Source organism: Capra hircus, chromosome 9, assembly GCF_001704415.2.
Source record: "Capra hircus breed San Clemente chromosome 9, ASM170441v1, whole genome shotgun sequence".
NCBI lineage: Eukaryota > Metazoa > Chordata > Mammalia > Artiodactyla > Bovidae > Capra > Capra hircus.
In genome coordinates, this window is record NC_030816.1 from 20,388,644 (window position 1) to 20,449,591 (window position 60,948).

The 60,948-nt window shown below is 38.4% G+C and overlaps 2 protein-coding genes across 3 annotated transcripts in view; one reads left to right on the top strand and one right to left on the bottom strand.

Annotated features, from left to right (window-relative positions):
* The window catches only part of LOC102170698 (nephrocan), a 23,348-nt gene extending 19,843 nt beyond the window's left edge, over positions 1–3,505 (bottom strand). Inside the window, exon 1 of the mRNA XM_005684526.3 lies at positions 3,252–3,505. Coding sequence (XP_005684583.2) covers positions 3,252–3,440 — 189 coding nt within the window. The 5' untranslated portion in view covers positions 3,441–3,505. The remainder of the gene's footprint in view (positions 1–3,251) is intronic.
* GOPC (golgi associated PDZ and coiled-coil motif containing) lies at positions 15,177–60,520 on the top strand. 2 transcript variants are annotated; one of them, XM_005684527.3, is made up of 9 exons: positions 15,177–15,709; positions 40,288–40,452; positions 42,017–42,040; positions 45,358–45,533; positions 46,556–46,721; positions 49,168–49,263; positions 50,552–50,716; positions 54,233–54,413; positions 57,411–60,520. In XM_005684527.3, the coding sequence occupies exons 1-9, from the start codon at positions 15,422–15,424 to the stop codon at positions 57,539–57,541; spliced, it is 1,392 nt and encodes a 463-aa protein (XP_005684584.3). In that variant the 5' UTR covers positions 15,177–15,421; the 3' UTR covers positions 57,542–60,520. The 2 variants fall into 2 exon arrangements, with proteins under 2 accessions (XP_005684584.3, XP_017908511.1); XM_018053022.1 differs by lacking the exon at positions 42,017–42,040 and having other exon boundaries at positions 15,183–15,709.

Below are 60,948 nucleotides of genomic sequence, written 5' to 3' on the forward strand. Positions count from 1 at the left end.
AGACTGCAGTTGAGGCACCGGGTATCTAGTTCCCTCACCAGGAATCAAACCCAGGACCCCTGCATTGGGAGCACAGAGTCTTACCCGCTGGGCCATCAGGGAAGTCCCTATATATTTCTTACACAAGAAGAATTTGAAGTACCTTCTTCTCTTCCACGAAAGATGTATGAAAATGATTATTCTCCCTGACTGCCATGAGAAAGACATTTCTGTGCGCATGCTAAGTTGCTTTAGTCGTGTCCAACCCTTTGCAACCCTATGGACTATAACCCGCCAGGTTCCTCTGGCCACAGAATTCTTCGGGCAAGAATCCTGGAGTGGGTTGCCATGCCCTCCTCCAGGAATCTTCCCATCCCAGGAATTGAACCTGCATTTTCTGTGGCTCTTGCATTGCAGGCAGGTTCTTTACCACTGAGTCACTGGAGAACCCCAAAGACGTTTCTATTTGTCCTTTACATGTTAGAGCTAAACCTGTAAAACTCTTAGAAGAACATACAGGCATGTATTGTCATGACCTTGGGTTTGGTAAAAGTTATCTTGGGTATGACACCAGATATGGTCCTCTCCAGCAGCACCAGCTGTCCAGGTATAGGAGAAACAAAGGAAAGTGATCATGTTAAGTAGAGACTGAGGCTTTGCTGAATAAGTGTGGAGATACTTAATTGTGGGATGCAAAAGGGGAAGGGGTAGGGAAAGAAGATAAATAAGAAATGAACTGATTATCTGAGAGAATGTGCGTAGATCTAGAATTAGAAGTCTTCGTGAGGTAGAATGATAAGTACAGCATATGGCAGCTGAATAGAAAGGAGATAATGACAAGAGAGCGCATATGGGAATTAAAGATTTTTGATTAGAAAAATTTCAGGTATAAAGAGGATTATTGGAGTGGGGTGCCATTGCCTTCTCCCATGATATAAACAAGAGAGTAGACAGCTGTGGAGAACTGAAAATGTAGATAGATAATTTTTAAGAGTTCAAGGAAGTGTGGGACTAGGATATTGAACGCTAAAGGCACCCCAAAAGATGCAGAATTTAGGATGGAGAGGAAGACTAGGAGATTTAGGATGAAAGAGACAGGGGCACAGTATAAAACTCACAGAGGAACAGAGTGTTATTATCTGATGGTGTGCACCTCAAAGAAGTAGGGATTTTTACAGATAAAAGGATGAATAAAATCCCTCTTAAGGGCAGGAACTGTGAATTTTTAATACTTTTTAATTTTTTTGACTGTACCATGCGGCTTGTAGGATCTTTGTTCCCCGACCAGGGATTAAACTGGGCCACATCAGTTGAGAGCCTAGAATCCTAACCACTAGGCCACTAAGAAACTCCTAGAACTGAATTTTTCATCTTTTATCTGCAGTCTCAACCATAGCATTCACAGACCCAAAGACAATGGAATCACATGAACAAGTAATAAAAACATTTAAAATTGTGGTATGTATACACATACACATATATTATATATATATATATAAACATGCTATGCATGCATACATATATATGTTCTGTATGTGTAGATATATATGTATATGTGTATATATATATATATAGTTTCTATTGTTATTAATCTGTAGACCCATTTTAAGTCTTTTTGTTTAAAATACAGGCACCCAATTCTATAATTCAAACCAGATAAACAGAATAACATTGTATTCACTAAATGCAAGTAAAATATGGGTATTTAAAGCCTAAAGGATTTTTAAAAGGGAAAAGAGAAGTATTATTGCTCAGAACTTTCTACTTCCTTCACCAAACAGTCCTCTCTTTCTTCAACTTTTCTGCTGCGAACAGTCCTTTCTAGAGATAATTAACTAGGATAAAGTCAGGGAAGTGGCAATATTGCTATTCAATGAACCTAAACCAATCAATATTGCTGTTCAGTGAACCTAAACCAATGACAAATGAACTCAATCAGTAAGTGAATTTGATGAGAGACATAATTTCATCTTATTGACTGCAGAGCAACAGTGGGGGATCATTACCAAGCTTCGCTGACACTCCACCTCTCAGTATCTCAAGACCTCAGGACAAATATTTAAGCATTTTGCCCTTTAACCAGGTGTCTTGCTTGAATGCTGAGACCTGACAGGCATTAGGCACTACTGGATTAGAAGAGGAAAGTAAACAGATGACGACTAGGCAATGGTGCTTTTTGAACCTCGAAATAAATATCATGCCACCTATTTCACACTCCCAGTGTGTGTGTGCACCTACATTAAAATTTCTTGACCAAATAAAACAGGGGGACAGGGAGGTGTCTCTGTTTGAAGGAAAAGTACATTCACCTGCTGACTCTCTGCACCTGGACCATAGACAGGTATTTCCTTATCTTAAGGTTTGGATTGATGAGGGAGAAGCAGTGACCAGAGAGTCAGAGAATTTTCCATCTAGAAAACTCCTGGGATCCCCAATCTAATCCAGCCTTCTCATGTCATAAAAGTAACAAATAAGGTCCAGAGAATTTTTTTTTTAACTGCTTGTCTAAGGTAATTCTATCTCTAGTGAGAAAACTAAAATGAGAACTCTAGTCTCTTGATACCTTTCAAAATACCAAAGGTCAAAAACAAGTTTCTTCATGTTATACAAGTCAGACAGATCTATAGCTCTCTTTTCAAGTGCCCTCTGAATAGGAAAGCATGAAAATAAAAGCCATAAGTAAAAGCACACAGATCGACTAAAAATAAATAGATTAAAAAATAAAAGCACATAGAATGAGAATTTCAGTAATGTGGCAAAACAAAAACGTGTATTTCTTCTGTATAAGTTTCCATAAAGACATTAATGCCCAGCTGGTTTGTAGGGTTTGTATGAATAATTCTCACATGCTATGTTTATCTTGATAGCCTTATAATGTTATAGGTATCATCTGCCTTCTATGGCATAAACAAAAGTATGTTTTTCCCCCCCAAACAAATTCTTTTTAAAACGGGGATATGAAGGAGCCAATGCTCTCAAACTCTTTTTGTTAAGAATCATTACTCTACTTTTACTCTGCAACAACATAATTAAAATTTTAAAAAACTAAAACAAAATATTATTTTATTATTGGGGGGGGCTCCTTCCCTAAAATGAAATATCCAGAGGCATATACCCATCTCACTACACAGAGCAAACAGGTAGCTAGTACAGCGACACAATTTCATAATCATCGCTTTTAAGTTTCGATTATTTACATTAAGTTTAACAACCCCACAGTCACCTCTTCCCCCTGTCTCACAAAATAAAGTTGCAGGAGAATGAGTGATTACCTGAAGGTGTTGAATTTTGCTATGGCTGATGTAGAGCTTCCTGGTGGTGGAAGGAATGCCCGATGGCACCTCCATTAGCCTGTAGCATTGCACCGACTGCTCTGAGTCACAGCTGCATCGTCCAGGACAGCGAGGATCGAAACCATAGCAGAGAGAGAGCAGAGCAAGGAAAGTGTAGAGCAGACACATCTCCCAAAACAGGGCCTCTCACGTAGCAGGCAAGTGTTCAGGCAATGTCTCACTTTTTATACCGTGAAATCTGATCATAGAACCTTATGAATGTGTACTCTGTCAGTGTAAGAAGACAGGAGAGAAAAAATTCCCAATTTGCCTGGGTTAAAATGTTAGCAACTATTACAAAGAGGAAGGCACTTAAACATTGATAAGCTGCCTTAATATTTGTAGGTGAGCAAAACCCTATGTTATTTATGGCTTGAAAGGCTAATCTGCAAACACCTCTATTATCTGTAGTTTCCTTGTTTTGTTAAATGTGACACTCGGGAATTAGGGGGAAAAGACAAAGAGCTGTTTTATAGCGGGTTATAAAACCATTGAATTTTCTGTGACCCTGTATTAAAACCATTTTTGTGGGACTGCAATGGGCAGGTGTTTTCTCCTCACATTAACCAGTATGGGAAAATAGACAGGTTTTCTATTTATTATTGTTGTTTCAGTATTTTATTGCTAGTGAAACAATGGGGGGATACAATGGAGAGATGTTTAGAGCCACAGGTAACTTGTTTGATTCATCTGTCACTTGATCACCCTCATATCACATATAGAAAATATTTTTGTTGTTCAAAAATGTTACAGACTCAGATGAAAATAAAACATCACACTAGGTCTATTATCTTTGTTTGTTTGTAATAAGGGAAGAAAAGTTATTTAGTTTCTTCAGAGGAACTTGGTTGTGAATTCCTACCAGTGACGGAAAGCTTCCTATGTCCCGGGGGCCCCATAGCTGTGACTTCTTGTCTTGCTGTGTTCATCCCTGCTGAAGGAATTTGAAAGCATTTTAAGCAGAAGATTATATAGAGAAACTCTTTCCCCCAAAATGGAAGACCTAAATTTCCCCATGTGGCTTCAGCAGATTGCTCTTAGAAACCCTTTCTGATATTGAAAATCTTCTCTGATCTCCTCTTCAACCTTACTTTGCTACAGTTGCCATTTCGAAGGCAAAAGTTTCTTGGCTCTAATAATCATTCATTCTATTTCCAGAGTAAGGATTTTGTGTGCTTTTCCCAAAAGACTTTTTCTACTCCTCTTTTCTGTTTGTCCTCTGTTTTCTTTTACTATCAGAGACAGGAAGTGATAAGAGATTTCTGTCAATATTCTGATTTTCAAGAAGCTTTATTATTTATTTCTTTTGTCCAGTAATAGAATTTTTAGAATTGAATAGAATTTTTTTTAATTTTTAGAATTTTTCAATAGCAAAGCAATGCTCAGTAAAAGAAAATTTGGAAAAAGAAGCAAGGAGGAGGAAAAAAGAAACTTTAGTCCTATCTCCAAAACAAACCTTTTTTCCCTTTTTTTTTTTTTTTGTCTGCCTAGGCTTTTAAATGGTAAAAAGTGGGTCTGAATAAATGACAGTTGTGGGACTTCCTTGGCAGTCCAATGGTTAGAACTCTGTGATTCCACTGCAGGGGGCACGGGTTCCACCACTGGTTGGGGAACTACAATTCCAAGAGCTGTGTGTGGCCAAAGAAAAGGAAGAAATAGTTATATCTGTTTAGGTTATTAGTTGCAAGCAATGGAAACAAATTCTGATTAATTTAAGAAGAAAAGGAATTATTCAAAGGAAGTCGTGTAGCACAGAGAATTGTAGGAAAACCTGGAGAACCAGATTTTAAAGTGGACAATAAAGGAAGGCTACATACCCAGAGGGCTTCCCAGGTAGCACTAGTGGTAAAGAACCCGCCTGCCAGAGCAGGAGATGTAAGAGACCCAAGTTCGATCCCTGGATCCCTGGGTCAGGAAGATCCCTTGGAAGAGGGCATGGCACTGGGTTGCAAAAGTCAGGTACAACTGAAACAACTTCGCATGCACGCATGTATTCAGCCAGAATCACACACTGCAGGGTAGTGTCCACACAACATAGATGCCCTTGCTTCCACCACTGAACTGGAACTTGGATATGCTTGCTGACACTGTGGCTACTGCAAGAGGATGCTGCTGCCCTCACCTTATCCTCCCTATCAGCCAGAATTCTCTCAATCCCTGCCTCACAATCTGCATGTTACAAATTTCAGGTGGATGATTGTTTGGTTAGGTGACCCTGGGTCATATGCCTGTGTTCTAGCTGGCACAGAGCTGGGAAAGTGTTATCTGATGTTTTCAGTTCACTATGGAAGGAGGACTGAACTTCCAGTATTCTAGTCACATAAGGAGACAATTCCCTAACCAAAGGAAAGTGTTAGTCACTCAGTCGGGTCTGACTCTTCGTGACTGCATGGACTGTAGCCCACCAGGCTCCTCCATCCATAGAATTCTCCAGGCAAGAATACTGGAGTGGGTTGCCATTCCCTTCTCCAGGGGATCTTCCCAACCCAGGCATCAAACCTCGGTTTGATCTGCATTGTAAGCAGATTCTTTACCATCTGAGCCACCAGGGAAGTCCTGGGGTTCAAACTTGGACAGCCCCCCATTTTTTGGTGACAAATGTCCACACTAGAAGTCTTTTCACCCTCACTCTTGCTCATCATGACCACAAAAGTCAGAAGAGTTTTGAGTGAGTTTCAACCACCTGAGGGTCAAACAAATTATACTTTTACCAATGGTTGTGACATGGCTTTTTGCGTAATTGTTTACTATACCTTTTTGACTTGTTCATTTAGAAGGCTATAAAAATTCTAATGAGATCATTTCAAAAAAGTTTGTACTTTTAAATATACATTATAAAAAAGATAATTAATGTTAAATGGTGTTCAGAATCCAATTGTTTTGGGTCCCTTTTAGAAAGAATCCAAAAGAAATACAAATGGCAGGCTGATGAAGGGGTAGTCTGTCTGATCTGTAAAGTCTGACCATCTGAGATGTAAACAGTAACTTGCCAGTGGATGAATGAGGAAAAATCAGTGATTAGTAAACTCGGATAGCATTGTTGATAAATGGCGGTTTTAGATAGTGCTCACCCAAACCTGGAGCTGTGGGAGAGGGTAAATGAAGAATGTAGATCAGGTAACAGTGGAAAAGCAATTATAGCGAGTCTTTGAGCATGTAGGGGAATAGAAATATAGTAATATGGATTTCTGTAAACTTTATTGAAATATAGTTTATTTACAGTGTTAATTTCTGCTGTTCAACAAAGTGATTCAGTTACACCTACATATATTCCTTTTTCATATCCTTTTCCATTATGGCTTAGCATAGGATATTAAACACAATTCCCTGTGCTCTACAGTAAGAGCTTGTTATTTATTCATCTTATGAATAATAGTTTGCATCTGCGAATCCCAAACTCCCAGTCCTTCCCTCCTCCATTTCCCTTCGCCCTTGGCAACTACACGTCTGCTCTCTGTGTCTGTAGGCCTGCTTCTCTTTGCTAGGTATCTTCATTGGTATCATTTATTTTTAGATTCCACATGAAGGTGATATATGATATTTATCTTTCTCTGACTTACTTCACTTAATATGATAATCTCTAGGTCCATCCATGTTGCTATAAGTGGCACTACTTCGTTCTTTTTATGAAGAAGTAATATTCCATTATATGTATGTGTACGTGCGTGTGTGCTGAGTCGCTTCATTCATGTCTGACCCTTTGCAACTCTATGGACTGCAGCCCACCAGGCTTCTCTGTCTATAGGATTTTCCAGGCAGGAATACTGGAGTGGGTTGCCATTTCCTTCTCCAGGGGATCTTCCTGACCCAGGGATTGAAACTGTGTCTCCTGCTCTGGCATTGGCAGGCAGGTTCTTTACCACTAGTGCCACCTGGGAAGCTGTGTGTGTGTGTGTGTGTGTATTTGATATATGTATCACATCTTCTTTATTCACTTCTCTGTAGATGGACATTTAGGTTATTTCCATGCCTTGGCTATTGTATTATAAATAGTGCTGCCATGAAAATAAGGGTACATGTAATTATCCTCAAGTAATAGTTTTGTCTGGCTATATGCGCAGGAGTGAGATTGCTGGTCATATGGCAACTCTATTTTTAGTTTTTTAAGAAGCCTCCATACTGTTTTGCATAGTGGCTGCCCCAATTTACATTTCCACCAGCAGTGTAAGTGGGTTCCCTTTTCTCCACACCCTCTCCATCATTTATTATTATAGACTTTTTAATGATGGCCATTCTGATTCACGTGAGGTGGTACCTGACTGTAGCTTTGATTTACATTACTCTATTAATTAGCAATGACGAGCATCTTTTCATGTGCCTACTGGTATCTGTATGTCTTCTTTGGAGAAATGTCTATTTAGATCTTCCAATCTAAATAGATGGCTTCTATTTAGGTTGGATGGCATCACCAACTTGGTGGACATGAGTTTGAGCAAGCTTCAGGAGGTGGTGATGGACAGGGAAGCCTGGTGTGCTGCAGTCCATGGGGTCGCAAAGTGTCAGACACGACTGAGCGACTGAACTGAACTGAGTCATTTTTTTGATTGAACTGTTTTTGTTATTGAATAATTGTATGAGTGATTTGTGAATTTTGAAAATTAATCCCTTGTCATTTGCATCATTTGCAAGTAGCTTCTCCCAGTCTGTCAGTTGTTTTTTTGTTTCACTTAATCGTTTCTTTTGCTGTGCAAAAGCTTCTAAGTTTGATTCAGTCCCACTTTTTTTTTTTTACATTTTCTTTTATTTCCGTTGCCTTAGGAGACTGACCTAAGAAAACATTGCTAAAATTTACGTCAGAGAATGTTTTGCTTATGTTCTATTCTAGGAGTTTTATGGGGTCATGTCTTACATTTAGGTATTTAAGCCATTTTGAGTTTATTTTTGTGTGTGGTGTGAGGGTATGTTCTAATTTCATTGATTTGCATCTGGCTGTGCAACTTTCCCAACACCGCTTGCTAAAGAGACTGTCTTTTCCCCCTTGTGTATTCTTTCTTCCTTTGTTGACGATTAATTTACCATAGGTATGTGGGTTTATTTTCAGGTTCTCTATTCTGTTCCATTGATCCATATTTCTGCTTGTGTAGATCTATGCTGTTTTGATTACTGTAGCTTTGTAGTATTGTCTGACATCTGGGAGGATTGTGCCTCCTGCTTTGTTCTTTTTCCTCAGGATTGCTTTGGCAATGATGGGTCTTCCATGGTTCCATATAAATTATCAAATTATTTGTTCTCGTTATGTGAAAAATGTCATGGGTAATTTCATAGGGATCGCGTTAAATCTTTAGGTTGTTTTGGGTAGTATGACAACATTAAAAATAATAGGAATTTTTAAAATTACTTTTTGCTATGTTTTGTTTTAGATTTGGGTACACAACGCAAAGTTATTATCTTAAAAACTTAAAGTATAGAGTAAGTAAAATAATTATTGAAGCCTAAATTATGCTGGGTTTATTAGTGAAATCACTAATAAACTGTTAAATGAACTCTTCTCTTTAGGTTGGGAAAAATATTCCCTGGATTTTAAAGGAACATATATTTTATAGATATTCCTAACTGTTGAGCTAATATGAAAATATATTTAGTTTTACTCTCTAGCATGTGTCAAAAGTATATCTTAATAAGTGACTGTCTTTAGAATTTTCTAAGTAGACTATTGTAACATCTCAATTTTTAAACTGACCACACATATTTTCAGCATTCCTACTAGATTCAAGGCCCTGTGTTAGGATCTGGGATTCAAAAATAAGCAAGATACCATTATTGTTGCTAAAAAATGTATGGTAAATGCTGTAACAGGTATTTGCAGAAAACTAGACAGGGAACCGGAGAAGGCAATGGCACCCCACTCCAGCACTCTTGCCTGGGAAATCCCATGGACGGAGGAGCCTGGTGGGCTGCAGTCCACGGGGTCGCTAAGAGTCGGACATGACTGGGTAACTTCCCTTTCACTTTTCACTTTCATGCATTGGAGAAGGAAATAGCAACCCATTCCAGTGTTCTTGCCTGGAGAATCCCAGGGACGGGGGAGCCTGGTTGGCTGCCGTCTATGGGGTCGCACAGAGTCGGAAACAACTGAAGCGACTTAGCAGCAGCAGCAGCAGACAGGGAACATGTCCACAGACCCACATGAGAAAAAAAAGAAGGTTCTTCTTGGAAGAGGTTTCTGAGCTAATCCTACATCACTGCACCAGAATTCTCAAGTTTTAAAAACAAGAGGGCAAACAGTTGTTCCATTTGTATATGAAACAGAAATAACCAGGAGGATGAGGTTAATAAGTCACTTTGGAATGCCCAAACTTATTCAGCATGTGTATCAAAGAGCTTCAGATTATTAGCAAATATGAATAAATATAAATATTTAAGTATGTATGTACTTTCCTCCCACTGCTCAAGTAAAATGCTAGTGGATTTTCACCCTTATTCATTATACAACTGTTTCCAGTGACCAATGGTACTTAATACCTTTTTCTTTTCCTGGTAGGATTACTGGAGAATAAATGAAACATGTGAAGCTTAGTACAGGGCCTGGCACACAATAGCGTTCAATAAATGGTAGTCTCTCTCTACAGTTCAAGGTAGGTTTCCAAGTCCACTCAACTACAGTCCCTTTGCAATTAATGATGTGCTAATTAACGTTTGGGCTTCCCTGGTGGCTCAAATGCTAAAGAATCTACCTGTTGAAATCCATACTAACCTCACAGCTAATTACCACTACCCACCAAAGAAATCTTTAACATCTTCCCTTTTTACCCAGTTTCCTCAGTCCCCCACTGTATTCTTAGCAATACCTTATCGTAAAACTCTGTAGGGATAAGTTCTTAAAACAAGACTGTCACATTTAAGCTATATAATAAATTTTTTTATCACATAAACATGATTCATGAAACAGTTTTTAGAATTTTCTGCCAATGCAATTGCAAATAGAAGTATGAAGATTTTGTTACCCCAGGAAATTAAGTCCCACAAATATTGAGTTCAGTTCAGTTCAGTTCAGTTCAGTCACTCAGTCATGTCCGACTCTTTGTGATCCCATGAATCGCAGCACGCCAGGCCTCCGTGTCCATCACCATCTCCCGGAGTTCACTCAGACTCACGTCCATCGAGTCGGTGATGCCATCCAGCCATCTCATCCTCGGTCGTCCCCTTCTCCTCCTGCCCTCAGTCCCTCCCAGCATCAGAGTCTTTTCCAATGAGTCAACTCTTCGCATGAGGTGGCCAAAGTACTGCAGTTTCACCTTTAGCATCATTCCTTCCAAAAAAATCCCAGGGCTGATCTCCTTCAGAATGGACTGGTTGGATCTCCTTGCAGTCCGAGGGACCCTCAAGTCTTCTCCAACACCACAGTTCAAAAGCATCAATTCTTTGGTGCTCAGCTTTCTTCACAGTCCAACTCTCACATCCATACATGACCACAGGAAAAACCATAGCCCTGACTAGGCGGACCTTAGTCGGCAAAGTAATGTCTCTGCTTTTGAATATACTGTCTAGGTTGGTCATAATTTTTCTTCCAAGGAGTAAGCGTCTTTTAATTTCATGGCTGCAGTCACCATCTGCAGTGATTTTGGAGCCCCAAAAAATAAAGTCTGACACTGTTTCCACTGTTTCCCCATCTATTTCCCATGAAGTGATGGGACCAGATGCCATGATCTTCGTTTTCTGAATGTTGAGCTTTAAGCCAACTTTTTCACTCTCCTCTTTCACTTTCATCAACAGGCTTTTTAGCTCCTCTTCACTTTCTGCCATAAGGGTGGTGTCATCTGTGTATCTGAGGTTATTGATATTTCTCCCGGCAATCTGGATTCCAGCTTGTGTTTCTTCCAGTCCAGCGTTTCTCATGATGTACTCTGCATAGAAGTTAAATAAGCAGGGTGACAACATACAGCCTTGACATACTCCTTTTCCTATTTGGAACCAGTCTGTTGTTCCATGTCCAGTTCTAACTGTTGCTTCCTGACCTGCATACAGATTTCTCAAGAGGCAGGTTAGGTGGTCTGGTATTCCTATCTCTTTCAGAATTTTCCACAGTTTAATGTGATCCACACAGTCAAAGGCTTTGGCATAGTCAATAAAGCAGAAATAGATGTTTTTCTGGAACTCTCTTGCTTTTTTCATGATCCAGCAGATGTTGGTAATTTGATCTCTGGTTCCTCTGCCTTTTCTAAAACCAGCTTGAACATCAGGGAGTTCACGGTTCACATACTGCTGAAGCCTGGCTTGGAGAATTTTGAGCATTACTTTACTAGCATGTGAAATGAGTGCAATTGTGCGGTAGTTTGAGCATTCTTTGGCATTGCCTTTCTTTGGGATTGGAATGAAAACTGACCTTTTCCAGTCCTGTGGCCACTGCTGAGTTTTCCAAATTTGCTGGCATGTTGAGTGCAGCACTTTCACAGCATCATCTTTCAGGATTTGAAACAGCTCCACTGGAATTCCATCACCTCCACTAGCTTTGTTCATAGTGATGTTTTCTAAGGCCCACTTGACTTCACATTCCAAGATGTCTGGCTCTAGATTAGTGATCACATCATCATGATTATCTGGGTCATGAAGATCTTTTTTTGTACAGTTCTTCCGTGTATTCTTGCCACCTCTTCTTAATATCTTCTGCTTCTGTTAGGTCCATACCATTTCTGTCCTTTATCGAGCCCATCTTTGCATGAAATGTTCCCTTGGTAGCTCTAATTTTCTTGAAGAGATCTCTAGTCTTTCCCATTCTGTTGTTTTCCTCTATTTCTTTGCATTGATCACTGAAGAAGGCTTTCTTATCTCTTCCTGCTATTCTTTGGAACTCTGCATTCAGATGCTTATATCTTTCCTTTTCTCCTTTGCTTTTTGCCTCTCTTCTTTTCACAGCTATTTGTAAGGCCTCCCCAGACAGCCATTTTGCTTTTTTGCGTTTCTTTTCCATGGGGATGGTCTTGATCCCTGTCTCCTGTACAATGTCATGAACAATTCCAAAGACCAACACAAAGCAACACATGTAGATAGCAACACTGACAACAGATGGCAGCACTAGAACGTCAAACCAGGCCTTTTGCATCCGTGCTAGGCTTGACTTGCAAAAGTGCAGAACCCCAGTCAAGGTGGGCAAAAGATAACGTCTACGAAAAGGGTGCTCATGAGCATTTGAAATAGTCACGTAGCACCAAGGAGCAGCACATAGGGATGAGGAAGCTGCTACATAGCATCTGAAGGAGAAGGGACAATATGAGGTGACAGTGTTCTGAGTTACAACGGTGTGACTTGTTGGAGTGGTTGTAAAAATTGTACACAGAAGTGAAGTTGGGTTCTTCAGTCCTGAAAATGGAGTTATTCACCAAGGATCAGAGCACTGGATATACATAAATACTTAAAATTCATTTTGGTTGTACCCATACAGTATGAAGCCAAATTTTTTTAAAAATTAAATTTATTTTCAGGTGTAGTTTATATAAACTAAAGAAAGTGGTAAGCAATAGAATGGGCTTCCCAGGTGATGCAGTGGTAAAGAATCTGCCTGACAATGCAGGAGACACAGGTTCAATTCCTGGGTCAGGAAGATCCCCTGGAGAAGGAAATGGCAACCTACTCCATATTCTTGCCTGGGAAATCCCAGGGACAGAGGAGCCTGATGGGCTACAGTCCATGGGGTCATAAAAGAGTCAGACATGACTTAGTGACTGAACAACAGCAGCAAAAAGCAATAGAAAATGAGTATTACACTTAAGTTTTGCGAATAGTTCTTATATATTAATCTGTTTGTATATGGCTTGTAACTGGGAAGGAATTATTTAAAAAAAAAAGCTTTGGGATTGATTTGCCAACTTATTAACTTATACACGAAGAGATGGATTTCTGCATCCTTCTATACCCCATGATTAACAGCTAAGACTTTGGAGAAAAAGACATCTAGATTGAAATCTCACCTCAGTGGATTTTTAGGTATATACCAAGATTCTTAAATTCTCTGTGACTCATTTATAAAAAACTGAGAACAGCTAATTCATAGAATTTTGTGAGAGTCAAAGAAGTAAAGCAAATAACAAAATGCTTAACACATAGTATGTATTCAATAACTAAAAGCTATTATTGGGGTTTCATGTGTACGTGGCCCCTCAACCCCAACTTAACATTATTTTTATACTTTAAATTCCTAATGGGATTGCTAACTGGACTATGAATAGGGAAAGTGGCTGGAAACTTGGTGGCTGTAGTAATGATGTTCTTGCAAATTTTGCAGATAAAAATTAAGTTAATTTGGGAGCAGAGATTGGGGGGTGGGAAATGCAAATCTTAGTTTTATATTATTTCTGGGTAAAACCTGTGTGAATGTGCCTAGTTAAGCTCAAGGAAAGGATCTGAGTAGTTTTGCTTAGCCAAGTTTGTTGAAGCCAAAAAACCTTATTGACTGATACGTTGAACAGTCTGCCCTGACCCAGAGGGCAAACTAACGCTATGATTTTTTATTCCTCACTGGCATTAGTGAGGGACCCACAGTGCAGACTTTGATGGAGATTAACTTGGAGAGTCTGTAGTTAGCCAGTGAAATATTCCCTTAGGCAATATCTTTTATGAGAGACAGTTCTCACCAGCCTACCATATCAGACTACATTCTCCTTTTTCAAGACTAGGCTGGAAGGGGATTGAGAGTGAGTAAATGGAATGGTAAAGAACAGCTGCTCAATACTCTCAATAGTCACATTAAAGTTGTAGCTATGTGCTCTGCTAATGGGAGGGTCACATCTCATTCATTTTTGTGCCCCTGATGCCTCAACAGGGCTCTGCATTCAATCTGCCTATGAATATGTAAATCTTCATAATTTTGTTTCACTGAAATGTCACGTGTAGGAACACTATCCAAGTGTTTTTTTTAAATAAGAACATCTTTTTAGGTAGTTGCTTTGGAAATGTATAACCTGTGGTGTGATAATAAGGAATATCAAGTGCCAAGCCGGAGAAGGCAATGGCACCCCACTCCAGTACTCTTGCCTGGAAAATCCCATGGACGGAGGAGCCTGGTGGGCTGCAGTCCATGGGGTCGCTAAGAGTCTGACACGACTGAGCGACTTCACTTTCACTTTTCACTTTCATGCATTGGAGAAGGAAATGGCAACCCACTCCAGTGTTCTTGCCAGGAGAATCCCAGGGACGGGGGAGCCTAGTGGGCTGCCGTCTATGGGGTCGCATAGAGTCGGACACGACTGAAGCGACTTAGCAGCAGCAGTGCCAAGCATTGCTAAGCATTTTACCTTATTACTGAGCGAAATAATATTTGGAAACTGAGGTTTTGAGGTTAAAAAATACAACTAAGATGGCACAGCTAATAGGGGATAGGACTTAAAACTTGAACCCAAGGCTGTCTGACTTTTAATCACAAGAGGAAAGGACTCCTCTTAATTAAGCAACACCTGGTGAGCCGCTGTCCTTCAACTTTGCAGTTCTAGGCAGTTTCCATCCAGAATTTAAAGCCTGGTTTACCGAGAAGAGCAAGTCTGTCCCCCCCACCCCACCCACATCACCCGTAACAGGAACTGGACTGGAAAAGGTAAAACGTGGCCACTGCGCATGCTCACACGGCCCTTTCTCACCCTTCCCACAGAATGTTACCGCGGCAACTTTGTCGCACTACTTTAGAACGGTTCCTGCCCACTATGAAGTCAAAGGGGTGGAAGCTGTTCCTCTCTGCGACGTGGACATCCTTCTCTTCTCCGGGCCTTTCCAACTTGGAAGCCCACACCATGCGTCTCCCGGGGATTCAAGCTGGAGTTTGCCAGTTCTCAATATGGCCGTTGACAGGCCGGTCCCAAACGGAGGCTTTTCATAGGCCAAGGTCGCACCCTAGCTCCGCCCATTTCGTCCCTCAGGGCTGCGTCTGCCTAGGTCTTTTCTACGCAGGCGCGGCGGGGGCGGGCCGCGAGGTGGGACGGCCCGCGTCTTCCGTGTGCCACCGCCGCCGCCTCTGCTCTGCTGCTCTTGCCCCTCCGGGGCTTCGTTGCCGGCGTTAGCCACGCGAGGGGAAGAGAGGGGACGGACGGAGCGTGCGTGCGCGGGGCTTCCCGCAGTCCCAGCAGTTCCTCTCGCGGGGTGGACGACGGGGTCAGCAGCAATCGAGGGAGGCCCTAGACGGCGCCATGTCGGCGGGCGGTCCATGCCCGGCAGGGGCCGGAGGGGGCTCAGGGGGAGCCTCTTGCGCCGTGGGGGTCTCCCCTGGCGGAGTATCTATGTTCCGGTGGCTGGAGGTGCTGGAGAAGGAGTTCGACAAGGCCTTCGTGGATGTGGATCTGCTCCTGGGCGAGATTGATCCGGACCAGGCGGACATCACTTATGAGGGGAGACAGAAGATGACCAGCCTGAGCTCCTGCTTTGCGCAGCTTTGCCACAAAGCCCAGACTGTATCCCAAATCAACCACAAGCTAGAGGTGAGCCTTGAGCCCTGGAGGGGGTGGCATTCAGCTCCAGCCATCAGACTTCATTTAACGCACCGGTGAAAACTGCCAGCTCGGGTACCTGGGCTTCCTATGTGGCGGGAGTGCGTGTGTGTGAAAGAAAAGAGTGAGGTGAGGTGAGGGCAGGAAGAGCTGTGTAGGTTGACATGTAGGTCTCCTGGGGTCCTGAAAGCCACCTTCCTGGTATCTCTATGAGGAGGAAACAGGATCTAATTACACCTGTCTACTTGTGCCTTTTCGTTAAGAAGCCTAAGACTTCACAGAAGCTCAAAGATGCTCCGTCATAAGAATATTTTAGCTCACCTTTTAACATTTGAGTTTTTTAGATCTAGTTTCACATTGCAGGTTTGTATATCGCCAATCCTGATTATTTTGGACTATTTCAGGTCAATTTTCATTGTTGCACACAGCGCTATTCCTTGCCTGCATGAACTATTAGGGGAATTTGATCAAAGCTTTTAGGAAAATGGGATAAACAAGATAGGATCAATGTCTATCTCAGTTTACAGTTAGTCCTTAAATTACAGTCACGTACCTCCAGAGCTCCCTACGGTTATTCAGATGACTTCTAATATTGAGGTTGTGTCTGTACTTTACTACATTTCCCCAAATCTGGATTTGTTTTTGAAAGTGTGTGAAGAGCGATCTTTTGCTTAAGTCTCTCATCTTGGTTGTGGGTGTGAGTGCAGTAGTAGTAGTTCCCAAAAAACCTACCATGTTTTGCAGAAAATTAAATTAGCACATTTTTACAATGTTTAGAAATCATGGTAGATTAACATTATTATATAAAGAGCATTTTTAATTATATAATGTAAATAAGAGAATGGGTCTTTCATTTTAAAGTGGATAAAAATAGGATAATAAACGATATGCAAAGCTCTTTGACATTAGATTTCCTAAGAAATCGTTACTATCAGTTGTGATGATTGAGATTGCCCACTGGATCCAAATCAATATGAATATCAGAAATGCATTCTCTCCTTGCTTAGTAGTTAGTTAGCATTCTTTCTTTTTCCTGTCCGTCATGAAAAAGGTAGTATAATTTATCTTTGATGAGCATAGAATTGTATATGGGAGATTTTGATTCTTCACTGAAAGAACTGTTAATTTCTTTTATCCTTTTTGAAAAGGTTGGAAGTGTTGACATAAAGCTAATCATTTATTAATCTACATCTGTGAAAATGTCTCTTGATTTCTTGATTCAGCTGTAGTTTCTAGAAGATGGTTATTTATTCAGGTAGTGACATTGCATTTGATGGTCTTTAGTAGCTTTTGCTATTCATCCTATACAACTGAGAGTTTTTACTGAGGACAGAAGAGCCTGGCAGGCAACAGTCCATAGGGTCGCAAAAAGCTGGACACAACTGAGTGAGTATACACACACACACTGAGGATAAACAGATTTTTAAAAAATGAAACAAACTCTAATTCATTTTTTAAGAGACTTACGGAAACTTTGATGTTTTGATGTCAGATTTTAAAAATCTAATTTTGGAGAAATGATTGTTCTGTGAGCAGGTGATGCTCAGTTTTTTCATCTTTAAATATTTTAAATGAGTATTTAGAGTTATATTATGCATTTTCTTTTTGAGAAATCATAATTATGTATTCTGATTCCATGTCCTGGCTTAGAAGGTGGCTTTATTTCTCAAAACAAGAAATGCTAGCCCATCACAATGTAGGCACGTTTTTTTTTTAACATCCTTGAAGCTTTTGATTTGAAGATTTTAGAAAATAGGGGTTGTTTGTGTGTTTTTTCAGTTACAGTTGACTTCTTTGTAAGGTTATTGTTTCTGTATTTAACAGTTTCTACAGTTGGCATGGAATCCGTTGTGTATTGCTGAGGAGAGAGTCATTGTCAGTAGTGCCTTTCAAAGTAGATCTGCCATCGTATCATCTGCAGAATTTCAGACGTGGCCCTGTGTACCTTTAGCAGTCTTTTGAGATCTTGAAATTTTAGCAAAGATTTCATACTTTCTTGCCCTGTTTTATTTTTTAGTAAGTGAATTAAATTCATTTTATTACTTTAAGGATATGGACATTAAGACATAATATTTGAGGTCACTTATGGTCTGATGTAGTGCACCAGATGTGCACCAAATTTCGGTGCTCTAATATACTTAAAGCATATTACCATAATAAAATATTTTTATAATCAAGAAACAGATACCTCCAAGACTAACTTAGATTTAAATTGAGCATCCTTCCAGATTGCCCTTCTTCTGCTAAGTTATTGTCTTTAGTTAATTTAATATTAATATAGTAGTTAGGAAATGGAGAAAGCTATGGCACCCTACTCCAGTACTCTTGCCTGGGAAATCCCACGGACGGAGGAGCCTCGTAGGCTGCATGGGGTCGCTAAGAGTTGGACACGACTGAGCGACTTCACTTTCACTTTTCACTTTAATGCATTGGAGAAGGAAATGGCAACCCACTCCAGTGTTCTTGCCTGGAGAATCCCAGGGACAGAGGAGCCTGGTGGGCTTCTCTGAGGTTGCACAGAGTAGGACATGACTGAAGTGACTTAGCAGCAGCGGCAGCAGCAGTAGTTAGGAAAACAGTTCTACAAAAAAAAAAAAAAATCAGAGGTTGCACTTAAAAAAATACATAAATTGCATCTATATGACCGCTTTTTTCCATAAGTTGTATTTGGAGAGAGGGGAAGGGGAGGGCAAAGAATTCAGAATATTTTGAGGTAGTGCCATTTTTAATCACTCACGTCTCTCTTATACTTCCCACCTGCTTGAGAGTCCCTGCTATGGTGAGCCACTGGGAACAGCTGTGGGGAGTCTCAGGAACTGGCTGGGACAGTAGTAGTGGTAGGAGCCGCAGGAGTGGGTGTTGGAGAACAAAGGTCAACAACCTGTGCTTTATGAAAACTCACCTCTCTGCCTTGAAACACGGCTTTCTGCCTGTTCACCCCTTCTTTAAAACAACAGCTACACCGCACATCTTCTCTCACATCCTCCTTTCCCTCAGCAATTGCTGAGTCAGTATTGTTTTTAAAGTGATTTGCCATTCAGAGCCATCTAGAGCTTCACTGAAAATGAACTGATATACTGTCTTTTTACTGCTTTAAAGCTATTCCTTTTTTGTTCTTTTATTTTTAAGTGCATCAGGTTTATTGTAGTTTATTTAACATTGGCTGTTAACTGCTCATGAACAATTGTAGTGCCGTAAAATGGTAGGTTTCAAAAATAGTAACCAACTTTCCCCCTGACCAAAAAATCTTGCCCCCATTCTCACTTGTCCATCCTTGCTCTTTTTTTTTGTTTGTTTTGTCTACAAGGGATATTAGTTCCCTGACCAGGGATCAAGCCCAGGCCCCTGGCAGTGAGAACACCAAATCCTAACCACTGGACCACCAGGAGAGAAGGCAATGGCACCCCACTCCAGTACTCTTGCCTGGAAAATCCCATGGATGGAGGAGCCTGGTAGGCTGCAGTCCATGGGGTCGCTAAGAGTCGGACACGACTGAGCGACTTCACTTTCACTTTTCACTTTCATGCATTGGAGAAGGAAATGGCAACCCACTCCAGTGTTCTTGCCAGGAGAATCCCAGGGATGGGGAGCCTGGTGGGCTCTGGCATCTATGGGGTCGCACAGAGTTGGACACGACTGAAGCGACTTAGCAGCAGTAGCAGCAGCAGGACCACCAGGGAATTCCCCATCCTTGCTCTTTTCAGTAATTACTACATTGATTTCCCTTTGCCCAAGGCCATTCATGTGTAGTCTCTAGTACCATATTCCATACTTGGATAAACTGGGCAGCATTCTAGACTAGTGCAGAAGTATTTTGTTTTTAAACAAGCAGTGGGACTGTTTGCAGCATTGAACTTGAATTTTAATATTGATCCAATATATATTTATTGAGTGCTATGTGCCTTGTGCTGTGTTGGGCACTTGGTATACAATGGAGAGCAAAAACAGATATAGTCATCATTGTTAGGAAACTTGGATTCTGTTGGGGGAATTTGTTGAAATAATTATCATATAAATGTGAAATTCCAACTTTGAGAAACAGAGTAATGAGAACCTGTTCTAGGTGATCAAGGAAGGCTTCTTTGGAGGAAGTGACCATTTGGTTAAAACATAAAGGATGAGTAAGAATTAATTAGGCCAAGAGAAATAGGAGTATCATTCAACATTCCAGTGGAGAGAACAGGAAATGAAAGCACTGGTGATAGGTGAGTGCTAATCCATTTGAAGAACTGAGAGTTGATAATGTGTTACAAGCAAAGAGCAAAAGAAGTTTGAACAAGTACCTAGGGACTACATCTTTATGATTTTCTAGACCATGTAGTAGATTTGAGGACTTTATCATAAAAATAGGAAATATTTTAAGTTAGGTGGTAATCTCATAGGAAATTAGAATAGTTCACTCTGGCTGTGATAAGGAGTTTGTGGAAAAAAAATGAATAAATGCAGAAAACCATTGGGGGCTCTTAATTCTGATCCATGTGAGATGATGGGAGTAGGATAGCAGTGACAGAGGAAAGTGTTCAGAACAAGAGAGATTTGAGAAGTGAAAATAAAGAGTCTGGGGGTGGGTTGGAACAGCGGGATGAGGGAATTCAGGATGATTCCACCGTGTCAATTGGCTGGATAAATGGAAGGACATGAGATATTATCAGCGATGACTATATTGCTAACTGCTGGTCAGTTACTATGGGCCCAGCTCTGTCCTATGTCTTCTGTGTGTATTGATTTACCTATTTCTCAGAAGTCATGGGCAGGTTTATTATTCCCATTTTACAGGGATTAAGTAAGGGGCCCAGGACTACAGAATACAAAAAACCAATCTCTCCAAAAACACATTTATCTCTGGTTGGGAAAGGAGGTAGAGAGAAAAGCAACCAGAAGCAGTTGAGTATGGCTGGATAGCCGGGAGGGGGAGTTCAGGGGACGTACTGTTTTCACTTTTTTTTAACGGAAAAATAAAGTTAAACATGTTTGGAAGCTAATGAACAGCATCTAGTTGAGGGAAAATCTGAATATTCTAGGGAAAAGAGGGGGATTATCAGTAGCAGTCATCTTTTTGAATGAAGATGAGGGTCAGAATACAGGTTGAGAGACTGATGTCATATTGAAAAGACAGCTGTTACACTTAAAGGGAAAGGAGAGATCATGAGCATAGAAGTGGGAGGGAGTGTTTTGTGTGATGGTGTCTTTATTCTGTATAGAATAGCACCCTGGGACAACAGCTGGAAGTGGTTGAAAGTAAAAGCCCAAGCACAGTGAGCAAAATCTGAAATAGTAATGAGAGAGTGCCATAGCAAGTTGGCCAGTCAAATAGAAGGACTGCCAGGCAGTGCTGAGGTAATTTAGAGTTACCATAAACTCACGGTACAACCAGTCTGCCCTGTTGTATGACTTTCTCCAGTTATACAAACAGTTCGGTTCAGTTCAGTCACTCCGTCGTGTCCAACTCTTTGCGACCTCATGAATCGCAGCACGCCAGGCCTCCCTGTCCATCACCAACTCCCAGAGTTCACTCAGACTCACGTCCATTGAGTAGGTGATGCCATCCAGCCATCTCATCCTCTGTCGTCCGCTCCTCCTTCTGCCCCCAATCCCTCCCAGCATCAGAGTCTTTTCCAATGAGTCAGCTGTTCGAATGAGGTAGCCAAAGTACTGGAGTTTCAGCCCTAGCATCATTCCTTCCAAAGAATACCTGGGACTGATCTCCTTCAGAATGGACTGATTGGATCTCTTGCAGTCCAAGGGACTCTCAAGAGTCTTCTCCAACATACATAGTAATGAGAGTAATAATTGCATTCATCCACTGCCATAGCAGGAAGTTTGCTGTACACACAAGAGTGTTACTGAAATGAAAATGGTATTGGGGATGAAGAAAAGGAGATAATCTCTAAAGGAGTATAACCTGTATTTGATAATCATGTGGATGTAAAGGAAGAGGAAGGGTTGTGGGTGGCATCCCATTTCTGTTTGGGAAATGTATTGGTTGATGCCTGCAGTGGCTTGAGTGGTGCTTCCCCCCAAATTCATGTCTACACACAGAACCTCAGAATGTCACCTTATTTGGAAATAGGGTCTTTGCAAATGTAATTAATGTAAGGATGGAGATAAGGTCATAGCAGATTGTGACCAAGTATCCTCAGAGGATGCACAGAGACTCAGAGAAGAAGGCTATGTGAGGATGGAGTCAGAGATTAAAGAGGGACAGGCATACAAGTCAAACAGCCATGGCATTAGGAGACCGGCATGGGATAGTTTCTCTTTCAGGGTCTCCAGGAGTCATGAGCCCTGCCACTACCTGGATTCCAGGGTCCTGCATCCCGAGCTGTGAGAAAATGAAGCTTTGTTCTTTGAAGCCACCTAGTTTGTGGTAATTTGTTAGGACACCCATAGGAGTCTGATACCACTCACTGAGGTAAGGAATCCAGAAGACGGAGCAGGACTGGCAGAGAAGAGAATGGGTCGCATTTAGGAGTCTGTGGGTTGTTAAGATCTTCATCCTTTTTTGCATATTCCTAACATAGTTTCCTGGGCTTCCCTGGTGACTCTGACAGTAAAGAATTTACCTGCAATGCGGAAGACCTGGGTTCAATCCCTGGGTTGGGAAGATGGCCTGGAGGAGGGCATGGCAACCCACTCCAGGATTCTTGCCTGGAGAATCCCATGGACAGAGGAGCCTGGTGGGCTACAGTGCATGGGGTCGCTAAAAGTCGGACACAACTGAGTGACTAAGCACAGCACAGCAACGTGGTTTCCTAATTCTTAACCCCTCCAAATCATCCTTTTGTTGCCAGAATTCATTCTAAAGTGATTGACATTAAGGTTCATATCAAAAAAGACAGCTCTGACTCTGTTACTCTCTTTGGATACTTCCTTATCACTGCTTCCCACGCGGCACTAGTGGTAAGAACCCACCTGTAAATGCAGGAGACATAAGAGACGTGAGTTTGATCCCTGGGTTGGGAGGACCCCCTGGAGTAGGAAATGGCAACCCACTCCAGTATTCTTGCCTGGAGAATCCCATGGACAGAGGAGCCTGGCAGGCTACTGTCCATAGGGTTGCACAGAGTTGGACACGCCTGAAGTGACTTAGCAGGCACATTATCACTTACTGGCTAAAATTCATATGCTGGCACATTGATCAGTGCCCAGTCTGTTTGTCCTTATCTCTCCTCACCCCTTGTTAGCTGTTTGTCCCTCAGTCAAACTGGTCTAATTTCTTTTCTCTAAATAGGTCTGCTCTTTCTTGGCATCTCTACTTCGGCATAGACTTTTGTGTATAGTAACTTCTCTGTCCCCTTTGTCTACAGGATCAAACACCTTCATCTTTCAAGACACCGCTTACATCACCATTTGTTTTGAAGGCTTTCCTCACCCAGCAAGCCTTAGTCATAACACCTTGAAACTCAAGCTGTTATAAGATTTGTTACATTGGGCTGTAACTAGTGGTTGCCACATTTCTCTACTTCTGTAAAGTAAGCTCCTTAAAGGTCAAGATTTTGTTATAGGTGAAATTATCTGAACTATCAAATGCTTGTGAAAGCTGACTTTTGAGGGTAACAGTATCCCTTTGTGAAACCATTTTGGTTTCTGAAAATTGGTTGGTAGTTTCTTCTCTCCATGGTTCTTCCCACACCATATTGAGAAGTCAATAATTCTTTTCAGTGTGGTTATCAAATTGACTTATATGTGTGGATTACAGAATTGGCCCCTTTAAGGGGCCAATTTTTGGAAATTTGGAACTCACACATTAAATATTAACCTTTCTGACCTGCTTGCCTCTGTATCTCACCTGCTAGGGGTTTTCATATCTCAGACTTTTCCCTTCTCTGTGTATTAGCTGATCTCCATTCAGCATTCCCTTCTTTCTGACTCCCTTTGTTTCTTCTTGAATTGGTACATCACACATGCCTCTGTACAGGTGTTTACAACACTTTACATCATAATTGGAAATGTATTTTTAATGCCATTCTATTAGACGTAAAATCCTCAAGGGCAGAATCCATGTCTTATTTATCAATTTTTTTTCTCCAGATCCTGGTACAGTGTATATACTCTACAAATGTTTATTTGAATGAGTAAATCATTTGAAACAACTTTATTTTGTTCTGCCATGAATCCTCAGAGATTACCAGTAATCATTCTGTAATACAGGTTTCATGAGAGCTGGGATGGTGTCTCTCTGGGCAACTCTGCTATCCATTGTGTCTAAGATGGTGCCCACCACATTACTGAATGACTGAATCAGTCGCAAAGATATGATTTCTGAGTTACTATTTCATGGTATTCCATTTTAAGAACAAGTTGAAGCTGACTGAAAGTAACTTTAAACATCACTGTATTAGAGTACTGAGTATGGATTTAGTGTACTTGTAATGTTTCTAGTATATTGGGTAGGTTCATTCTCTTCACTCCACCTCCAGTTTGGTCATAGAGCAACTGAATTCTTTACATTAAAATGAAAACTGAAAGCATTTTGATATTGTTTGGAACTTCATTTTGAGGTTTAAAATACTTTAACTTTTTAAAATACACCACAGATTTATCTACTTTCTTCCATTTCAGATCCCCTAACTCTAGTTCAGTCACATTGCCTCCCATATTACACATAGCTGCCTTTTAAAAAACATAAATATGGTCATATCATTCTGTTTTAAATTCCTCAATTGTACTTTGAGTTAATTCAGATTCTTTATCACTGATGAGCTATCTGGGATCTGACCTCTGGATAGCTCTCCAGTGTCATATCTTATCATTCTTCCCATTTTTTCTGTATGGCCCAGTCCACATGGGTCTCCTTTTAGAAACTAAAACAATAATTCTTAAACTTTTTGGTCTCAGGACTCCTTTACAATTATAAGGTCCTCAGAGAGCTTTTTATGAAAAAGAGAAATACAGGTTATATCTACTGGTATTTACTGTATTAGAAATTAAAACTGAGAAAACTAAATATTTACTGCATTGGCCAAAGGATTCAACAAGTTGGAATTAAGATTGCTGGGAAAAATATCAATAACCTCAGATAGGCAGATGACCCACCTTTGTGGCAGAAAGCGAAGAACTAAAGAGCCTCTTGATGAAAGTAAAACGGGAGAGTGAAAAAGTTGGCTTAAAACTCAACATTCAGAAAACTAAGATATGGCATCTGGTCCCATCACTTCATGGGAAATAGATGGGAAAACAATGAAAACAGACTATTTGAGGGGCTCCAAAATCACTGCAGATGGTGACTGCAGCCATGAAATTATAAGACGCTTGCTCCTTGGGAAAGAAGTTATGATCAACCTACATAGCATATTAAAAAGCAGAGACATTCCTTTGCCAACAAAGGTCCATCTAGTCAAAGCTATGGTTTTTCCAGTAGTCATGAATGGATGTGAGAGCTAGACCATAAAGAAAGCTGAGCATTGAAGAATTGATGCTTTTGAACCGTGGTGTTGGTGAAGGCTTCAAGAGTCCCTTGGATTGCAAGGAGATCATACCGGTCAATCCTAAAGGAAACCAGTCCTGAATATTCATTGGAAGGACTGTTGCTGAAGCTGAAACTCTTAACACTTTGGCCACCTGATGCTAAGAACTGACTCATTGGAAAAGACCCTGATGATGGGAAAGATTGAAGGCAGGAGGAGAAGGGGAGAACAGAGGATGAGACTGTTGGATGGCATTACCGACTCTATGGACATGAGTTTGAGCAAGCTCCAGGAGTTGGTGATGGACAGGGGAGCCTGGCATGCTGCAGTCTATGGGGTCGGAAAGAGCCAGACATGACTGAGCAACTGAACTGAACAGAACTGAAAAGATTCATTCAGTGTTTCCCGAATGAACCTTTGGCCAACCTGGTATTATATCACTTAAAAGTAGTGACAGGATATAGCACAGGGAACTAGTCAACATCTTGTAATAACCTATCATGGAAATAATTTCAAAGATAATATATGTATATGTGTATAACTATATAAACATATAATCTTGCTGTGCATGTGAAACATTGTAAGTCAACTATACTTCAATAAAATGTATATATTAAAACAACAATAAACCCATTGTGTGTTAATATAATTATTAATTAAAATAATTCTCAGTTCAGTTCAGTTGCTCAGTCGTGCCCAACTTTTGCGACCCCATGAATCGCAGCACGCCAGGCCTCCCTATCCATCACGATCTCCTGGAGTTCACTCAGACTCACGTCCATCGAGTCTGTGACGCCATCCAGCCATCTCATCCTCTGTTGTTCCCTTCTCCTGCCCCCAATCTCTCCCAGCATCAGAGTCTTTTCCAGTGAGTCAACTCTTCACATGAGGTGGCCAAAGTATTGGAGCTTCAGCTTTAGCATCATTCCTTCCAGAGAAATCCCAGGGCTGATCTCCTTCAGAATGGACTGGTTGGATCTCCTTGCAGTCCAAGGGACTCTCAAGAGTCTTCTCCAACACCACAGTTCAAAAGCATCAATTCTTCGGTGCTCAGCCTTCCTCACAGTCCAACTCTCACATCCATACATGACCACTGGAAAAACCATAGCCTTGACTAGACGGACCTTAGTCGGCAAAGTAATGTCTCTGCGTTCAAATATAGTATCTAGGTTGGTCATAACTTTTCTTCCAAGGAGTAAGCGTCTTTTAATTTCATGGCTGCAGTCACCATCTGCAGTGATCTTGGAGCCCAAAAGAATTAAGTTTGACACTGTTTCCACTGTTTCCCCATCTATTTCCCATGAAGTGATGGGACCGGATGCCATGATCTTCGTTTTCTGAATGTTGAGCTTTAAGCCAACTTTTTCACTCTCCTCTTTCACTTTCATCAAGAGGCTTTTTAGCTCCTCTTCACTTTCTGCCATAAGGGTGGTGTCATCGGCATATCTGAGGTAATTGATATTTGTCCCAGCAATCTTGATTCCAGCTTGTGCTTTTTCCAGTCCAGCGTTTCTCATGATGTACTCTGCATAGAAGTTAAATAAGCAGGGTGACAATATACAGCCTTGATGGACTCCTTTTCCTATTTGGAACCAGTCTGTTGTTCCATGTCCAGTTCTAACTGTTGCTTCCTGACCTGCATACAGATTTCTCAAGAGACAGGTCAGGTGGTCTGGTATTCCCATCTCTTGAAGAATTTCCCAGTTTATTGTGATCCACACAGTCAAAAGCTTTGGCATAGTCAATAAAGCAGAAATAGATGTTTTTCTGGAATTCTCTTGCTTTTTCCATGATCCAGCGGATGTTGGCAATTTGATCTCTGGTTCCTCTGCCTTTTCTAAAACCAGCTTGAACGTCAGGGAGTTCACAGTTCACATATTGCTGAAGCCTGGCTTGGAGAATTTTGAGCATTACTTTACTAGCATGTGAGATGAGTGCAATTGTGCGGTAGTTTGAGCATTCTTTGGCATTGCCTTTCTTTGGAATTGGAATGAAAACTAACCGTTTCCAGTCCTGTGGCCACTGCTGAGTTTTCCAAATTTGCTGGCATATTGAGTGCAGCACTTTCACAGCATCATCTTTCAGGATTTGAAACAGCTCCACTGGAATTCCATCACCTCCACTAGCTTTGTTCGTAGTGATGCTTCCTAAGGCCCACTTGACTTCACATTCCAAGATGTCTGGCTCTAGATTAGTGATCACATCATCATGATTATCTGGGTCATGAAGATCTTTTTTGTACAGTTCTTCTGTACAGTATTCTTGCCACCTCTTCTTAATATCTTCTGCTTCTGTTAGGTCCAGACCATGTCTGTCCTTTATCGAGCCCATCTTTGCATGAAATGTTCCCTTGGTATCTCTAATTTTCTTAAAGAGCTCTCTAGTCTTTCCCATTCTGTTGTTTTCCTCTATTTCTTTGCATTGATCACTGAAGAAGGCTTTCTTATCTCTTCTTGCTATTCTTTGGAACTCTCCATTCAGATGCTTATGTCTTTCCTTTTCTCCTTTGCTTTTGGCCTCTCTTCTTTTCACAGCTATTTGTAAGGCCTCCCCAGACAACCATTTTGCTTTTTTGCATTTCTTTTCCATGGGGATGGTCTTGATTCCTGTCTCCTGTACAATGTCACGAACCTCATTCCATAGTTTATCAGGCACTCTATCTATCAGATCTAGGCCCTTAAATCTATTTCTCACTTCCACTGTATAATCATAAGGGATTTGATTTAGGTCATACCTGAATGGTCTAGTGGTTTTCCCTACTTTCTTCAATTTGAGTCTGAATTTGGTAATAAGGAGTTCATGATCTGAGCCACAGTCAGCTCCTGGTCTTGTTTTTGTTGACTGTATAGAGCTTCTTTGGCTGCAAAGAATATAATCAATCTGATTTCGATGTTGACCATCTGGTGATGTCCATGTGTAGAGTCTTCTCTTCTGTTGTTGGAAGAGGGTGTTTGCTATGACCAGTGCATTTTCTTGGCAAAACTCGTATTAGTCTTTGCCGTGCTTTATTCCACATTCCAAGGCCAAATTTGCCTGTTACTCCAGGTGTTTCTTGACTTCCTACTTTTGCATTCCAGTCCCCTATAATGAAAAGGACATCTTTTTTGTGTGTTAGTTCTAAAAGGTCTTGTAGTTCTTCATAAAACTGTTCAGCTTCAGCTTCTTCAGCGTTACTGTTTGGGGCATAGACTTGGATAACTGTGATATTGAATAATTTACCTTGTAAACGAACAGAGATCATTATGTCGTTTTTGAGATTGCATCCAAGTACTGCATTTCGGACTCTTGTGTTGACCATGATGGCTACTCCATTTCTTCTGAGGGATTCCTGCCCGCGGTAGTAGATACAGTGGTCATCTGAGTTAAAATAACTATACTTCCCCCAAAATTATGAGTAGCATTGTTTTACATTAAAAAAACAATCTGTCTCAATAGATAGCTGGACTCTTGTATCTGCTTTTACATTCAGACAGTTGTGATATGTGGTTTTGGCTATAGAAAGAAAATTTGACCTCACAGAGATAATTACTTCAATAAGGGAGCAGTATTTTAATAGCTATTTCAGATAATTGTGGATATTCTTTGATAGTAAAAGGTAGTTACTTAAAGATTAGTTACAATGTGGAGTATGAAACTATCAGTGAACTTTTTATATACCGTCACATTAAAATACATTGGTCTATCTCTTGTAGCCTTTGAATGAATCTTTACCAAGGCATGATTTTAACGTTTTGTGTGGTCATTTTGAAAACATTGGTTTGCTGGGTTATCCAGATCTTCCAAATGTGGACACACCTCATAATACAATATCAAAAAATCACTCCAATCACATGAGAAATTTTTAGGAAGCTGTCAGGTTTATGGTGCTGGATTCAGATTTTCCAAAATTCTAATTTTCACTTGAAAGTGTAAATTTTTACCATTGGCAACAAATGCTGTCAGTTGTTTTCCTTGGAATAACAGATTCAGTTTATTTATCTTTAAGAACATGTCTGCCAGATGTATCAATCTTAACCACAGTTTGTTCTTCTTTCAAATAAAAATGTGTTCCAAGAAAAAAGTGTTCAGCTTTGCAATTTAAGCTGTTGCATAAGTGCTTTTTTCTTCAGAAAAAATAGTTTGATACACAGCAAAGTGAAAATGAAAAGGCAAGTTTTAGTCGCTCAGTCGTGTCTGACTGTGCAACCCCATGGACTGTAGCCCGCCAGGCTCCTCTGTTGAAATTTTCCAGGCAAGAATGCTGGAGTGGGTTGCCATTTGCTCCTCCAGGGGATCTTCCCGACCCAGGGATTGAACCCAAGTCTCCTGTATTACAGTCTGATTCTTTACCATTTGAGCCATCGGGGAAGCATCAGGGATGCTTTATGCATGCTTCCCATTTCATCCCACAGAACGTTAGAAACTTACTCAAGGGTTGAGATTTTTAGAAATTGATAATTTTGCTGCTTTATTGGGACATTTTGAAGTGTTTTCTGTTTTGTACTGGGAGTGCATGTTAGTGACGCATACATTGGCTACTGGTAGTTTGGTGGCACTGCCTTGATGTGTTGTCAGCCTTCTAGTCATTATTGCTTTAACATCTTTGGAATGAATGTCAACACAGTGAAAAGGGCAAATAATACTTTATTATTATGAAAATAGTTTTGGCTCTGAATTGGTCACACAGACCAGTGAGAACTGCTGCTCTTATAATAACTGCAGCTGTTCCCAGAAGTGTTCCCAGAAGGATAGCCATACACTCCCACCCCACTAATTGTCTTTGTTTAGCTCCTTTCAGACAGCTTATTATGGCTTTTAATTATGTATATTACTACTGACTTTGTAATGACCTTGGACAAGTTACCTAATCTCTCTGCTGAATTTACCTTCATACAGAAAAGTATCTTTGAGGATTATTGTGAGGATTAGGACAATTAAAACATGAGTTTGTTCACAACAGTGCCTGGCACATGGTTAATGCTATTATTATATATGTTATTCATTTTCTGTATGAGCCGCCTCGTGCGCAAGGCCACTCTAAGCTTTGAATGGCAGGATCCACATTTGTTTTGTCTAGCAGTGTATCCCTTGAGCCCAGCCCACTGCCTGGCATATATTGGTGCTTAATAAATAGTTGTTGAATAAATGTGTGATGATGTGGGAGACTAAAAATGGCTGTAGAATACTTTGGGGAGAAATGATGACAGATGAAGTTAGTGGTCTTTATGCTTGGATTGGAAATTGCAGCAGAGAGGTAGAGTTTTCTCACAGAACTTTGGTAAGCCAAATGAACATACTATTTCAAGAGCTGATATGTAATTTAAAAAGACAATATTATTTCCTATCTTAGTTAACAGAGCTTCATGTTTAACCTTTGAATATATTTTCTGTTTGGTCACAGTCTTTGCTTTAGAACAGGACTCATTGGCTTTTTATAATCTTGGATATTAGAGCGGTGCCAAGTATCCTGGTCACAGGAAGAAAAGAGAAAATAGAGAAAGAGTCTTTATAAAGGTGTGGGTTAAATTAAATGAGCTGTAAGACTTTGTTTGGCTATTTTGAAGAAGTAGAAGAAAAGAAAGAGAATGAATCAAAATGCTTTCATTACTAACATTATCCCCTTGATTCTTGTCACAGAGGGGAAAAGGCCATGTGAAGCAATGATGCTCTTGTCTGTCAGGTAGCTTACGACCTTTTGTATAAGAATGATAGATTCTTTTAAAAGTTTAGTCCCTGGGGGAAAAAAGACAGTCTTACTGGATAAAATAGCATTGTTTGCTTAAATGAGGCAAGGAAAATTATATAATCTGTAAAGTTTCTCCTATTAATAGGAAGCTCAATATTTAATACTCAATAAACTGTAGTAAGGCTTTTATCTTTACCAGTCATATCCCACCATCAGTGTATGATTTTTATTTTTTACATTTGTTTGATTGATCTTATGAGCTTTAAAGCCTTTGAGGAAAGTAGGTGGGTATAGATGATAAATTTTTGGTGTTATTGCTGGAGATTTAAATTCCAATCTGTACTTTCATCCTAAATTGCATTTCCAAATAGTAAAAACATACATTTAAAAGCATAATTGTTTCTTTTTACTGACGTAATTACATTTTATACACATATTTTACAACAAAGTATAGAAGCGTTTGCAGGGAAATGTGGTCTTTATCAGCAGCTTTGTATGCTATGGTTCATAACAGTCAAATTGCTATTTGAAGTCAACTGTTTTCTTTGTAATTCTTACAAAGAACACCTCTGAGTGTGTGTGCTTTTGTGTGCATGCCTGTCCATGCCTGCATGTGTGTTTGTGTATGTGTGTGTGCACATGCATTTGGATATTTGGGGGGTGAGGCTGACTATGTGGTGTATGTTCAGAGTAGTTTCTTGCTTAGAGCTCTAATTCTGAGATTTGGGATGTGATCTCGTTTGGAACTCACAGACTCCTTCGTTTCCATTTTTCCTATTATTGCCAGAATTATAAAGGATGCCAGGAGGTCTTGAGTTTTAATCCCATACAGTTTGTAATTTAGGACAACTCACCTAATCTCTTTGGACCTCAATTCTTCATGTGCAAAATAAAAATGTTTTACCAGATTTTTGATTTAGATTCTTAGCTTAGACTTTGTAAAATTTTATCAAAAGAGCTGTACAAAATGCCCAAAGTAATGAATGACCTGGATCAAAGTTCCCTGCTGTTGGATGTTTGCTCATTTCCTGTCTTAGTTTAATCCTCCCCAGAACAGGAGATTTGGGGGGATGCTTAAGGTAAAGTAATTGCCTTTTTTATCCGTAAGACAGTTAAATAGAAACTAGCCTACGTCAGAAATAAAAAGTACAGCTGTTGTACGTTTTTACAAAATTGTGTGGACAGAGGATTAAAGTCTAGACAGTGTGGAATAATAGGAAACTCTGAATAAAAAATTGCTTTGCTTTTTGGTGCCACAGAGTGGAATCCAGTAGTTAAGAATTAGAAAGGAATTGAATTGATGGAAAAGAATTTGAGGTAAGAAATAGAATAGTAATGACTACATATACAAATGAATGGTAATGATAATCCTAAAAAATCCTAAAAAGTTATTTAGATACACTGTCTGTCTGTCTTTTTCATTCCTGAGAATACTGCATTCTTATATTGCAGAATATGCCCAGAATTCTCATACATCTCCCCGCTCCATTCTAGCTGATAATGGAGGTCCAGGGACTATATTTGAGAATCACTGCCTTAGAAAATCTCACCATTGGTTGATTTAATGACCTTTAAGTGAAAGTCAAGGACCTAAGGCTTAGAGATCCTCCTAGAGTGAAGTCTTTTTGTTCTTTATGAGTTCTAGAGAAGGAATATCCTGATGGTCAGCTTTTCTTTTTTCCTCCCATGAAAGAGTCCAAAATCGAATGTAGGAAAGTGAAAAGAATGAATCCCAAATAAAGTCTATATGTAAGGTAGTCTTTAACTGGTTTTGATTTTGCTTTTTAAAAGATTTTTTTAGATATCAGTGTAGAAATGTAAGAGTTGAAGTTTGAAATCAACTATTTTTTAATTTTCATTCTTTCCTGGTTATTGCGTGGCCACGGTTAGTGATGTGAAAGATGCTCAGGTGATTTTTTATGGTCAAGCTAGTTGTGAGTCTTATTTACTAGCTGTGTGATCTTGGGCCAATTGCTTAAACTCTGATTTCCAGTTTCCTTAACTATTAAAAAAGGAGAGAGAGAAAGAATGATGATAAGAATTACAAATGACACATGGTACATGTACGCCTGCCATATGGTAGGTAAATGCTTGTTTTGTGGTAACTGTGAATATTGTTAGTAAGTTAAACAGGTATTGTAGCAGTAGAAACATTTTTTCCTTACAGCTAACTGCTTGATAACACATCTGCTTCCTTGCCCCAGGAGTGAGGATTGGGTTCAAAGGGCTGTTCTACCATTGTCTGTTCGGATAGCCATAGAAAGAAAATCAGCTTTGATGAGTGTTGATTTTGTTATCTAAATAGTAATCGTCATAATCATAGTCTTTATGTTCTCTAAGATCTCTCTGATTATAAAATCCTGTTGTATTAGGAGGGTAGCCATTTAATAAAATATGGAAATTTATAATCTTCACATAAAATGTATCACTAACTTTTCTTAGCAGCTAAAATGCTTATATCATAGATAAGACTTATTTAAATATTAATAAATTTAGAGCAAATTTGAAACACTCTGAAACAACTTGGGCTTTGAATTTTGTTACTGCATCCTTGCTTTGTAAAGAATTTTTCCTTCATTTTTTTAAAGTTGAGCAGTCTCTTGAGAAATTATTTCACTTAATGAAGAGTTCATGTTTATAGTAGGCCACTTTCAGGAGACCTCCATACTGCAGGAACAACAGGGCAGTATGGAGGCCTTTTGAATATTAATCTGCTAACCTAGGGCTTCCCCAGTGGCTCAGCAAGAAAAGAATCCGCCAGCCAATGCAAGAGACGCAGGAGACCCAGGTTCTTTCCCTGGGTCGGTAAGATCCCCTGGAGGAGGGCATGGCAGCCCATTCCAGTATTCTTGCCTGGAGCATCCTCATGGAGAGAGGAACCTGGCGGGCTGCAGTCCATGGGGTCGCAAAGAGTTGGACACGACTGAAGTGACTTAGCATGCATGCCCAGTATCCCAAGATATCCCGCTAAATTAATTCATGAATACCGTTTATGCCTCTTTGTATCTTTATTAATGCCAGAAGTTTTGCTCAGCTATTAATAAATAATGAGGCTTTTAATTTGAAACATAAATCATAACAGGAAAACCAGACATTACATACCTGTTGAAACACATAATGTACTTCTTGCCACAAACATTTAAGTACCATTATTCCTTAGTATTTGTAGGGGATAGTTCCAGGCCTTCTTAGCCCCTCCCCTGCAGATGCCAGAATCCATGGATGCTAGCTAAAGTCTCCTATATAAAATGTTGCAGTATTTGCATATAAGCAGTGCACATCTTCCCATGTATTTTAAATCATTTCTAAGTTAACCTATAATACCTAATACAATGTGAATGCTATATAAATAGTTGCCAGAATGAAGCAAATTACATTTTACTTTTTGGAACTTTCTGAAGTTTCCCCCTGCCCTACTCCCAGCAAATATTTTTGATACACATTTGGTTGAATCTGTAGATGTAGAATGCATAGATACAGAAAGCTGACTGTAAATCTGATTAAACCTTTAGGTTTATATTATAAAAATTTATTTCACTTGTTCAATTTTACTTTTCTAAATGTGGCTACTGGAAAAATTTAAATTACACATGTTGTTCATATTAAATTTATCTTAGGCAGTACTGATCTAGCCTATCACAGCTTTTCTGTTGCAGTGAAAATGTGAGATAAAGATTTCTGGTCTGAGAAGGATCACAAAGGATTAAGTTTTAAATTTTAAAACATCTTTTGTAAAAACAGAAGAACTAGAATTATGAAAAAAGAAATCCAGTCATAGCCTCTTAAGCAAAACTAGATGAAGAGAGGGTGTCCTATAAGCCTCAGAACATGGGTGGGTTGAGGCAGCAAGTTCAAGTTCAGTCGCTGTCGTGTCCGACTCTTTGCGACCCCATGAATCGCAGTACGCCAGGCCTCCCTGTCCATCACCAACTCCCAGAGTTCACTCAGACTCACCTCCATCGAGTCAGTGATGCCATCCAGCCATCTCATCCTCTGTTGTCCCCTTCTCCTCCTGCCCCCAATCCCTCCCAGCATCAGAGTCTTTTCCAATGAGTCAACTCTTCACATGAGGTGGCCAGAGTACTGGAGTTTCAGCTTTAGCATCATCCCTTCCAAGGAAATCCCAGGGTTGATCTCCTTCAGAATGGACTGGTTGGATCTCCTTGCAGTCCAAGGGACTCTCAAGTCTTCTCCAACACCACAGTTCAAAAGCATCAATTCTTTGGCGCTCAGCCTTCTTCACAGTCCAACTCTCACATCCATACATGACCACTGGAAACACCGTAGCCTTGACTAGACGGACCTTAGTCGGCAAAGTAATGTCTCTGGTTTTGAATATGCTATCTAGGTTGGTCATAACTTTCCTTCCAAGGAGTAAGCGTCTTTTAATTTCATGGCTTCAGTCACCATCTGCAGTGATTTTGGAGCCCCCAAAAATAAAGTCTGACACTGTTTCCACTGTTTTGCCATCTATTTCCCATGAAGTGATGGGACCCACACAAATCATGTGACTGAGCACCTGTGTGGCAGAAGGAATGAATAGTAAGGGGACCCAGACACAGAGGTCACTAACAGAGCCCAAAAGGAGAAGACATCCCTTTGGATGGGAAACACAGGGCCTGAGAACAACTGGCAAAACTGCCTCCAGGTTGCAGAGGAATGCAAAACAACCACGGGGACACACAAAGAAGCTGCAGGAAGATTAGAAAGTACTGGGCTGGACTCAGAAATTTCTAACAAAAATCGCTTTTGAGAAAGAAGGTCCAATTGTAAAGAAACATTGCTAAAAAATAGAATCCTGTTTGTGCAGGGCAGAAACATGAAGTCTGAAGGGAGGAGAGTTTATTTTCATGTTAGGGATGGAATACATACATAGGTGTCTGATTTCAAAACAGTGGTTCTGGCCCCAGAGGCCATGGTTTTAAGTTCACTTTAAGACCAGGGGAGGTACCCACTAGCCTGAAGCTAGGAAAGCTACCCATGCTCACCTTAAACCCCAACATGGAAGTCTCCTCCTCCCTGACAGGTGCTACATGAAAACCCATTTCATTTCAACATGAGTAGCAGAAAAGGCTTTTCTGTAAACCCCATATAAATGTACTATATGCAAAAAAAGTAGAAATGAATAGAATAATATGTCAGAGACAATGAAAGCGTGTTAGAGAAATAAGGCTACAAACCAATTGGAAACTGTAAAATATAAACTAAAGGAAATTAATATTGTTAATTCATCTATGAATAGACCAGAATGATTCAGAGATAGGAAAACTCAGAAATAAAGTAATAAAAAGAATACTTGCAGAACTTTGGGGGAAAATAGGGGGAAATTATTTTAGAATGGAGCCTAATTTGGAAGGAACATAAAAAAAATAGGCAATACAGTAAGTATAGCAAGAGGAAAACAAAAAGAATTTAAGAGGAAATTGTGGATATAAAAGATAGGGAAAGAGTAATTCGTATTAGTATAATTAGAGACCCTGAAGAAGCATGTGAAAATCGCTCAGTTGTGTCCAACTCTTTGTGACCCCATGGACTATACAGTCCCTGGAATTTTCCAGGCCAAAGTACTGGAGTGAGTAGCTGTTTCCTTCTCCAAGGGATCTTCCCAACCCAGGGATCGAACCCAGGTCACCTGCACTGCAGGCGGATTCTTTACCAACTGTTGCAAGGGAAGCCCTGAAGAAGCATGAGACAAAACAAATATTTAAAATTTCTGTCCACAAACCCTCATTTATTGCTGGTAGGAATATAAAGTGGTTCAGTTTCTGTGGCAGTAATCAAGAAGTTTTCATTAAAATCACAATGAAATGCCACTACATTCCTCCCAGAATGGCTAAAATTAAGAAGACTGACAATACCGAATCAAGGCAAGGTTGTGAAACTATCATACGTGGTAGGCATGTCAGTTGTTACAGTCATTTGGAAAACTGGCCTTTTCCGCTGAGGTTTAACACAGTCATACTCTGTAACCCAGAAGTTTCCTTCCTAGGTATATACTCATTAGAACTGTATTTCATATAAATCTGCATAGGGTATTGCTGGTGTCCCTGTCTTCACCTCCTTACCTGCAAATATCGTGTGGCTGAAATGTCATTGAGAGAAAATGTTCCATGGTTATATGGTGTTGATGGTTGTATAATTCTGTGATTATACTAAAAATCACTGAATTGTATACTTTTAAAAAGTGATTTTTTTGTGAATTATATCTCAAGCTGCTATTAAAAACAAAAACGAAATGTCATTGGGAACATGTAGTGATTTCCTGTCAGATTCGATCTCAGTTTTGGTTTATCAAACAAAGCCATTTGTTGTATCTAGCCTCACGTTCCTCTCCAGTCTTGTCCAGTCTTTTGTGTACAGTCCACTCAATAGTCTTAGTCTTGCTGATAACATCCTCATATTCTAGTAAGTGCTTTCATATATACACTTAATAATATGAAAATAGTCAAAGCATGGGTATTATTCCTATTTTATTTACTTAAAATTTTATTGAAGTATAGTTGATTTATATCAATTTCAGATTACAGCATAGCAATTTGACATTTTTATAGATTATATACTCCATTTAAAGTTAGAATATTGTGGATATTCCTTCTTGTTCTACATTATATCCTTATATCTTATTTATTTATACCTAGTGAATACTATACTATTTTAAAACCAAGGAAACTTGAGACAGAATGATTTATCTGAAATCACAAGGCTAGTATTAGAATTTGCTTCAACTTAAAGATGCTTACTGGGCATCTTTCGTATGCTAGGCTCTAGCTGGTGCAGTTGGGAGACTGAAATAGACTCCTGTCCTCTGCTCTCTGTCCTCGGGGAATTCACCTACGCGGCTTCGAGTCCTGGTCTGTCCTTGCTGGTCTTCTCGTCTCGTCTGCTTTACTGGTTCGATTTTGTTCTTGTCCTTTAACTTCAAAGCCCTTCTAAGCTCTCTTCTCCTTACTAACCTTCTTTAAACCTTCCTTTGCTTTTAATTCCTGAGGACCTGACCAATTCTAAATATATCTGTAACTTGCCACATTTTTTTGTTATGATTGGTTCCAATGCAGATTTATTACCTCAGTTGATAAGAAAGCTTCTCAAGGGCATAAATAAGTATCACCTATAATTTAGAACATATTCTCCACAGTTTTACCTCATTGGGCCAGCATGCTTCTTGGCTTTTGAGATGCTTAGTGGTAAAGTTTATGTTAAATAGAAAACCAAGGCCATGCTTCAGCAATACGTGAACCATGAACTTCCTGATGTTCAAGCTGGTTTTAGAAAAGGCAAAAGAACCAGAGATCAAATTGCCAGCATCTGCTGGATCATGGAAAAAGCAAGAGAGTTCCAGAAAAACATCTATTTCTGCTTTATTGACTATGCCAAAGCCTTTGTGTGGATCACAATAAACTGTGGAAAATTCTGAAAGATGGGAATACCAGACCACCTGACCGGCCTCTTGAGAAACCTATGTGCAGATCAGGAAGCAACAGTTAAAACCGGACATGGAACAACAGACTGGTTCCAAATAGGAAAGGGAGTACGTCAAGGCTGTATATTGTCACCCTGCTTATTTAACTTCTATGCAGAGTACATCATGAGAAATGCTGGGCTGGAAGAAGCACAAGCTGGAATCAAGATTGCCGGGAGAAATATCAGTAACCTAAGATATGCAGATGACACCACCCTTATGGCAGAAAGTGAAGAGGAACTAAAGAGCCTCTTGATGAAAGTGAAAGAGGAGAGTGAAAAAGTTGGCTTAAAGCTCAGCATACAGAAAACTAAGATCATGGTCCCATCATTTCATGGGAAATAGATGGGGAAACAGTGGAAACAGTGTCAGACTTTATTTTTGGGGGCTCCAAAGTCACTGCAGATGATGATTGCAGCCATGAAATTAAAAGACGCTTATTCCTTGGAAGGAAAGTTATGACCAACCTAGATAACATATTAAAAAGCAGAGACATTACTTTGCCAACAAAGGTCCGCCTAGTCAAGGCTATGATTTTTCCAGTGGTCATGTATGGATGTGAAAGTTGGACTGTGAAGAAAGCTGAGCGCTGAAGAATTGATGCTTTTGAACTGTGGTGTTGGAGAAGACTCTCGAAAGTTCCTTGGACAGCAAGGAGATCCACCCAGTCCATTCTAAGGGAGATCAACCCTGGGATTTCTTTGGAAGGGATGATGCTAAAGCTGAAACTCCAGTACTTTGGCCACCTCATGCGAAGAGTTAGCTCATTGGAAAAGACTCTGATGCTGGGAGGGATTGGGGGCAGGAGGAGAAGGAAACGACCAAGGATGAGATGGCTGGATGGCATCACTGACTCGATGGACGTGAGTTTGAGCAAACTCCGGGAGTTGGTGAGGGACAGGGAGGCCTGGCATGCTGCAATTCATTGGGTCGCAAAGAATCGGACACGACTAAGAGACTGAACTGAACTGAACTGAACTGAACTGAACTGAAGTGAAGGCCTTGCCTTGGTCTTTAATCTACTTGTGAGCTGGAGAGATCAAAGGCACACAAGGGATATATCCTGTGTGCTATTGTAAAACAATGTATCAGTTGTGAAAAATGAAAAACTTCAGATTGAATAGCTAAATGGTTCTGATGGGTTGTTCTGCTACGCTGTAACAGTTACGATAGCTTACAGTTAACTCTGGTCTTTGGACCCACGGTAGTTCAGTAGTTTGTACGGAAGCACCTAAAATAACTGCTAGATGGTGATTAGGCCAATTTGAACTAATATTCACTGAGGTGAAGGCAGCACCACGGATTGGGCACTCCTGTTGTTGTTCAGTCACTTAAGTTGTGTCCAACTCTTTGCGACCCCATTGACTGCAGCATGCCAGGCTTCCTTGTCCTTCACTGTCTCATAGAGTTTCCTCAGTCTCTGTCCATTGAGTCAGTGATGCTGTCCAACCATCTCATCCTCTTCCACCCTTTTCTCCTTTTGCCTTCAGTCTTTCCCAGCATCAGGGTCTTTTCTTGTGAGTCAACTATTAGCATCAGGTGGTCAAAGTATTGAAGCTTCAGCATCTCCTATAACATACTATTAATGTTAATAAACCACTATAGTGGTTTATTGTCTCAGTAGGATGATGAATCATCCCATACCTGTGTATTTTCATAAACTTTGCAGATAAAAGTGAAACAGTGAAAAGCCGCCTTAAAGTGAGCAAAGTAAAATGGAACTAGCATTTTGTGTTATTAAGAGATACTGTTTATGGTAGAGTTCTCTTTCCACTCAAATATCTTACTTGTACTGTTGATTTTATGTCAGTTTAGGTGCATATACTATAGCTTGGTCAAATAGTGGTCTTCTAGTGTTCATCTATTCATTGCAAATAGTCTCTCTCTGTCATTCTTGAATAATATAATCAAAAATAAAGAAAAGTAAACATACTTAATGTTTTTTATTGTTGCTCTTTTATTTTTTTAATTTTTAAAATTCAGATACAGTTGATTTACAGTGCTGTGTTAATTTCTGCTATTGTTGCTGATTTTTAAGGCACAGTTGGTGGATCTGAAATCTGAACTGACAGAGACCCAAGCAGAGAAAGTTGTGTTGGAGAAAGAAGTACATGATCAGCTTTTACAGTTGCACTCCATTCAGCTTCAGCTTCATGCTAAAACTGGCCAAAGTATTGACTCTGGTACCATTAAGGCAAAATTGGTAAGTAGTTTAGAGGATAACACATACTTAACATGCATTTTAGAGGGTGAAAAGGACAGTCTTTAATGAGGCTTTTTAATTATAAAAATTAGTGTGTGCTCCTGGGAAGTTTGGAAAATATAGGAAATGTGAAGATGGTCCTAATCATCCTTGATCTCATTACCTGGAGATGACCAGTGACAACATCAAGAACCAGTTGGTACTTAGAATAGAATCTTATTCCTATTTTAAAAGATCTATATAAATATAGTTAAAAGATATATGTGATTGTAACATGTAAGCAGTTTTTTTTTTTTTTTTGCCAGTCTACTGTATCAGATAAGATTTAGTTTAGCTACATATAAAACAGATCCCAAGTAACATGAGAATTGTTCTTCAACAGTCCATGTTATCCGTCTTTTCTCTCAGTTGAAGAAGCCTTGAGACAGGCAGTCCAGAGCTGGTAGGGCAGCTCCACAGATACCAGGGATCCAGCTTCCTTTTGTTGTTCTGCTCTGTCATCTTCAGCTCATGGTTTCTGCCGTCAGGATTTCTTCCTACCTGCATTCCGGGATCTTGCATTCCAAGATCTAAGGGCAAAACGGTGCTTCCTAGCTGCATTCATTTTCTTTTAATGACCTTTTCATGAAATCCTCCTCAGCTTTTTGCCAATCGTTTAGCTGTCTCACTGGCCTTCCCTATCTGCATGTCAGTCCCTTAGTTGGTCACATGACCACCTCCAGTAAAATCTGAGTTCTTTTAATAAGGGAGAAAATGGAGGAAAATGGAGTTGGGTGTCAGCCTGTGGCACAGTTTTTCTTTTACTGTTAATATAAGTGTTTTCCCTGCCACTGAGTGTGTTCTCATGTTTGCATAATGCTTGTTTTTATAAGTGTTGCATAATTAACTATTGCCCTCTTAATCAGTGTAGGTTGTTTAAAGAATTTTCCTAAGTCTCCTTTTGATTTAACCTCATATGTATTAAGTGTACTATAGGGAACACAGCAGTAAATAAGATATACAGCTTGGGAGAGGGATGAGATAAGATGATGATGATGACAGCAATGCAGTTTAAAGTTTTATTCATTTTCAGTTATTTCTGTTTAATTGGTTGATTAGCTTCTAATACTGGTATGTTAGAATTTATTTAAATGAATATTTACATTCTCTTAGAGTACTTTTAAGTTTTGAAATTCTCTAAATATAAATTGTTAGTGTTTTATTTAACTGAGATGAGTCAGATTCATAACTGCTGCTTTGGAATATTTGATATTAACATTGAGAAACAATGTACATTTTCACTAGAATAGAATTCATCTGACATGTTAACATTAGTTTTGAAACATGGTGCTTTAGTGGAAAGACATTGAACCAAGTGTGTTAACCAGTTTGGATAAAACAAAGAAACAAAAATTAATCCTGTATGGTTACCATTGCTTATGGATTTGCAAATATATTTATTTTAATGAACTTGACCCAAGTGATACTCAACATATAGGAATTTTCCTTGTAATGATTGTACCACTAAATAAGTTTATTTGTTTGATGTTTTTCTAATTATAAAACTTTTTTCTTATATCTTAAGTCTGTCCCCTCTGTGGAGGAGCTGGTAAGTATACCATTTCTGTTTTGCTTTAATATGTTATGCTGAAGTGTGCTTAGTGCTTTTTTTGTATAGTACATGTTGTCACCTTGTACGTATCTGAAAGTGATGTTAATGATGATAATTTTTTAATGTGCCAATACCTGAAAAATTCAGTCAGTAGCCCATTGCTCTTTTCTCACCTCATGTTGTTAAAAGATTTTTCTTTTGTTTGTGATTTATTGCCAGTATTTGTAGAACCCATCAGTTTTTGACAACTTCTGAGCTTTGTAATTTGCTTGTACCACTGCTTCAAAAGAACAACTGGTTTTCCTAATGCAGGCTTAGCTCTTTCCTCCTTTTCTATTTGAATTTATTCCCAGAGAAAGAATGTGCCTGTTGGTTTCTTATTCACCCACTGCATGTGTTATAGCTTTTTAGCAGTCTTGAGAATAATTGTGTGGCCTTTGAAACAATTGAATTTTGAAACCCTTTATTTAAATTTACCTTAGAAAATTACAGTATAGACAAATTCTTAATATTTTTCCCACTACCTAAGCCTAATCAGGTTCTAAGTTGTCATATGACTTTTCTTCTTTTGGAAATATAGCATGTGGATATCAGAATACAAAATTAACTTCTTTGTTGTTATCTAATGATGAACAGGTTAACTGAAACAAGATTCTTTCCTTTAAATCTAAAAGTGATTAGCTTCAGTGTTCTTAGCCCTGTTTTTGCTTGCATCTGTTCGTTTCAGGTTAGAGAGTTGGTCCGATTCACTAGGAGTTTAAATCTTTAAAGCAAAGTAATGACTTAATATGTTTCTCATAATTCATAAATACTGTATAGATAGCTCATTAAAGTGATTATAAGTAGATAATCCTCAACATAAAATTTACTTAGCCCATAAACAATTTTTGGTCTTCTAGGAACTCTTTTTTTCTGAAACAAAAGCATTAAACTCCATAAATGTCATTAAAAAAGACTTTGTTCATGTTGTCCGAACCATAGTTTCTTTTGGAACTGATAACCTGCCTTTTTAGGAAAGAGATTCTGAAATAAATTGAGATTTTAAGAGTTCCAAAGTTGTTGTAAAAGAAAGATTCTAGATTATTAGTTCTTCAAATTAAAAAGAAAAAATCTAGACAGTTGTGTTCTAGTTGTTATATTTGTCTTTACAGAAGTTGGAAAAGCATGCTACTCTGCCTTCTTATCACATACATAATGACAAAAATTTAATCAAGGAAGTGATAAGTATATTCAACATTTGGTAATTGTCATTCATTTTAGGCTATATTTTTTTTTATTGTTTTTAAGATGGTGGTACTCACTGCCTTGTATTTGAATATATTGTATATTGATGTTTAAATATATTGTATATTGATATGCTATTGTTAAAACAAAGCAGACATCAAAATTAGTATCAAAATATATTTCATTAATTGTTAAAAGTTTGCTTACGTTTGTTTCTGAGTTTATTATTTATAATAAAAGGGAAATAATCACAGTATTCACTACTCGAACATTAGAAACAATATCCTGTGCCATTCACTCAAGAGAAGCATTCTTCCTGGTGCTGAGGTGGAGCTTTATTTAAATCTCCTAAAAGGGGACATGGTGTAGTGAACAGTGTCTTCTGCATGTCATCAGTAAATATAACTACATTTTCACAGGATTTATAGATTGTGTAAATTAACAAATCTGTGAAAGTAGTGCTCTAAGTCAGTAAACACTTCCACTCAAATTTGGGATGGTTCTCTTGATCCAAAAGTAACATTTAAAAGATCTCTCAGGGCCCATATCCAACTCTCAGAAAAGTTTATTTAGTCATACAGGGGGTGTGTGTGTGTGTGTGTGTTCAAATTTGAATCTGACTGTCTTTAGGCAGGATTTTTACCGTCTGTTTCCCCCTCCGCTTTCCTGTGTGTGTGTGTGTGTGTGTGTGTGTGTGTGTGTGTGTGTGTGTGAGTTCAAATTTGAATCTGACTGTCTTTAGGCAGGATTTTTACCATCTGTTTCCCCCTCCGCTTTCCTTTGTACCTGCCTGCCTATTCTGTGCTTGGATCCCAAAGGTATTTGCGTTTGTAACACTTGATGTATAGGAGTAGGCACACTGTACTTTATACTTTGAAAGTATATTGAAAATTATTTCTCTCACATGTGAGTTGGTGATAAAAACTTGGTGGCAAAAGCCTTAAGGTTATATTCTCTGGCTGACACCTATAAATTCATATGTATGAGTTATCTACCAAGTGAAGCAAAGGATAGCATCCTTTTATGAGAGATAAAAATAGATGTCTATCCAACCTCATAGTAGGCAAGTGAGGCCAGTATTTTTTCTCAGAAAACAGTTCTTCAGTCACTTTAACATTTGGACGAATAGATGATCCGTTCCAGATCCCAAAGTTCAGTGATAATCTGCATCATGGATGTGCTTATCTATAGTTGGTTTTCCCATAAGCTATATTTTTTATTGAAGTATAGTTGATTTACAGTGTTGTGCTAACTTCTGCTATACCACAAAATGACTCAATTATACACATGTATATGTTTACTCTCTTATGTTTTTTTCCATTGTGGTTTATCCCAGGAGGTTAGATAAAGATCCCTGTGCTGCACAGTAGGACCTTGTTGTTTATCCATTCTAAATGTAATAGCTTGCATCTACTAACGCCAGACTCCCCATCCGTCCCTCTCATTCTCCCCCTCCCTCTTGGCAACCACAAGTCTGTTCTCTATATAGACATTTTTCGATATGTAAATATTTTTAATGCAGTCATTACCAGCATTTCTCCATTACCATAAAATGTTTTTTTTTTTTAAATTGGAGTATCTGTTCTAATTTGAGTATTGTAAGTTTCTTACAATCCTCTAAGATAAATTGGCTATAAAATGTTTCTCTTTGTAACCAAATTTATAGGTTATAGAATTGCTGCATTAAATTTAATGAAATGTTTGGGCACAGTCACCAGAGTGATTATTTTAGTCTAGTTTTAGAGTCATTTTAGAAAGTAGAGAGTAGATTCAATTATCCATTGAAGCCATTGCTATTAGTATATAACATGTGCTTAGAGAAGGCTACTAATCTTAGTATCCTCAGGATCAGGGTGCCTCAAGCTATGTTATCTTACTTAGAAGTGGTTCTAACACCTCTGGTACTAGTTTTGAAAAAAACTGGATCCAAATCATTGTGCTCCATTTTATAGAAATAAAGTGGTAATTTTTATCAAATGCTTTCACTGTTGGTATCATAGATTGTGTGCTTTTGTGTCTTTTAAGGAGCATGGTCTATTGCTAAAGAGTCTTGAAAGTATTTTCATTGCATTTTTAAAAAATTGCGACAGGAGAGAGAGCTTGAAGCAAACAAAAAAGAGAAAATGAAAGAAGCTCAACTGGAAGCTGAAGTGAAGCTATTGAGAAAAGAGAATGAAGCCCTTCGCAGACATATAGCTGTTCTCCAGGCTGAAGTTTATGGGGCAAGACTGGCTGCCAAGTACTTGGATAAGGAACTGGCAGGAAGGTGTGTGGAAAATGGATACCATTGTACCCTTGTGCTCTTAGGTGACCAAGTGCATAGTTACAGAGGTGGACTCTTACCTCTTTTGGTAAACAATATATTAATCTTTATATGAGTGATTTTATGGTTGATTGTAGCTTACTGTTGTTAACTTCATAGCATTACATATTTCAGATTTAGTTAGCCATACTAAATAAGTGTTTCCGGTTGACATACACACTGCTAGTAAATTACTGTGAAATGCTAACAACTCATAGAGCTATACTTTTCACCATTTCCTGTCTTCACACCATAACAGATGATATTCCCATGTACAGCAGGACTTTCATAGGAATTCTTTCTGTGACCATTGAAACCCAGTCTTTCTTGTCCCTCAAAAACATTGGAATGACAGTGATTTTATCATAATATAGAGTTCTGCTTTCATTAACTTCTATGGTAAATTATTTACAAACTCTGGTGATTCACTATTACTAAATAATTTTCTGCTTGTTGGTTTAATGTATTAAGAACTGATGTGGAGCAAATAAAAATAGTTTATATTATCTCAAAGTGCACATTTCTAATAATTACCACATTTAAAAAAGTAATCATTTTATAAAAAGAAACTGTCATTGGAAAAAATGTTTTGTGTGGTTAGCCTCATCTGAAGACTAGTATGATTGCGTGTAAGACATGGAACATGTTGACATTAGTCTCCTAAATTGTTTCTAAGATGTATATGAGTTAGGTATGTGATTAAAGAAGGTCATAGTCATTCTTTTTTTTAAACTAGTTTTCCCTTGAAGACACCTGTCTTTTTCAGAATTTTCATGTCTTTGTAAATCTGAGAGACATCAGGAAATTCCTGAGTATTAGTTTCATTACTAAATTAAATTTATGTGAAAGCTACTTGTGTTCAGTAATTCTTCTGAATTCTTTATATGTATTTATATATATGTGTGTGTGTGTGTGTGTGTATATATATATATATATATATGTGTGTAATGAAAAACTAACTGAATTAATTCTTCTCCCAAATGAAGAGTCCAACAAATACAGCTACTTGGACGAGATATGAAGGGGCCTGCTCATGATAAGCTTTGGAACCAGTTGGAAGCTGAAATACACTTGCATCGTCACAAAACTGTGATCAGAGCCTGTAGAGGCCGCAACGACCTGAAGCGAGCAATGCATGCTCCGCCAGGCCATGTATGTTTGCTTTGCTGCTGTTTCTCACTCAGTCTTGTCCTTTCTTTAATCACAAGTCCTTTGCATTTTTAAGAATTCTAGTAGAATGTAAAACCTTTATTTAAAAGTGAAAGTGGGATTAAACTTATTTTAGAACAGATACATATTTAAGGTTTCAGCCGCCCATATAGCTCCTACACTAATACCCCAAAAATGGTATTTCTGAAGACACTGAACTATCGATAGCAGATGCATGTTGCTTCAGTTCATATTTCAGAATTTTTCTGGATCTCGATTAGGCATGTTTACAGAAGTTCTAAGCTAAGCAGAGTGTGTGTGATCCTGTTGATAAATTGGCAAAAATTGGGGGGTAGTTCTTTATAAGGGGACTCTTAGTAACTAGCTTTATTTATTGTTTCCAAGCTAACAATTATACCTGATTGGTTTTGGATTAACCTGGAATTTGAGATCTGTGTCCAGTTGTCTGTTTCTGTAGCCACCACTGTACAGGAGCTTTTCTTTCTGCCTACATAAAAATTTATTAAATTTCACTGCAACAGCAGCCTAATGGTATAAGCCTTAATATAATAAAATTGTATCTAATTCCTGTCCCATGGATCGCATATTTTAGTATCAGGTAAAGCCTGGCCTCGAATAGTAAAATTATTTGTTGCCTTTGAAAAGATGATTGTAGAAAGAATTGATATGTATGTGGCATTCATGGGAGAGGAGTGGTGACTGCAGTAAGCACTCGTGCCATTGTCTGCTTTGGGGTTCTCTTGGTTCCTATTAACTTCTAGGCAGTGGCCAGATGATAAATGTTCTCTTATGCTAAATAAAGGCATTTGCATCTTAACCTGATGGTCAGGGGATTTTCAAATAAAATAGTGGACTTAATAAGATTTAGCATTTGTTTGACAGTTGCTTTGGGTAGTGAGGAGGATATATTGGAAGAGGGCCTAATTGAAATCAGAGAAATACATTTAGAAAGATAATGAGGAGAAAGGGATCAGAGGAAGAACAGGTTTGAGAGAATTAGAATCAAAAGGAGTTAATGACTAACTGTTTTTGGTTAAGTAGGGTGAATAAGAAGGAAAGTCTGAGTTTTGGTTTGGACAATCGAGTGAGATGATGGCATGCATTGATAAACCAAATATAGGGAAAGGAAGGTTTTGGTAGAAAGATGATATCAGTTTTAGACATGTAGTATTTGAGGTCCCAGTGGGACAGCCAGGTTATATCCAATTATATATACGACTCTAGAATTCTAGAGAGAACTCTTGAGTTGAAGATGACTAGGTAAATCATCTTTTGAAACCATGGGATTGATGAAGTCACCCAGGAAAAGTATAGAGAAAGTAAAAAGATGGAAGGAAGCCACTAAGGAGTGAGGGAAGGAAATGAATCACCAAAGACAGAAGCCTGAGATAGAGCTGTCAGATATGGGCCTTCTAGGCAAGTAGTATAATGGTTCAGTTCAGTTCAGTCGCTTAGTCGTGTCCGACTCTTTGCGACCCCATGAACCGCAGCACGCCAGGCCTCCCTGTCCATCACCAACTCCCCGAGTCCACCCAAACCCATGTAATGTAATGTACACCAAAGTGTAATGGACACCAAAAAAAAGAGGTTTCAGGGAGGGGACTGTGAACAGTATCAACTTCTGCAGGGTTCAGAAGGGCAGTGACTAAAAAGTATTCATTGGAAGCAGCCACATTGGTTACCAGTGACTGCAGAGAAGACAGCTTCGGTGGAGCAGGTGGAGCAGAACCCTAATTACAGGTTGGAGTACTGAATATGGGAGGCAAGGAAGTAACTACAGTGAGGATTAACTTTGTGTAAAGGTTCAGGAAAGATGGAGGGTGGATAGAAGGTAACCAAGATTGTGGATGGTTTAAGGGTTTTTATATGTTTTGTGTTTGTACATGGTCTGTGTTTTATAGCTTGGTGAGGCTTGACATTTTTTCATTTTAGGGAAGGAGCTTGTAGAGAGAGGGAGAAAGTAAAGGTACCAGAGAAAGAATTATTGGTGGAGCAAGGTCCTTTAATTAAGAGGTAGATTCCAGAGCTCAAAGAAATGAAAAGGTAGTTAATGACCAATTGACATTTTATTTTTTCAGTTCTATAAATAAGTTGAAATGGATATAGATCTTAAAGCTATTTTCCAGTGAAGATAAAGTTACCTCCTTTTATTTCTTAAAGATATTGTTTATCAGTTCATGGCAGTAGTTTCTTTTGTAATGTCATGTATAAATAGTAAAGAAATTAACAAGAGGGTGAGAAAATCATGTACATTCACTATATTAATAGAACCACTATTTTTGCTTTCCCATGTTATCTGTTAATTACTTTCTTAACATTATACTGTGTATCCATTACAGGAAAACAATAAACATTTCTAAAAGCAAGTTACTCTATATAGTATATAGTTTAAGTACTACTAATTTTTCTTTTTTTTTCCTCCAACAAGGATCAAGACTCTTTAAAGAAAAGCCAAGGTGTTGGGCCAATTAGAAAAGTTCTCCTCCTTAAGGAAGATCATGAAGGCCTTGGCATTTCAATTACAGTAAGAAGTAGTGCTTCCAGTCTCCTTTTCTCTACACTTCTCTAGTATAATCACACTCCTTTGTTGAACATCATTGGGAAATAAAGTTTTCTGAATATATTTTCTAAATAACTAAACTTATCCCTATGGGTAATAGCACTTTTGTGTAAACATTTTTTTTTTGGTATGTAAATCTTCCTAATAACTGTTAAGTATTACTTTAAAGTATTTTTTCAGTAATCACTGTTTATCATTTTCATTATGACTCACATCATAGTTCTCCTCCACATCCTGTGATGCCTGTAAGAGCCTTTGGCATTGGATAGGACTGTTTTCTTCTGTGTTAAATGACCCCAGAGTATATTGTTCTTTTCTGTAGCGTATTTGCTGTCTTTCTCTTGTCTCATTTCTTGGCTGTCAGATTTCACTGACTCTCGGGTCCAAGTATTTCTCTTTTTTAATGTTGATTCCTTTACAAACAATTGTCTTGGACGGCCTTCTTGAGAGCAATCTATTTTAAAATACGTATAACTAGAGTAATACGTATCACGTATAACTAACTAAAATATGTATAACTTTTGCTGTTCAATGCTTTGTTCCAAAGCAATAAATAAGCTGGCTTTCTATACTTAGTTAGGCACTGCAGAAGTTTATTTACTTTCTGGTATTGTTGACTGTATAAATGCTTCTTATAATAAAAAGTTTATCTAATAGATATTTATTGAATATACCTACCTTTTTGAGTCTACGTCCCTCAAAGAGCATAAGTTTAGTAAGAGAAATAAGACACACACATAATTATGATTACAGCTAGAAAGTGAAAGGTACCAAATGCTGTATTTCATTAATTTTGCATTGCATATTTTTTCATATTTTAACATGTATGAAATTCAGATTCATCTTATAGGTTTTTTTGTGGAACATAAAATAATGGTTTTTTTCTTATGGTTCATTGGGACTTAGGTTTGATAAAATCTGATAATACTATGGACTACTAATACATAAAATATGTATGTTTAAGAGAGTTAAACCAGTTGTTCTTTCAGTTTTTCAGGGTTCTTTTTTTTAAAAATTCTGTAATGCATTTTAAAAAGCACATATATGTTATTAATCATTTTACTTAGAGGTAACTCTTTGATATTCATGATAGTTTGATTTATCATTACCTAAGTAGCAAATAGGATATCACTCAACATTTATAGAGGCAGTATAGTTGCTTACTGAAATGTTTTTAGAAAAATATTTTATCAGAATAGTATGCAACTATACAAAGGTAAACTAGTTTGCTGCCTCTTGTTTTTTTGACTAGGGTGGAAAGGAACATGGTGTTCCAATCCTCATTTCTGAGATCCACCCAGGGCAACCTGCTGATAGATGTGGAGGGCTGCACGTTGGAGATGCAATTCTGGCTGTTAATGGAGTTAACCTACGGGACACAAAGCATAAAGAAGCTGTAACCATTCTCTCCCAGCAGGTAAGTTCCCTTTATATAATTAAAATTGGATCTCTCTGTTCCTTTTTGAGTCTATTGAATAAATGATAACTTCCTGAGGAGGTTTCTCAGGTAGTAAAGTGTTTATCTATAGATACTAGTTTCCTTTGACTTGACCCTTTTTTAGAAGACATTCAGCCAGATTTACTGAAAAAGATTTTGTTTGCTCTTCTTCACAGTTGTATAGCTTTGAGCAAGTTCAGTTCAGTTCAGTCAGTTCAGTCACTCAGTCGTGTCTGACTCTCTGCGACCCCATGAATCACAGCATGCCAGGCCTCCCTGTCCGTCACCAACTCCTGGAGTTCACTCAAACTCATGTCCATCGAGTCGGTGATGCCGTCCAGCCATCTCATCCTTTGTCGTCCCCTTCTCCTCCTGCCCCAATCCCTCCCAGCATCAGGGTCTTTTCCAATGAGTCAGTTCTTTGCATGAGGTGGCCAAAGTACTGGAGTTTCAGCTTCAACATCAGTCCTTCCAGTAAACACCCAGGACTGATCTCCTTTAGGATGGACTGGTTGGATCTCCTCGCTGTCCAAGGGATTCTCAAGAGTCTTCTCCAACACCACAGTTCAAAAGCATCGATTCTTCGGTGCTCAGCTTTCTTCACAGTCCAACTCTCACATCCATACATGACCACTGAAAAAACCATAGCCTTGTCTAGACGGACCTTTGTTGGTAAAGTAATATCTCTGCTTTTCAATATGCTATCTAAGTTGGTCATAACTTTCCTTCCAAAGAATAAGTGTCTTTTAATTTCATGGCTGCAGTTACCATCTGCAGTGATTTTGGAGCCCCAAAAGAATAAAGTCTGACACTGTTTCCACTGTTTCCCCATCTATTTCCCATGAAGTCATGGGACCAGATGCCATGATCTTTTCGTTTTCTGAATGTTGAGCTTTAAGCCAACTTTTTCACTTTCCTCTTTCACTTTCATCAAGAGGCTTTTTAGTTCATCTTCACTTTCTGCCATAAGGGTGGTATCATCTGCATATCTGAAGTTATTGATATTTCTCCCAGCAATCTTGATTCCAGCTTGTGCTTCTTCCAGCCCAGCGTTTCTCATGATGTACTCTGCATATAAGTTAAATAAGCAGGGTGACAATATACAGCCTTCACGTACTCCCTTTCCTATTTGGAACCGGTCTGTTGTTCCATGTCCAGTTCTAAATGTTGCTTCCTGACCTGCATATAGGTTTCTCAAGAGGCAGGTCAGGTGGTCTGGTTACTTCCTTAGTGCTGCAATGTCCTCATCTGAGAGCTGGAAGGATTAAGTATATTAATACATATAAAGTGTTCAGAACAGGACTTGGTTCTTGGAAAGCAAAACAGCGTTAATGACTAAAACACTATATAGATATGAAGTATTATAGAAAAAACAATCCTAGAAGTGGATTGATTTTGCAGTCATAAATGTTAGAAGTCAAGCATTGTTAGAAATCTTTTAACCAACCCTCTTATTTCAAATGAGTGAAATAAAGTTCTTAGAAATTAATTTGCTCAAGGTTGCAGAACAAATAGATTAAAGAATTGAGATTCATATACAAGAGTCATATTTTTTATCCAGAGATGTAAAAAATGTTTTGTTTTTTTCTTTCAAGAATAGGTTTGAGGGAATTAGAGAGGTGTTGGTTAGTACATTGAGATGTTCATTGGATCATCAGTATAGTATGCCAGAGCAGACCTGAATTTCAGAGTTGAAAGTGAATTTATAGCTCATTTAGTTCAGTTTTACTCGAGGCATAAATAACTACAGTATCACTAAATGAATGTGTGTATGTTGTGTGTTCAGTTGTGTCTGACTTTTTGTGACCTCATGGGCCCACTAGACTCCTCTGACCATGGAATTTTCCAGGCAAGAATACTGGAGTGGGTTGCCAGTTCCTATGCCAGGGGATCTTCCCGACCCAGGGATCAAACCCACGTCTCTTGCATCTCCTGCATTGGCAGGGGGATTCATAACTACTGTGCCACCTGGGAAATAATTGTATTCAGTGTTAAAGGGAGGATTTGTTAGTGATAATGCAGTCTGTTTCATCGTTTTAGACTGAAAAGCTCTTCCTCATATTAAACCTAAAATCTGTTTCTTCATGACAGCTACCACAGACTTGATTCTGTCATCTAAAGAACTTTACTGAAGACCACTATAATGTGGGAGACCCAGGTTCAATCCTTGGGTTGGAAAGATCCCCTGGAGAAGGAAATGGCTACCCACTCCAGGATTCTTGCCTGGAGAATTCCATGGACAATACAGTCCATGGGGTCGTATACAGTTGGACATGACTGAGCAACTAACACACTGCATTTACTGACTCCCCAGAGTATTATTTTTAAAGCACTGTCTGATGAGGGAGATTTAAGAATGCAGCACTAGTCTCTTTAAACTGGTGTTTTCTCAGTCCATCTTGGCTGTCATCCTGTAGTGTAAGAGTGGGATGAATGGCTGCTGAGGTAAAGGGGACATAAACAGGCAGTTCATGAGCTGCAGTTCATGAGATACAAAATTTTATGGAAATACATGTTAAAGTTCTGAAGGATAACCTTAAACTGCTGGGAAAGAGGAGCACCAAAGAGACTTAGTGGTAGCAATTAAAAACAAAAACAAAAACAAAAAAAACGGCATGCTTTCTTTTGAGCAAAGGCAGGCCATAATTTTCAGAGAATTGCAAACACTGGTCTTGTGGTAGTGATTGTAGTCTCTTATTAAGTGACAATTATAGCTCAGAATTTTTTTTAACATAAAATAATCTATAACTTTTTACTTGAACATGAAGTTGTTATTAAAGAATAAAATATAAATATTACATATTTAGTCTAGTATAGGAGAAAGAGCAAGGACTTCGGAGTCAATTTCTGTTTTTCTATTCTACTTGTTCATCTTATTGAGAGTTATCAGCCCTCTCCAGGACTCATTCAGGTTTCTCATTCATGTACAGGGGACTACAACAGAGTTGTTCTGAGAATTGAAGGATATAATTTTGAACAATAAACACAGTAATTGCTATTATTACTCAACAGAATACCTTGACCAACAACTATGTCTGGCTGTCAGTGACAGTTAAGGAAATGCTCAAGACCTATTGAGTAAGAAACAAGAAATCATTGTGTAGAGGTTTCTTAAATTAGTCAAAGAAAAGTTTGTGTGGTGCCCTTAGGTGCAACTGTAATATCTGACTATTAGATAGATTTTCTGGATTGCTACTATGTAAAGTATAAAATGACAAAATGACTTTTAAACTGAACACTTTGTTCCAAAATTCTGTAAATTGAATAATCATCCTTTTTTGTTTTAGGTCTTTTGGGGAAATATTTTGATCAGGAGAAAGATCTGTAATACTGAAAGGAAATTGTGTGTACCTCTTGAGAGTCTAAAATTTCACTGTTTGTTATCTCGAAAGGAGCTACATCTGAGGCCCAACCATTGCTTCTCACCCTAAAGAATTTGGAAATCTTTTAAATTTACAGTAACTTGGTTTTCTCATTTTCTTTTCCCCATTTTAGAGAGGAGAGATTGAATTTGAAGTAGTTTACGTGGCTCCTGAAGTGGATTCTGATGATGAAAACGTAGAGTATGAAGATGAGAGTGGACATCGTTACCGTTTGTACCTTGATGAATTAGAGGGAAGTAGTAATCCTGGTGCTAGTTGTAAAGATACAACTGGGGAAATCAAAATGTTACAAGGTAAAAATCACCATGAATGTTACAATTAATGTATTTACTGTCAATAAACTTAAAAAATATACAAGACTTACATGTTCTTTGTAACACTGTTTTAATGATGGGGAAACCAGCATTAACAGAGTGGATAGCTTTCCCTTGCTAAATTATAGCTTTATTATACACCAGTAATTATGCCAATATTTTATTTACATGTCACTTCTTCTAGATTCACCTTGGACAAATATATGAGCAGTTACTAAACTACAGCTAATCCTTGAAATATAAATAAATTCAAGTTTTCTAGACAGAAACAAAGGCCAACGTGCCTTTTAGAGTAGATACATCTTAACATCTTGCTGTTTTAATGAGCATTCTTCTCTCATAATGCAGTGATTTCACAGGCTGGATTTGAATAAGTAATTACACTGTTACCTCATGACTGTTACTAGAATCAGGATATGTAATCTTGAGGATTTGGGGTTTAGTTCCTTTGCTATCGTCTATACATATTTTAAAGAACAATTCTAGCACTTCTATATGGAGCAGTGGTGCTTAAATTGTGATCCATAGATCTGTAGGGGACCCTGAGACCTTTCAAGGAGTCCTGGGATCCAGACTTTTCATATTATTAAATACTAAGGCATTGTTTGTCGTGTGTTGATACTTACCTTGATGGTGGTAAAACCATTGGTGCCTTAGTATGAGTCAAGGCAAGTAGCACTGCTCTGCTAGTGATCACTGTGTTCTTCCTTGTCATCTGCTCAGAATAAAAAAGAAGAAAATGCCAGTTTCTTAAGACTATCCTCTATAAAATAGTAAAAGTTATTCATTTTATTAAATGTTGAATATATGACTTTTTAATTATTCTGTGTGATGAAATGGTAAGTATGCATAGCACTGAGTTTATATGCTGAACTAAGATGCTAGACTTAAGGAAAAGTACTTAAGTGATTAATTTGTAGCCATTCTTTTCATGGATGACAATTTTTACTTGAAAGAATGACAAATTATGGTTGTTCAGGATATTTGGCAGCCGTTTTTTTAAAAATGAACAAGGTGAATCCATCACTTCAAGAACAACTGACAGTATTTATTGCCAGTGATAAAATGTGAGCTTTCAAGTAGAAATCAGAATTTTGTAAAACACATATCAACCACCATGAGCTTGACAGCTTCCTGACACTTAAAGAGCTTTTCTAATAAGATTGGTGGTGATATTGATGAGTATGATTTTTTAATACAGTAAAATGAAATGTGTCAGCTTTTGCAGTTGTTGCATAACTCAGGGATCTAATACTTTTGAAATGACCAGCATGTGATATTACTGAATCCTGTGTGGGTGAAAACAGCCATTCAAAAGTGCAAGATAGACAAATGATTTTAATGCATCAGAGTGTGAAAGTTCATTGATATGGTTTTAGATTCTATATTGTAAAATTTGGTATAATATCAAAGAAGAATATTGACAGTTATTTGAAAAGGCTAAGTTACTCTTCCCTCTTCAGAGTTACACATCTCTGTGAAGTGGACTTCCTTCACATGCTTCTAACTGATTGAGTGAAAGCAGATATGAGGATCTAGCGGTCTTATGTAAAGCCAGACATTAAAGATACTTGCAAAATTGTAAAATTGTGACATTCCTCTGACGAAGTTTTTTGGAAATTAGAGTTATTTTCACTAAACAGATATTTATGTTAACATTCATGGAGTTTATTACCATTTTTAACAAAGTAATTTTTATTTTAGATTTCTCAGTTTTAATCTCCAATATGGTAAGCGTTAGTAGGTCACTTACTATTAATAACCCACATGAAAAAACACTTTGCAGTTCTCAGTTCTTAAGAGTGTAAAGGCATCCTGAAGTCAGAAAGTTTGAGAACTTGCGGCATCGAGTGTTACAGTAGGCTGATGAACTGTTGTCCTTGTGGTGAGCCTGTGTGGTGTAAAGGGTCTGTGCAGAGACGGCAGTCGCATTCGGTCTCCCTCCGCATCTGGAACGAAACCATTGTGTCAGTATGCCAGCACCTTGCACTGCTGAGCTGCTTTTCTTTTGATTTTGTTGTCTTTTACCTTTTCTTCTGTTTGTTTGTTTTTTTGTCAGGATTAGAAGGCTTGCAGCTGAGGCTTTTTTAAAGGGTTTCCCTGTCACCTATATAAATTGCAAACCATTTAAAATGTGACCCAAATAACCAAACATGTATAACTCTTAGGATACATTACTATTAGTGTGTGATTAGTGTGAAGTCGCTCGGTCGTGTCTGACTCTTTGCGACCCCGTGGACTGTAGCCCACCAGGCTCCTCTGTCTGTGGGATTCTCCAGGCAAGAATACTGGAGTGGGTTGCCATTTCCTTCTCCAGGGGATCTTCCCGACCCAGGGATCGAACCCAGGTCTCCCGCATTGCAGGCAGACGCTTTAACCTCTGAGCCACTATTAACTGATCACAAATCGCAAGAAATGTATCCATTGGTTATCTTTTTAGCATGTATCCATGTTTCATAGCTCACTAAGCAGATTTCATAGTCAACTTTCATTTATTTGCAAGCCTATTATCTGTTTTGTAAATTAACCAAAATTAGTTTTAAATTTTATCTGGATGTTGTCTTACCAACAGGTTAGATTTAGTAAATAAACTAGTATATGCCTCAGTGAGCTGAAGTTAAATAATTTGAAAGCAAAATGTGAAAGAAAAATATACAGTTCCATAGGTATTTGTGTTAAGTAGAACTAATTGAATTTTGCAGTTGTGTGTATCAATTCTGAATTTCATGAATAATTTGGCAGGAAAGTTTATATAATTTTTAGATAGGTCAATAGATAATATTAAAAACATCTGTACAGTGTTGATGTCTGCTCTAAGGAAACATTCCTTTGTAAGAAATTGCTGTCTTGATTAATCTAGGGCCCCATTATTTGCTTCATATTACTATTATCAGTTACAGTGGACTTTCCTTTGTTATTGCTCAACAGAAGTATGATTTTTTTAATTAGGAAGTATCTGCTTATTTTCTCTTTCAGGATTTAATAAGAAGGCAGTTACTGATGGACACGAAAATGGAGACCTAGGAGCTTCAAGTGAAACTCCTCTAGAAGACAGTGCTTCTAAATTAGATGATCTACACAGTCTGTATCATAAAAAGTCTTATTAAATTGACTGTATCTTCAGACAAGATTGTTAATCAGACTATTCTGAATTTGGGGCACCAGGGAACATGGTGACAAAGACTATACAAGATTTAAGGAGGCTGTTTATTGCCTAAATGAAAGGCGGGTACCTCAGGGCTTCATGTGAACAATTCTAAATGCATAAAACTCCCTGTTTTCTGTGGTATACCATAATTAGCTATTGCATGGAAAGCAATTTTGATTTTCTTCAAATTTATAAAGTACCAAAGCATGTGTTTCCCGAAAGGATAGTATTAGGCTCTTAAGTACCAGATGAAGCACTACTGTTTTATTTGATTCCTTTTCCATTTAGTAGAAGGACAGTGCTAACTGGAATTTTTTTTTTTTAAGGAATAGCCTTTAAATATAAGAGAATAAATGAATTCATATCCTATGTTCCAGAATGTTAAGTGTGATGTTTCAAAGGACAGAACTTGACTCAGTGAATTGCAGAAATGTAGGCTTGACTTAAATTTGTTTTTTAACTGAAAGAATGGTTTCAGTGTTTTGTTTTTTTTTAATTTAATGTGCTTCCTGATGTCTAAATCAGTTCTTAGTGATCATTTATTATAATGAGTTTGCTTTTCAATGTTATCCATGCAGTACAGAATAGTTTTCTTTAAGCAATCCTGTATCAATCAATGCTGCACTAGAAATAGTTTCAGTTATTGTACTTTTCAGGTTTTTTAAAAGAAATGCAGATGAGTGTGAAATATCTGTTCTCAATTATGTTGATTTGTGTGCGCGGTATTGGAGCATTATGTTATTAATGTTTAGTCACAAATGCTTTTTTTCTGGAATCCACGAAAGGCAGTTTTATCCATTTTGAGTTGTTCATAATGTTTGTATTGTGATAGTCCTAGCACTTAAAGGTACATTTTTTTCTGGCGGTAAAAGCTCAAATTTATTACTATGTCAATGAGATACATTTAATTCAAACAGCTGTTTTCTCTCGAAGTATTGATGACTAACTGATTTGCCAATAATCTATAAATCTGAGGCACTGGTGGTGGGCAGGATAAAGTGAGCATGTTTTGATATGATAATTTTTTGGTTGGCTTTTCAGTGTTAAGTTTGACTAAAGTGCTTTTCATATGCAAACTAGATTTGCTACTTCTTTTATCCCAGGAATCAGCTTGGAGTGCCTGCTCCCTTCTGTGCTGTTCCACAGGCCACTGTACCCTGCAGGGAAAAGTGAAGAACATTGCATTTGAAGAGATGATAGTTTTGCCAATATCATTGTTTTAAAGAATATACATTTAAGGGAATATAAATTGGGAGAAGGCTTTTAGAGTATTATCAGTATCTCATTTCTAATATTCAGATGTTATGTGATACAAAACACATTCTCTTGTCTTTCCTAGATGCACTATATATTTGTTCATAGGTAAATCTATAAAATGTATATACTTTATTTGGTGGTTTTGCTATTTATAAATTTTATGTTTCACCTGTTACTCATTTATGGTTTGTTTTGGTAGTTTTGTTCATCTGTATATCACCATGTTAATTTGTAATAGGAAATGCACTTCATAGTATATGTGGTTACTGATATTAAAGTACCTTTTAGCATAATATTGCCTCTGAGCAAAAACTAGTATTTAATTGTACAACTGAATAAGGAAGCCACATGTTATTGTTTGCTCCTGACAGGCTAGGACTCTTAAAAGAAAAATATTTCCTCCTTATGCGTTCCCCCTACTCTAGCACATGCCCCCATGCATGATATGAGATCTGTAAACTGGATTTTAACCAGTATATTCATTCAGTCAAAAAAAATTTCCATTGTCACATATCTGAAAGCTTTTTTGTTGTGACTTGAAACTATGTTATTCTTATCTTTTTAAAACACCATCTAGGATGGGATGGCCTTGGCAGTTTTTCAGAGAGTATCTTTTATCTACTAAGACCGAATCCTTAGGAAATATTAACCAAAGCCTTTTGATTTTCAAGAACTAATATGTCTATAAAGAGTTTTTTAAAGAGCCTTGAGTTGGCATTTCTATGAGGACGCTGTGTAATGTAAAGGGTTGTATGAGGTAGTTATGATAGAAACTCCCTTCTTGGGCTGATAAACAAAATAAAAAATGTTCCAGTTAGTTTAAAATGACAGAGGTCAGTTCCCATTTCATTCCTGCTTCACCTTGGTTTGCAGCCTGTGTGAGAGCACTGTTGCTCAGGGATTACTATGAGGTTCCCATCTGATGTTTAGAAAGTACTTGGTTAAAAGTTCCTTTTAGAATATATGGTCTTTGGGAGATGAACTGAGAATTACAGACTCTTTCCAAAGGTCTAAATGGAGACAGTTTTTATGTTTTCACATTTGTACGAAAGAAACTGATTTCTAGGACTAAACCAGATAAGGAGAGAACTGTTGCAAAGCCATTACAATTAAAAAGGAAAAAAAAAAAAAGTATACAGATACACACACAATCAATAGCTGAGAAAAAAATTTCAAGAGTATGAGGGTTGTATGTCTGTGTGTATATATTTACAGTTAACTTCTACAGTTCTAAGTGTCTGTGACTTTGATGGCAAACAGCGTTTGGGTTATGAGATTTTAAAATAGATTGAAAAGATGAAAATTTTGAGATCCTTGGTAATGCAAACAAATGGTTTTTGCTGACTTAACAGTTGTCAAAAGTTAGCTCAGCGTTTCTTTGGTGCTGGTTCTACCCCCTCTCCCACCCCCCCACTGTAGACTTTGTTTTCATGTTTAGAAACAAAATATATTGATTCATGTGTAAGTTGCATATTTCTGATGTCCTTATTATGTAATGCGCTATCCCAGCTACCCAGTTTTCCATATAGGGTTGGCCTCAAATCTATAGGATTTTTGACAAATGTACCATATCTAGTTGTGTTGTTTTACTATTTTTTTTATTAGCCTGTAAATAAAGATGGCATCTCTCCTATATTAAAATGGTATTAATCTCATTTAAAAATAAACATTTTACAAAGTCTTTCATGTTAAAGCTCTTCTTTATTTCCAGTAGCTTCTGTCATTTGTATCAGTGAGTCGTGAAGGCCACGGTTGAGACTTCCATGCTTCCAATGCAGGCTGGGATATAGGGTCTCTCATGCCGCACAGTGCAGCAAAAAGAAAAAGAAAATTGATAGCCAATGTTGTCCTTGAGGATAACATTGATAAAAATTAAACAATGAGGGATTTCCCTTGCGGTCCAGTTGTTAAGACTCCACACTTCCCATGCAGGGTATAAGGGTTTAATCCCTGCTTAGGGACCTAAGATCCCACATGCCATTCAGTGTGACCAAAAAAAAATAAGAAGAATAATAAAATTGTTTCTTATTAGATACTGTGTAAGAGGATGTTCATCCATTTTATCATCTAAGCATATATAATCTAGAAGTTCTCAAATTGTGTCTAATA

Bases quoted from the DNA above. Each gene is read 5' to 3' on its own strand.
- GOPC (XM_005684527.3), top strand. From the start codon at position 15,422: ATGTCGGCGGGCGGTCCATGCCCGGCAGGGGCCGGAGGGGGCTCAGGG. The intron at 42,041-45,357 runs GTAAGTATACCA...AAATTGCGACAG, and splicing joins TCCCCTCTGTGGAGGAGCTG to GAGAGAGAGCTTGAAGCAAA. The intron at 50,717-54,232 runs GTAAGTTCCCTT...TCCCCATTTTAG, and splicing joins TAACCATTCTCTCCCAGCAG to AGAGGAGAGATTGAATTTGA.